Source organism: Schistocerca americana, chromosome 3, assembly GCF_021461395.2.
Source record: "Schistocerca americana isolate TAMUIC-IGC-003095 chromosome 3, iqSchAmer2.1, whole genome shotgun sequence".
In the NCBI taxonomy this organism is placed as follows: domain Eukaryota; kingdom Metazoa; phylum Arthropoda; class Insecta; order Orthoptera; family Acrididae; genus Schistocerca; species Schistocerca americana.
The window spans coordinates 327,662,236-327,734,324 of NC_060121.1; the positions used below are offsets into that span (position 1 = coordinate 327,662,236).

At 43.3% G+C, this 72,089-nt stretch overlaps 1 protein-coding gene across 1 annotated transcript; it reads right to left on the reverse strand.

Moving 5' to 3' along the window:
* Positions 1-12,197: 12,197 nt before the first annotated feature.
* LOC124606064 (facilitated trehalose transporter Tret1-2 homolog) lies at positions 12,198-33,186 on the reverse strand. Its single transcript, XM_047138026.1, has 5 exons — positions 33,040-33,186; positions 32,420-32,618; positions 27,821-28,044; positions 19,503-19,655; positions 12,198-12,861 (listed from the first exon to the last, which is right to left on the reverse strand). The coding sequence occupies exons 1-5, from the start codon at positions 33,184-33,186 to the stop codon at positions 12,337-12,339; spliced, it is 1,248 nt and encodes a 415-aa protein (XP_046993982.1). The 3' UTR covers positions 12,198-12,336.
* Positions 33,187-72,089: the final 38,903 nt, after the last annotated feature.

Sequence of the window (72,089 nt, forward strand, 5' to 3'; positions counted from 1 at the left end):
TTACAGTAGGGACACATAATGAGCTTACGACACTTTCTGGGCACAAAAGTGGATTTTCTCATGAATAGTAACACTGTTAAGAAAATGATTCCACCGGCACTGTGGCCTACTGTATACCATATGTTAAACATGCTACTCTGATTTTGTGGGTGTCTTTTGACGATGCCTCTATGCCTTCATTATATTATGACATGTTTTAAAACAGGTATGCCTCGTCATATTTTAAACGCATGTTTTTTACTTGTGTGCCACTAATACATTTCATTATGGCCTATTTCATTGTTTTAAGATGTAGACAATCCAGTAGTTGTATTTCATTTTTCCTCTATTCTGCTGCAGATTGAAACAGGTAGTGCAATGACCTAATAATTCTGTAGTCATAGACGGAAATAAAGGAAATTTATTCTACACTTTCTGGATCATTGTTCTATTCACGACCATGTCACAGCTTGTGTAACAGATTCACTTGTTCCTCACGTCCTGACGTTTTGGGACATACAGTGGTACCACTTTAAACACTTTTCCTTCGCGCACTTTTGTCACTCCTGTAACCACCCATTCTTGTTCAGTGTAGTGAATAACATCCACATTAACAGAGACTTTGTCGTTGTTTCTCTCAGATATTTCCACATGGATTAGATTGCTAGCAAATGAAACATTTTCAAAAGTCATTGCATCGAATAAAGATGGTAATGAGACACACGGCTCACATGATTATATTCTGGGTACATAACTGCTGTAATTAATCACTTGAAGCAATAACTATCATTCCTGTAATCAACATTTATCTTGACATGTTTGTTTGTAATCGTTTTTGGTAATTTTGTATGCATTCTGTATAAAAGCCATTATTTATATTTTTGACTCAAAATTTCGAAATTTCTCCTATCGCACAACTAGCAAAACGATCTTGAAATTTTCTAGTTGGCCTGAAAAATTCGTTTAATAATATTCATTGATTTCATACCCACCAACAGAGATGCATCCTTGCTGTTCATATACCTTCGCATAATTTCACAGGACTTGGAAATTAAGTATTTAAAGGAAAATGTGATATAGATCTTGCGTAGGTGTTTGAACTCACGTACTCTGTTGGTAAAAACTGAAAGGCAAGCATCAAGAAAGTGTTTGGTATACTTAAGCCCATTACAATATGCTATTATGCCAGTGCATGTCCCGCTTTTGAAAGTAGAATCCATAGAAATTAATTTAACAGCATCATCACTGATTTTAACTCCCTTTACAGATGGTTTTCCCATTATTTATTATTATATACAACTGAATTCCCTGTAGCAGCTCCTTTTCTACACCAACAGTTTGTAAGTGGAAATGTCACAGAATTCTGGAATTTCGTGGTAATATTTTGTAGTTGCAAAACGGAAGAAAAAGACTCTTTGAACACTCTAATAAAAAAATATAAGAATGAGACCATTGGAGGTGAAGTTCTTTACACTTGCAATCTAAAATAGAAGAGAGTTATGTGTGAACACAAAATATCTCGATGCTGCATGCACTCAAAACAGGTAATTGTGCTAGCAACAGCATCAGTGAGTCACTACTAGTGATTACCTTGCTTCTGATATCTATCTACTTTCTCAGCAATGTCTCAGACAAACTGACACTTGACTGTTGCACATGACCGTGTGTGTTATTTCTCATTTTAAAGACATGTGTGATATATATTTTCAAGGAATCACTGGCCGCTATTTTGTGCGCGTGCTGCACAATCTCCAACTGTGTGATATCGTTTTTTTCTATCATTGAGCACATTCATATTTCCCCTCGAGAATTCCCTTTCTTTGGCTATTATGAAATAGAGTTCTCTTGTTTGTTTCTATTTTACTGTAGTGGAGTGTTTCTTTTACAACATGCTCTACATATGTGGAATGAGTACATTCACTCTTCAGTGTTCTTATATGTTCTTTTTGCCTGATATTAAAATTACATGCAGTCACCTGAAGGTATTTATGGCTGTCACTTTTACATTTTAATCTATATATTGTTCAAGTACTGTACTGTATTAACTGTCTCTTCATTCAAAGTTTTTAACTTGTTTTGTGCTTTTGAATCTGTCATGTAAATTTTTTGAAGATGTGACTGATTTTGTGTGTGAGGTGACTGTGATATGATTGTGCCATTTTGTGTTACATTTTTTTAAAATGTGGCTGATTTTATTCCTTGTGAGTTATGTCTCTAGCTGTATCTTTTCTGATTATAGTGAAGTTGCTTCTGTTGTTGGATTTTATCATTTTGCGGTCAAAGTACAGCGTTGATTCTCCTGTTTCCATTCCAATAGTCAACGGAATGTTGTAGTGTATGTTACATACCAACATGTGTAAACTGTTTATATGATCTTGTGCTACGCTACAGACTCTTAACATAAGCCCAAGCATATGGAGTGGATCGAGCATTTGAAGTAACAGAACCCAGTACATTGTTCTGTGTGGCGAGTGTTCACCAGAGAAAAAGGCATAGTTAGGAATGCCCCAAATAAATGTGGTACGAGTGATCTTGTTCTTTTATATACACTCCTGGAAATGAAAAAAAGAACACATTGACACCGGTGTGTCAGACCCACCATACTTGCTCCGGACACTGCGAGAGGGCTGTACAAGCAATGATCACACGCACGGCACAGCGGACACACCAGGAACCGCGGTGTTGGCCGTCGAATGGCGCTAGCTGCGCAGCATTTGTGCACCGCCGCCGTCAGTGTCAGCCAGTTTGCCGTGGCATACGGAGCTTCATCGCACTTTTTAACACTGGTAGCATGCCGCGACAGCGTGGACGTGAACCGTATGTGCAGTTGACGGACTTTGAGCGAGGGCGTATAGTGGGCATGCGGGAGGCCGGGTGGACGTACCGCCGAATTGCTCAACACGTGGGGCGTGAGGTCTCCACAGTACATCGATGTTGTCGCCAGTGGTCGGCGGAAGGTGCACGTGCCCGTCGACCTGGGACCGGACCGCAGCGACGCACGGATGCACGCCAAGACCGTAGGATCCTACGCAGTGCCGTAGGGGACCGCACCGCCACTTCCCAGCAAATTAGGGACACTGTTGCTCCTGGGGTATCGGCGAGGACCATTCGCAACCGTCTCCATGAAGCTGGGCTACGGTCCCGCACACCGTTAGGCCGTCTTCCGCTCACGCCCCAACATCGTGCAGCCCGCCTCCAGTGGTGTCGCGACAGGCGTGAATGGAGGGACGAATGGAGACGTGTCGTCTTCAGCGATGAGAGTCGCTTCTGCCTTGGTGCCAATGATGGTCGTATGCGTGTTTGGCGCCGTGCAGGTGAGCGCCACAATCAGGACTGCATACGATCGAGGCACACAGGGCCAACACCCGGCATCATGGTGTCGGGAGCGATCTCCTACACTGGCCGTACACCACTGGTGATCGTCGAGGGGACACTGAATAGTGCACGGTACATCCAAACCGTCATCGAACCCATCGTTCTACCATTCCTAGACCGGCAAGGGAACTTTCTGTTCCAACAGGACAATGCACGTCCGCATGTATCCCGTGCCACCCAACGTGCTCTAGAAGGTGTAAGTCAACTACCCTGGCCAGCAAGATCTCCGTATCTGTCCCCCATTGAGCATGTTTGGGACTGGATGAAGCGTCGTCTCACGGGGTCTGCACGTCCAGCACGAACGCTGGTCCAACTGAGGCGCCAGGTAGAAATGGCATGGCAAGCCGTTCCACAGGACTACATCCATCATCTCTACGATCGTCTCCATGGGAGAATAGCAGTCTGCATTGCTGCGAAAGGTGGATATACACTGTACTAGTGCCGACATTGTGCATGCTCTGTTGCCTGTGCCTATGTGCCTGTGGTTCTGTCAGTGTGATTATGTGATGTATCTGACCCCAGGAATGTGTCAATAAAGTTTCCCCTTCCTGGGACAATGAATTCACGGTGTTCTTATTTCAATTTCCAGGAGTGTACATCAACGATCTAACGGATAAAGTATGCAGCGATCTGCAACTGTTTCCTGATGACGCTGTAGTGTACGAGACAGTGTCGTCTTTAAGTGACTGTTGGAGAATATACGATGATGTGGACAGGATTTCTGTTTAACGTGAAGAATGCAGACTACTCTATACATAGATCTAGATTAACGCACATTAGTAGGAAAAAGTGTCCTATAATGTTAGAATCCTGTGTTAATGGTGTGCTCCTTGCCACAGTCACGTCTATTAAGGAACTAGAGATAACGCTGCAAAACGTTATGAAATGGATCGAACATGTAAGTTTGGTTATAAAGAAGGTGGAAGGTTGCCTTTGGTTTATTGGAAGAAATCTAGGAAAGTGTTGCTCAGCTACAATGGAAACAGCATACCGAAAACTTGTGCAACCCAGTCTTGAATTCTTCATGCGTATTTGGGATCCCCACCAGCTCGGTTTAATTGGAGGCAATGAAGCAATTCTGAGGCGTGCTGCTGGATCTGTTAACGGTAGGTTCAGTCTGCAGGCGAGTATTACAGAAATGCTCCCTGAAATGGATTGGGATACCTGGAATAAAGAACATCTTTCTTTCGTGAAACATTATTGAGAACAGGCATTTGCGACAGACTGCAGAACGATCGTATTGCCACCAACGTACCGCTTAAGGGCCTCGAAGACGGCACAAAAGAAGTCAGGCCTTGTATGGAAGCATATAGACAGTCGATTTATCCGTTTCTCAATTTAAGAGTGCCAAAGGAAAGTGAACGTCTAGCAGTGGTGCTACGTATCCTGCGTCATGCACCCTGCTGTGGCTTTCAGAGTATTTATGTAGATGTACTGCCAGGAATTTCATCTTCATGGGATGACTGGAATGGGGTGCATTCAGTCTTGTTAGGCCGATTGATAAGCAACTTGACTGAGAAGTGGCGGCTCCAGGACAAGAAAACTTACAATGGCCGGGAGAGCACCATACCTGTCCACACCGCATCCCATAACGTCAGTGGCAGAGGGTGACACGGGTTTCAGTCCGTACCGACTGACCCACAGGGGCCTATGGACGTCGTCTATGTTTCTACTTAGATGTGTGAAATTGAAATAAAAAACCCTCTCCTGCATGAAAGAATCAGTGTTCCATCTTATATAAAAAATTAATTGGACGATCTGCTCCCCTTGCATGATTTTTACAGTAGTGGGTTTTAATGTTTCTTCTTGATTGTATCGTAACAGGCCAGCTTTCCAGTGAATGAGAAAGCGAGATTAACCCTCAAAACCAATTATGTCCTAAACAAATAGTATAATGATAGGATATAAATTTAAATCAAGTGTCCTGGTGTTTTACTTATAGACGTTTGTACTGGAAAGCTACTGGATGTCTCCGTCATACAATATATCGACAGGAGCACAAACTGAACACTGGCAACCAGGAGGTTATTTATGAACCTATGGCCACCGTCAAGTGAGCGTCAGTAGGTTGTGAGGCGTGCTGAGAGTAATGCGATATTTTAGTCGTTCTTCAAACCAGGACCAGCAAGTAGACGCTGGGTGTCGACTGCCCAAATCTGCCTCTTAAAACAAAAAAAATATAAATAAAATTCAATAACTTTATCCAATACATAGATCAAGAACACAGTAGTGAACGTGATACTATGAACTAATGTTACTGTAGCTACCGTCAAGAACTGGTGCCTCATCACCCTACAAAGAACTGTATGCTGCTTGTGCTATTAGCCTCACGTTTGTGACAGCCTGCTGCCTATACTAGAGAGATAGTCTGAAGTCTCAGGTAACAAATGCACTGTTACCTCCTTAATGTTTTAGACTTGTAGTTTGATTTCGAAAACACTTCGCACTGCTGTTCTGCCCCCTGCTCCCCCCCTGCCCCCCCCCCCCCCTCCACGGTATTTTTTTAAAGTCAGTCTCTGATTTGGTGCGACCAAATCTCTGAAATTTACTAACAACATTTCAGGTGAGACACGTTTCTCCAAACCCTTGCTTACTTAAACATCTAAGATTGTCATTGATTCATTCGCATTAACATCTGAAAACACAGTTTAATCAGACAGCAATACTGTATGTGTTCGTGCTGTGTGTGTGTGTGTGTTTGTGTTTGTGTGTGTGTGTATCTGTGTGTGTGTTTGTGTGTCTGAAAAAATAGGAAAAATAAAATAAAATGAAAACAGTGAACAGATTTAGAGGAACAAATCATGCTCTGCACCTTCAAAATCTCCCAACTACTGGATCGAGTGATATATTCTTTGTCCCTTACATGAACTACATAAAAAATTGTCTTCAAACACATGCTGCTGGATCCCTCCGCCTTAAACGATAAAAAATCTACTACATGCAGGGCGGGCCGCATGTGACCTTACTTGACAAGATGCTTCTGCCTCTATCATTTACAGTTACAGCTTATTAACTTCATTTGTACTACATGCCGAAATATACCTGCTAATTATATTGTATACATGCCGAAACTGTTAAGCCTTTGTACATCATCTGAAACGCACATAGCAGCTGGTTCAAATCTGTTAACTGTCTACTCGAGTTATAGTAATTAAGTTAACAATTCAGCCCAGTGGAACTGTTAAATAACTGACCATGCAAAACTTGACGTGTAACTTACACCTACACGATGTATAATGAATCGATTTTGTACTTATCTTTCAATGGTGGCTTTTTGATTAAGACTTTAAAAAACATATTTATTCCTGGACACAGCCGCAACCACATTAGTGTACTTACATTACAGACTTCAAACGCATCAAACGGTCGTCTTCAAATATAAAAGGAACGACAAAAAACTTAATTATGCTCGTAACATATTTAATATTAGATTCCAATTATTAGCGAAAGTCTAGGAAAGAGCAGAGAGTACAAAATTCTCTAGTGCCTTCTGGTGGTGGTGGTTATAAGTGATAAGTAATACTACATTTTCACACGCGTGTTATGTTACATACTACCTAATGTGTGAAACACAATTGAAACAACATATTTTCATTAACATACAATAAACAAAACATGTGAGTTTCATTAAAGTTTATCAGACTATTTTAATAAAATATTTTGTAATAAAGTAAAATGAAAATCCGCTATGTTTCTCAGTTGCTCCGTTATTTACTTGTAGTTCACAACAAAACAATATGAGAAAGCTGTAAAGTAAATACGCCATACTTAAAAAACTACAATAAAATAATGTATTATATTCAGTGCAAATCAGTTAATTTTCATCGTTGCATTTTGTAGAGAAGTATTTCATGTAAACAGTCATTAAATAACACACACACAGCAGGGGAAATGCACACAAAACAAACTTAATACGATTCAGTTTCATAAACTCATTAACCTTAGTTGTGAAGAGAAAATTACAGGAAGTTAAATTAATATATAACTGGGAAAAACGCCATTTTTCCACGTAATAAAGTTTGACGGCTATCTTCAGCCGCTACTGCCACTGGCCCATGCTTCTTCCTTATTTACAAGAACAAATCTTGTAACTCTACCTCCATGAAACTACAAATGTTTCCCGAAACATTAGAATCACTACAAAAGTTGAAAAGCCCGATCGTCTTGCTCCTGGAATACATTGCTGACTTGAAAAGAGGGCATTCAAATCTTGTACAGGGATTTGCTGTTGGTTTTAAAAGTTCGGTTACTGTGTTTTGGCCTGGACATACACAAAAGAACAATTGAAAATGGGGTAATTAGTAAGAATATAATAGTATCGCCACAAGGTAGAAGAGTGACATTCGAAATGCTACGCACGTGAGGCAAGAAAAACGAGAAAATTTGGTTGTAGTATACTGTATGTTCCGCGAGTGGAATATAAAACGTTTAGTCGTCATCGATGTAATGGCTATAAGACTGAAGGAGGTAACTGATAAAAATTTAACAAGTGTGCTCTGCAATTAAGATATGAAAAGGAGAAAGAAGTTGAGAGCGAAGTGAAATATACTTTGTCTATTGGACATGGTCTTCAGTTCGCAGGCGGGCCGAGGCATCAAGCCAACCGTAAGAGGATTTGATAAGGAATTAAAGTTCAAGGAGAAGAAATAAGAAGTTTGAGGTTCGTCAATGCAATTATAATTGTGTCACACACGACAGGAACGTCGAAGATCAGTTTGTTCGTTATAGACAGTGTCTTGAAAACAGATGATAAGATGAACATCAACAGAAGTAAAACAAAGGTAACTGAATGTTGTCAAATTAAATCAGGTGATGCAGAAGAAACTAGATTAGGAAAAGGTACACTAAAAGTACCAGACGAGTTTTGCTATGTGGGCAGAAAAATAACTGACATTGGCCAAAGTAGGAAGGATATAAAGGCATACTGGCAACAGCAATGAAAGTGTTTCTGAAAAAGTGAAATATTTTGAAATCGACTATAAATGTGTTAGGAAGCCTTTTCTGAAATATCTGTTTGGAGTGTAGCCGTGTGTAGAAGTGAAAGGTGCACGATAAACAATACAGTTAAGAAAAGAATAGAGGCTTTTGAAATGGGTTGCAGCAGAAAAATACTGAAGGTTAAATGGGTAGATCGAGTACCGAATGAGGGGGCACTGAATCTAGCCGGCAGAAAATAATATTATGGTGCGGCTTGATCAAAAGAAGGGATCAATTGATAAGACAAATCTTGAGGCGACAAGTTGTACTGAACTTGGTAACGGCGAACGGCGGAAAGTGGTGATGGCGGATAGAGTAAAATTTGTAGGTCATTGATTACATTAAACGGATTAAAATGGGTGGGGGTTGAAGTAATTATGCAGAGATTAAGAGCTTTTCACAGGGTAGACAAACGAGGAGAGTAGATTATACCAGTTCTCACTTCGAAGATCACCACAACAATAGCATAAGAGATAGAGGGTCTAGAAACAGAGAAACTGCAATACTAAGCGGCGTTGGAAAATTCTCAGCACATAAATAAACGAACAAAAACCGAAGAATATCATCTGAACTCTACAAGGTATTCAACCTAATACTTACGTCAACACGTTTCAAAAATAAACCACCAAGACAGATTACATGGAGATCACTAAACTCACTCATTGACAAATTCCAAACTGACTGTTATCAAACTCTTTTTTAAAGCACAGAGAAATTATGAACGTCCAAGTTAGTAAGAGAGCAAGCATATAAGCAGACATTTATCTGTAAGAACAAAACTATGGTTCACAAAAGAAAGCCACAAATCCCCAAGTTTCACACCACAAGGATCCAACCACCTCACACAGGAGAGCTAGAGCAAAAGAGCAAAAGCAATCGAGCAACTAGCAACAAATCTAAAACAAATTGATCGAAACAGCCCAAACACAAATACCTCAGCAGGGTGGGAAAAAGCACCCTTGGTGGAATGAAGATGTGGGTATGTAGTCCAGACTCGACAGTATGCATATAACGATCGGGACAGCAATAAGACGAAGGAAACTACAAAATAATTCCTGTCAGTGAGGAAAGGGACAGTCACATTAACCATCAAGACGAAAACGAAATATGAAAAAGATTCATTAAAACTTGTGAAAGACTTCGCAAGGAACAACACGCGAAATTTTATAGGTTCTTCAAAACAGCCCATGGAATATCAGCTACGAAGTCGAAGTTTCTAGAAATTTGGGAGGTTGGCTCTAACCTATCAAGAAAACTGCAAGGAACTATCCAGCCGTTTCAAAGAACTACTTAACTGCCCAAAACCAACACAAATTTTTCCCAGCACGAGAATCTGAGGGCGTTAATAAAAATTCATTACCTTCGGATGAAGACGAAATTGCCAGACAGATTAAAAGACTCAAAAACAATAAATTATCGAAGGAAGACGGAATCATAGAAGAAATTCTCGGTTCTGCAGGCTGAAAAACAAAGAAAGAAACCACCAAAATCATGCAAGACGCTTGGAAAAGAGACAAAATTCCAGAAGATTGGAAAAATGCTTGATTGACCTGTTGAATCTAGAGCCACACCGAAGACATAAGAAAATTTGTAGCAAAAATTTAATCTGCACAGCTGTTGATTCCGAAAAAGTCCGCTGACTCAGATGACCGCTAATCACTCTAACAAATATTACAAGAAGGACGTCTAGATTTGAAAACATATGCAATCACAAAACAGACACTGGCAGATTCAGAGGCTAAGGTTAAATTAATTGAGAACTCTTAGGTCCTACCGAAATCAATGCGAGAGTAAAACGAGGAGACGGGCTATCTCCGTCCTTGAGAAAGTGAAACAAAAATGGCGCAAACAGAAATCAGTCCTCAAAACTGACCAACTAATCAGTTTAGGCAGAAGAAAGTTATCTGTAGATTGGCTAGCATTTGAAGACAGTTTATTTTTTTGACAGGAGCAGCAGAGCAAAAATGGGCACGAGTAAATGGTTTGGCGAGATCGTAACTGATCTGAAATTGGCATAACGTATTCCAGAATATGTACAAAACCACGAAAGCTTCAGGTCCAAAATTCAAAAAATGGTAGTTTGACCAAGAGGAAAACCCAAAGAAGACGACTGGGGCGACATGAGTTGAAAAGAGACAGGAAGCCAACAGGATAGGAATGAAAAAAATGTGGGCGCATAGGAAGGCAAATGACCACCTCTAAGTAGTCAGCTGGTCTAAATGGGCTTATTCGAAAACTATAAATATCTAATTAGTATATCTATTGAGTGATAACAAAGTGTTAGTGAGACTGAGGACTTGAACTGGAACCAATCAGACCACACCAGTTATTTTGACAAATGAACATCATGCTTGGAGGAGTACGGTGTGTAAGTAGGCTGTTTAGGTTTTTTTTATTGGTAAATGGGCTTATTCGAAAACTATAAATATCTAATTAGTATATCTATTGAGTGATAACAAAGTGTTAGTGAGACTGAGGACTTGAACTGGAACCAATCAGACCACACCAGTTATTTCGACAAATGAACATCATGCTTGGAGGAGTACGGTGTGTAAGTAGGCTGTTTAGGTTTTTTTTATTGGTAACGCCACGTAGCGCTCTGTATGAAAATCACTGGCTGTGCTGTGTGCAGTCTGTGGCTGGTTTGCATTATTGTTTGCTACCGTAGTATTGGGCAGCTGGATGTGAACAGCGCGCAGCGTTGCGCAGTTGGAGGTGAGCCGCCAGCAGTGGTGGATGTGGGGAGAGAAATGGCGGAGTTTTGAGAGCGGATGATGTGGACGTGTGCCCATCAGAGAGAGTAAATTTGTAATACTGGATATCATGAACTGATATATATATATATATATATATATCTATATATATATATATATATATATATATATATATATATATATATATATATAGACCTTTGAACACTATTAAGGTAAATACATTGTTTGTTTCCTACCAAAATCTTTCATTTGCTAACTATGCCTATCAGTAGTTAGTGCCTTCAGTAGTTAGAATCTTTTATTTAGCTGGCAGTAGTGGTGCTCGCTGTATTGCAGTAGTTCGAGTAACGAAGATTTTTGTGAGGTAAGTGATTCATGAAAGGTATAGGTTATTGTTAGTCAGGACCATTCTTTTGTAGGGATTTTTGAAAGTCAGATTGCGTTGCGCTAAAAATATTGTGTGTCAGTTTAAGCACAGTCATTTATAATTTTTCTAAGGGGACGTTTCATATGAAAAATTATAAATGACTGTGCTTGAACTGACACACAATATTTTTAGCGCAACGCAATCTGACTTTCAAAAATCCCTACAAAAGAATGGCCCTGACTAACAATAACCTATACCTTTCATGAATCACTTACCTCACATAAATCTTCGTTACTTGAACTACTGCAATACAGCGAGCGCCACTACTGCCAGCTAAATAAAAGATTTTAACTACTGAAGGCACTAACTACTGATAGGCATGGTTAGCAAATGAAAGATTTTGATAGAGAACAAACAATGTGTTTACCTTATTTACCTTAATAGTGTTCAAAAGTCATTATATATATCAGTTCATGATATCCAGTATTACAAATTTACTCTCTCTGATGGGCACACGTCCACATCATCCGCTCTCAAAACTCCGCCATTTCTCTCCCCACATCCACCACTGCTGGCGGCTCACCTCCAACTGCGCAACGCTACGCGCTGTTCACATCCAGCTGCCCAACACTACAATAGCAAACAACAATGCAAACCAGACTGCACACAGCACAGCCAGTGATTTTCATACAGAGCGCTACGTGGCGTTACCAATAACCTAAACACCCTACTCACAAGTGACATGCGACTGATGGGAGAAATGAAGTACGAAATAATGGCAAGTGTGTCTGTATTGGCTTGGTACGCAGAACAGAGAGTAGGCATTTCATACTCATCCTGTAAACTACGATGATTCGTTCAGCGAGATACTCTTTTTCTTGTTCACTGTTCTATGTGAATCCTGGGTACGGTATGAGACGGGGGTCACGAGGTCTTCCCTGTGGCTAGCATCTCCTGGATTTGCTGCATAGTCTTTCCCTTAGTCTCGGGCACCAGAAAGAAGACGAAGACGGCGCCAGCAGCGCACAGCCCGGCGTAGATCCAGTAGACGACGGCTGTGCCGAGGGCGCTCGACATGGGTTCGAAAGTCTTGGTGATGACGAAGACGAGCAGGTAGTTGGTGAAGACGGAGGCGGCGGACGCGATGCTCTTGGCCTCCGGGTTGAAGAGCTCGCCCATCATGAGCCAGGGCACGGGCCCCATGCCCAGCGAGAAGACGACGATGTAGACGCAGACGCAGACGAGCGGCAGCCAGCCGACGCCCTGCAGGGCGAGGTGGATGTGCAGGCCCAGCACCGCGAGCGCCACCGCCATCACCGCCGTGGACAGCAGCAACAGCGCGCGCCGCCCCAGCCGGTCCATCAGCAGAGACGACGCCAACGTCGCCGCCGCCATCACCACACCCACCACGATCGCCGCCGCTGACGGCGACAGCGAGCTGCCGGCCTCCTGCAACGCGGGGTAATGGACAAGTCTGTTAAGAAAAAGGCACTTCTTTCACATTATGAGTAGAGTTGTGAAACTACCATATGTGACTTGGCTAAATGGTTCAAATGACTATGAGCTCTGACGTCATCAGTCCGTATGTTACTGTAGACCGTCATAAGCAAGTGTAGACTACGGTAGTTTTCATAGTACCTTTACTCAGTTAAGATCATACCTGCATTACCTGTAAGTTTGAGGTGTTAGATACCTTACGGACGTAACCTCATAATGATTGCTTTCTTTACATGTGCCATCAGTGTCTTAATAGATTCCCCTAAAAACCGGAAGTGATGAACTGTCTAGAAACTGAGTGAGCATATACAGTACTTGCCATTAAAATTGCTACACCACGAAGATGACCTGCTACAGACACGAAATTTGACCGACAGGAAGAACATGCTGTGAAATGCAAATGATTATCTTTTCAGAGTGTTGACACAAGGTTGGCGCCGGTTGCGACACCTAAAACGTGCTGACATGAGGAAAGTTTCCAACCGATTTCTCATACACAAACAGCAGTTGACCGGCGTTGCCTGGTGAAACGTTGTTGTGATGCCTCGTATAAGGAGGAGAAATGCGTACCATCACGTTTCCGACTTTGATAAAGGTTGGATTGTAGCCTATCACGATTGCGGTTTATCGTATCGCGACACTGTTGCTCGCGTTGGACGAGATCCAATGACTGATAGCAGAACATGGAATCGGTGGGTTCACGAGGGTAATACGGAACGCCGTGCTGGATCCCAACGGCCTCCTATCACTAGCAGTTGAGATGACAGGCATCTTATCCGCATGGCTGTAACGGATCGTGCTGCCACGTCTCATTCCCTGAGTCAACGGATGGGGACGTTTGCGAGACAACAACCATCTGAACGAACAGTTCGACGACGTTTGCAGCAGCATGGACTATCAGCTCGGAGACCATGGCTGCGGTTACCCTTCACGCTGCATCACAGACAGGAGCGCCTGCGATGGTGTACTCAACGACGAACCTGGGTGTACGAATGGCAAAACGTCATATTTTCGGATGAATCTAGGTTCTGTTTACAGCATCATGATGGTCGCATCCGTGTTTGGCGATATCGCGGTGAACGCACATTGGAAGCACGTATTCGTCATCGCCATACTGGCGTATCACCCGGCGTGATGGTGTGGGGTGCCATTGGTTACACGTCTCGGTCACCTCTTGTTCCCATTGACGGCACTTTGAACAGTGGACGTTACATTTCAAATATGTTACAACACGTGGCTCTACCCTTCATTCGATCCCTGCGAAACCCTACACTTCAGCAGGATAATGCACGACCGCATGTTGCAGGTCCAGTACGGGCCTTTCTGGATACAGAAAATGTTCGACTGCTGCCATGGCCACCACATTCTTCAGATTTCTTACCAATTGAAAACGTCTGGTCAATGGTGGCCGAAGAACTGGCTTGTCACAATACGCCAGTCACTACTCTTGATGAACTGTGGTATCGTGTTGAAGCTGCATGGGCAGCTGTACCTGTAATTGCCATCCAAGCTCTGTTTCAGTTAATGCCCAGGCGTATCAAGGCCGTTACTACGGCCAGAGGTGCTTGTTCTGGGTACTGATTTCTCAGGATCTTTCCACCCAAATTGCTTGAAAATGTAATCACATGTCAGTTCTAGTATAATATTTTTGTCCAATAAATACCCGTTTATCATCTGCATTTTGTCTTGGTGTAGCAATTTTAATGGCCAGTAGTGTATCAAGAGCCAGGCAACCTACAGAACATATTTGTTCTACATAGTTATCCCCCTGTCTGTTACTTCAAGGTTAACAGTATTCATAATGAAACTGTCAATGTTTAATTCAGGTTCTATTCGAAAGTCGTTGATTTGTAATGCGAAACAGAGGAATGTTCTAGTAAAAATAAAGAACACAGTACATATTTATCAATTTCCTCAGGAAAATGGTAAAATATAAAAACTGCAATAACAAAATGTGTCAAATATTGCTTGAATACTTCGCCGAGCTTATACAAAACGTGTGTCTGTTTTTCACAAACAACTTTCGCATTTATCTATAATAACAGGAAACTCTTGCCTTTGATCATGATGAAGAACGTTCTGCTGAGTACAAAATAACGATAATTATACATAATTTCTTGTGTTTGTACATGTAAACTGTACTTGTATCGAAAGTAATTGCTTTGGTCGCATTAAAGGGCAGAAATTACGCGATCAAGTAATTTTTATTACTTAGAAAATGCAATTTGTTTTCTATTGACACTGGACTAACAGTGAATGATGTGCCGTTCTAATGATGTACAAAACAAAAGACCAAACAAGCAAAAAAACAAAGAGAAGTTGTCGGCTCCCAGTTTCTCTCTTTCATTTATTTTTCTTTCCCTACCGGTGCTACCAATACCACCGCTAGTCCTACCATTAACTACATTTATGTAGTGCACCATAATTACTGAACTGTACTTTTTTGGTAGAGCGCTACTGTAATTATCCTTAAAACACACACAACAATGGTGTAAAACTCTATGATATTTATGATTTTACCAACATGTTTTCGGCTTTTCCGACATCACCAGGTTCAAAGATAAATACAGTATGTTTGGCTCTGAAATTTCGTGGTGTCTTAAAACAGTGCACTGTAATTAGCGAGATAGCTCAATATTTTATGTACCAGATATTTTGTCTACATTCAATAGTTTTACACTACGTTATCATTAAAATATTATTATTTCTTTCCTTTTCAGAACAGTTATTCTGTTTTGTTATATAGTTCATTATTTAACGTGTCACATATTTTGTTTAAGTTCAATAATTTTGCGTATCATCTTCACTGAAATAATTCCTCTGCTTTTGAGTCCAAAATCAAACATTATGAACTGTCATTTTTGAAAACAAACTGCGATACTGTGTAATGCATTAGTTTAAAGCTTTTGAACCTATAAAATTCAACAACCACATATACTGTATTTATCTTTGTACCTGATGGGGGCCCAACAGCCGAAAACTGGTATGTACAACAATAAATGTTGTAGAATATTGCACCACTGTCGTGCCTGTTTCATTGATAATGTATAAAATGTTCTACCAGGAACCGACGGTACAGTGAATCAGTTCACTTCTTTTACTTATTTTCTTATTGTAGAAATAGTTCTCGGGTGAGGAGTCGTATGTCGTGGTGAAATTCCCCCAATGTTTCATCGACACAAGAGACTGGCTACAGATATGAGGGTCGTCCACAAAGTAAGTAGTTCCGAGCATGCGCGGCAGTTACTCTGACTCAAGGAGAAGACATGTACGCCATTTTCAGATCGCTGCTGCCGATGTGTGCTTTGTAGTGCTTCTTTATAATGTCAGCCGTAATTGAAAATTCCGCCGCGTGTGAAATCAGATGTTGTGGCGTAACAAGACAGCTACGCCACACTGAAGTAGCCGAAAGGCACGCGTAATCTCACGTAGGCTAGATAGAGGTCTGAAACAGGATACGTAATGAATGGTAGCAAGAAAAGTACGTAGCTGCTTTAATACTTAACTTTTAATCCTTCATGTGAATACAGCATTCCTTGATGATACAAGTGAGACTCTATCTTAAAATGGTTAATGGCGCCTTGCTAGGTCGTAGCCATTGACTTAGCTGAAGGCTATTCTAACTGTCTCTCGGCAAATGAGAGAAAGGCTTCGTCAGTGTAGTCGCTAGCAAAGTCGTCGTACAACTGGGGCGAGTGCTATTCCGTATCTCGAGACCTGCCTTGTGGTGGCGCTCGGTCTGCGATCACACAGTGGCGACACGCGGGTCCGACATGTACTAAATGGACCGCGGCCGATTTAAGCTACCACCTAGCAAGTGTGGTGTCTGGCGGTGACACCACATCAGATATGTGATTCGTTTTATAAATGCAGAGAAAGTTAAACCAAAGGAAATTCATCGGCAAATCTGCGAGGTTGACGAAAAAAATGCTATGAGTGATTCAATGGTTAGAAGATGGGCAGACTGTTCAGTGAAGGACGTGATCAAGTGCACGATGAAGAACGAAGTGGACGCCCGTCTGTGGTTTCTGATATACTGGTTCACACAATTGGAGAGAAGATTAAACACAACCTTAAGTTTACACTTAGTGCCCTTGATATGGAAGTTCCGCAAATCTCACGATCACTAATTCATGAAATTGGTACTGAAAATCTGAAGTTTCGAAAACTTTGCTCACGTTGGGTCCCCAAAATTCATATTGAACAACACAAAAAACAACGGATGGGCAATGCACTTCAGTTTTTGGCACGCTACAATGAAGAAGGCGATGGATGGTTTTCTTTCTCGGATAGTACGGGGGATGAAACTTGGGTATCGTACGTCACCACTGAAACAAAACGACAATCAGTGGAATCCCCAACGAATGTTAAGCCTAAGCAAATCTTGACCTCTCGAAAAGTCATATGCGCCGTTTTTCGGGACTGAAAAGGCATTTTGCTGATTGATTTCTTACCACGAGGCCAGTCAATGAATGCACACCGTTACTGCGAAACCATTAGGAAATTGCGCCCCGCACAATACACAGGCGGCACCCTTCTATGAAGAAGGCATATATGAACTAGTGTCACGCTATGACAAGTGCTACAAAATTTCGGAAGCTATGTAGAAAAGTAGTTTGAAGTTGTGGATTTTTGTACAATAAATTGAGCCGTGGTAAAAATAAAAAAAGAATAAATAAATAAATTGCTGTTTTGAAGAGCGCGCCGCAGCGCGTTGTGAGAAGCAGTCGCCCTCCGTTTCTGGCGGTGGCGCTGCTGTGGTAATCGCAGCTTTGGTGTCTCCCTCTGGTGGGAAAGCGGAAAGGTTGCCTGTTCACGTGCATTTAAGGGGCGCTATCAGCTCGGTGAGTCTTATTTTTCTGCTTCCTGTGTATTTTATTAGCATCATCAACCCTTTGTTTTATGTTTTAAGTTCCACAATTTTCCGCCATTTTACCTTTAAGTCACCGGTTTTATCGCCAACTTGTATCTTTTATTATTTATTATCTTCATCAAAAAAAAAAAACCTCGGAGAGTCAGTCAGTCAGTCTGAGGCAGTTGGTCAGCCAGGGCCGTCTGTCAGTCTGGGCCAGTGTGGTCAGTTGGTCAGCCAAGTTAGTCTGGGTCTGTCTCTCGTCCGCATTGGTGAGGCGGTTAGTGTCTGTTGGTCGTCCGGAGTGCTAGTATGTGTTAGGCCGCCAGTCTGCTCGAGTTTGCTCGGGAAATGGGCATTGGCAGTTGGATCGATCGGTTGGTCGGTCGCGCACTGGGACCCAAGATGAATTGTCCGCCTGGAGCGTCGGCGCATGTGAGGTCGCCATGTCAATCCAGTGGGCCGCGCCGTATAGCGAGGCGTAGAGGATTCACGGCCAACACGCGAAGCAACAGGAATCAACCCACGACATCGGTCTGGCCGGAGCGAGCTGTGGCGCTGTGAGACAGGAGATCGGCGCACCTTCCTGCGTCCGTTGAAGTGGCTGGCAGCGGATGGTTCGGGAGAGCGTTTTGGGGGTGCTGCGCCAGGTCTTTGCCAGAAACCGCAGTTATTAGAAGATAAGTGATTAGTGATATGTTGTTACAGTTACTTGTTAAATTCTACTTGTGTTCTTGATCAGTCTCTTGTCCCCAGGCTGCTCGTCTGTCTCTCGTCCGCATTTGTTAGGCAGTTAGTGTCTGTCTGTCTGCCTGTCGGTCTGCCGTACGTTAATAGCTGCCCCTGTCATGTTTGTCGGATTCGGTGTTAACGAATTTATAGAATTAAGGTAAAGGCCGAATTCCTGAAATATGTTTTTATCTTGCCTATCATCTTGCGAGGCGGTATATGTGTAACGTAGAGCATGTTGTACTCTTTGTGCAAGTCTGAATTTCATGGGGTTTTATTTAAATAGTCATTTTTATAAAGTTGCCACCCTTCCACCGTAATATCCCTTTTAAAACCAAATTGCACTTTTGATGGCAAATAATTTATTAGTGTGAGTGTTTGTACCGTTTCTATCCCTCTTACGGGGTGCATAGTGAATGTGTTTGTGTGAGTTGTTAAAATTTTTAGTTTAACGTAATCTGGTGTGTTGCAGATTTGCTCCAGTGTAGTTTTTCAGAGTTCGTTGTGAGCGGTCGTGACTACGGCCGTGTTGAAAGAGGGCGGAAGCTTCTCAGCCCGAAGGCTCCTACCGAAAAACAAAAATTCTGCCTCTGAATAATTGTAACTTGATTTAGACGGTCCTTCTGACTGTAATTTTAAATCTGTTTTTGAAAAGGCTGTTAGGAATAAAATTCACTTTTGTTAAAGACAATTTTATTTTCCTTCAGTTACTTCCTGGAAACTACTTCCACGCTCGCCTAGTGTGATTAAATGTGTTAATGTTCTTGGTGAATCGCTAGTAAATAAAGTAAATTCTTTAAGAAAAGATTTTGAAAATTAAAATTCACGGTTCATAAATATTTTTTCTGTACCTATACACGTTTGTTTTATATAACCAAATGGAACTTACTTTGTGGACCAAGCGTGAACGAATGCAGTGCGTCTCCTGTTTGCACCCACATTTATTTTCATGTGCGTGACTTCGCGACGGCAGTGTAGTACTGTGGCGTGAGCTTGAGAGGAGCGGGCTCACCTTGAAGATGGTGGAGGTGTAGAAGACGACGGCGTTGATGCCGCTGAGCTGCTGGATGGCCATGAGGCCGAGCGACAGCAGCAGTCCCCTCCTGGCGGCCGGGCTGCGCAGCACGTCACGCACCGACGCCTTGCGTCGCGACGACTCGTCCACCTGAGCAGCCGCACACACCACATATTGCAACCTGCACGTCATTGTATAGCCTTGTGCGCTACATTTACCGAAGTACTGGGTGGACAAGAACTCCGCAGCTTGTCCTTTATGTGGTTGGTTGAATGATTCGGGGGAGGGGACCAAACAGCGAGATCATCGGTCGCATCGGATTTGGAAGGATGGGGAAGGAATTCGGCCGTGCCGTTTCAGAGGAACCATCCTGGCATTTGCCTGAAGTGGTTTAGGGAAATCACGGGATGGCCGGAGACGGGGGTTTGAACCGTCGTCCTCTCGAATGCGAGTCCAGTGTGCTAACCACCGCGCCACCTCGCTCTGTCCTTTAGGTGGAATACCGCTTACATGTAATTGTGCAGCCGAGTACGTGTGATGTTTTAATTCTCGTTTTTACTGTTTCTGTCAATCGACCCACCCTGATATTTACAGTTTCATTCGTATTTGAGATGAGTATCAAGGGACTCACATCCGGCTAAGTAGTGTCTGCCCACGTTCTGTGCCAAAAACTCAAAAGAAAACCAATAATAGATAAGCATTCTTCTAGCAGAATTTTGTGCAACTCCAAAATAGCGAAATGGGCAGAGTGCTCTTACTGAAATTTTTAATTGCATCGTTATCTTAAAAACTTCTTCTGGATAAAAGTACTGTTTCGCCACCCATCTATCAATTGAAGTATTGGAGATAATAATTTACCGTTCTAAAATGTTCTGATAAAAACGGAATAGTCCTTTTTAGCTTAATATTGCTACACTCCTATGATATGGATTACTGTCTTGTTGCGGGAAGATGCCAATAAGAAATCGCAGGCCCTCTATTCGTTGCAGAGTTCTGGTTCGGGTGGTATGGACAGTTTTGAACGAGCGTGAAGTTCAGACGTTGAGGAGCTATATGTTACGGAGTTCATGTGAGCCGCCTAGAACGCTTTCAGCGACAGTAGCTTCTGAAGCTTTAGTTCATACATTTTACGTATTGCATCGTGTTCCTCTGCTGTCGTATACGTGACGTTTTAAAAGCTAAGGGACAGTGAGAGAATGTGGAACAACTATTAAAATCTTTAAGAAAAAAAAATGGAAACCTGGGTGTACAAAAGTTAGGCACAACTGATGTGACAGACCAAATTAATATTTAATAGCTTGAATACAAAGTACTAATGTTCCACAATAACATTTATCAGTTCGTTATCAACCGGCTCCCGGCTTCTTAGGTAATCCTCAGATATCTGACGATGGGCTACGAAGCGAACTAATAAATATCATTGTGGGAGATTAATACTTTGTATTCAGGTTGTTAATATGTCAATGTTCCTCCAAGGCCCGACAGAATATTCCATAAAAATTAATATTTTTTTAGAAATAGGTGGAAGGTCGTCGAAGTAGCACGGACATGGCGTAAGTGTCAATGAAATTTCGTGTTTGTTTCTCACAATAAAGGAAGTCAAATGCCTAATAGTTTCGTAGAATTTTTCAAATTGTTACATAATAACTGATGATGATCGAAGTAGAGAGGATATAAAATGTAGACTGGCAATGGTAAGGAAAGTGTTTCTGAAGAAGAAAAATTTGTTAACATCGAGTATAGATTTAAATGTCAGGAAGTCGTTTCTGAAAGTATTTGTATGGAGTGTAGCCATGTATGGAAGTGAAACATGTACGATAAATAGTTTGGACAAGAAGAGAATAGAAGCTTTCGAAATGTGGTGTTGCAGAAGAATGCTGAAGATTAGATGGGTAGATCACATAACTAATGAGGAGGTATTGAATAGAATTGGGGAGAAGAGGAGTTTGTGGCACAACGTGACTAGGAGGGATCGGTTGGTAGGACTTGTTCTGAGGCATCAAGGGATTACCAATTTAGTATTTGAGAGCAGCGTGGAGGGTAAAAATCGTAGAGGGAGACCAAGAAACGAATACACTAAGCAGATTCAGAAGGATGTAGGCTGCAGTATGTACTGGGAGATGAAGAAGCTTGCACAGGATAGAGTAGCATGGAGAACTGCATCTAACCAGTCTCAGGACTGAAGACCACAACAACAACACATTGTAATATTGTGTCATTACGAAATTCTTTGTTTTAAATAATTTATTGATGACGTAAAGTCGAAGTGGTTGAAGGTTGCTATGGAATGTGGTCGTTTACGTTTTTGCGGATATCAGGAGATAGTTTCGTTGAGGCTGTATTTCCCCTGTCGATTAACCATCGAAAGCAGCTGCAGAACCTCAGGTCCCACTAGCTGCTTCCTCTCTGTACTGCACCCATGACATATCAAGGGAGTCCTACAATCGCCCACCGCAAAACGCAGGATCAGAAACCTGCAACCACGATTGTCACAGAATCGACGGAGGCGCGGTTGAGACACTAAGCTCGAAACGAGAGGACGACGATCAATTTTTGGAACGATGCTGCAAAATTGTGAACTCTGCACTCTGCGAGCGAGGGCAGCAGTCTTCACCACCTGCGCCAGCGTACCAACGAACGATGGGCTCAGAAACCAAGCAACAGACCTCTTTGGTGCAGACGTAAGCCACAACTGGCGGACATCTGCACTCTGCATCCTCGACTGCCGCAGGCAGGGCCTCCTCCACATCTAGGATGAGGTCCCCCGGCGCACTGGATTTCTTTCCAGCCCTGGACGGTATTTCCCTGAGAGGCTGCATAACTCCTTAGGTTATTTGCATGGCTGTGTTCGATAACATCAGTGTTCTCGATATTCTTGTAGTTGACGTGCAGCTGATGTTCGGTAGAGCACTTGGAAACATTTAAAGTAAACTACCCCATCGTTAGTAGATTATTTCTACACGCCAGAGAGGTAAACAAGATAATCATAATGGTACAGATAAGACCTGAGAACTTAGATGAGAGAATTCAGAAACTCTGTGGTGCCCACTTCCAGACATCCATTGTGAGAGTCGGCCGAAGTGGCCGTGCGGTTAAAGGCGCTGCAGTCTGGAACCGCAAGACCGCTACGGTCGCAGGTTTGAATCCTGCCTCGGGCATGGATGTTTGTGATCTCCTTAGGTTAGTTAGGTTTAACTAGTTATAAGTTCTAGGGGACTAATGACCTCAGCAGTTGAGTCCCATAGTGCTCAGAGCCATTTGAACCATTTGAACCATTATGAGAAGTTCGTACTGGCAAACGAAAATTTCTATTGAATCTCGAAAGTATACTGCTTTTATTCTTCTGGGCAGAAGTTACCAACTCACTGTTATGCCATTTGGACTAAATATCAGTGAAGGTGTATTTATATCTGCGCTAGACATTGTACTTGGACGAGTTACCTTGTATGTGGACAGCCTATTGATCGATACCGAAACATGGGCGGAACATCTCGATCTGCTTGAAAAAGTAGTTGCGAAATTTTTAGAGTATGCAGTAACAGTAGATTCGCCAGAAGTCAACTGAAGTTCCTAGGACATATAATTTCTCCGGACGGTATTATGCCGAATCCTAAGGAAATGAGTAATATCGAAGTGTGTCCCTATCCTAAAAAAAAAAAGGAATTAAAATCTTTCATGGGATTAGCTTCATTTTTCGACGATTTTGCCTAATCAATTAATCAGCTAAGAATGTTTATTACACTTATTACGAAAGAACATCATGTGGAAACGGATGCGTGAGTGCAGTCAAGCGTTTGACAAAATCCGAGACGCTTTAGTTAACGCCTAATTATCCGAAACTTGAACAGGATTTTTACATTGCCACTGATTCTTCCGAAACAGGCCTAGGCGCTACGCTTTTCCAAATGGATGATCCACTCGGTATGAATACCATTAAGATTATTGGATTCGCAAGCAGAACCATCTCTAAATGTGAAAGGGCATACTGTACCACAGAGTTAGAGATACTAGTTGTGGTATGTGCGCTTAAAAATATTAGATATTTTGTCTATGGAAAACGAGTAACCATATTTTGTGACCATAAAGCTTTGTGTTATATTTTAACGGGAAGAATGTTTCACTCAAGATTAACCAGATGGGTCTTGTTACTTCAAGAATATAACATTTCAATGCAATATGTAAAAGGTAAAGACAACGGTGAATCTGATGCTCTATCTCGTTTGCCTAGCAGGCAGGATAATGAAGCATTTGAGGAACAGACTTTAGATTTCAAAGTAATGAATCTGTCTATTGCATTTTGTGAGAAACAAATTTCAAAGTTGTGTCACAACATGTTGCAGGTGCAAGAACAAGATGCTTATTGGAAACTTATTCGAGATGTAATCAGCCAAGGAGCTACGAATCATTCGAGTAGTCTATATACTTTACAATCTAATATATTATTTCGAAGAAAAACTCATGCTGAACCATGCAAAGTATGCGTTCCAAAGGAACAACTGGAATCTTTACTGTGGTATACACATCTGAAGTGGGGACACTTTGGATCTTTAAAATGTGAAGCCAAGTTAGCCTAATATTGCTACCATCCCAATTTAGAACGCTTGGCTAGTAACATTCTAAGGAAATGTAAGATTTGCCAGAAAACTAAACCCATCAACTATTGCCGAAAAATTGAATTACATCCAATCATACGACACCAACCTTTAACATTGGTATCATGTGATATGTGTGGAACATGTCCTACTGCTCGTGGAAGATTTCAGTATATTCTGGCATTCTACCATATTTTTTCGAAGTATGTGAAATTGTATCCTTTGAGGAATCTAAATGTGTGTCCTGTGTTAAAGAAATTTGTCAATGATTTCATAACAGAGTTTGGAAAACCGAAGATGATATTGACAGACAATGCTGCCTATTACACCAGCAGAATCTGGATGGCGACTATGAAGGAATACAATATTAACTATATATATATCACGTTATTATCTCCGTGGGAATCCAATCGGAAGATTGTTCTGCGAATTAAATCGATTCCTACGTACATATACCAGAATCAACATTAAAATTGGATCGAGTGGTTATCAGAATTTGAAAGGATTTATAACGACTTGCCTCATACTTCTACAGGATATTCGCCTAACCAAGTGATGTATGGGAAGGATCATTCTCAAGACCGGTTAAAGGGATGGCCACAAATTGAAAATGACAATCTCACTAAGGAGGAGATCTCGAAGAAAGTTTACTTACATCTTCAACATTACGCTCAATTACGGAAGACAAAATTCGATAAAAATGTGAAGAAGGTAATAACCTATGCTGTTGGAGAAGAAATATTGTTGAGAAACCATCCAAAGGCATCAATAAAGAACACCTTAAATAAGAAATGGCAGTATTTATATACTGCACCATACAGAATAATACAAATTCCCCAAGAAGGAAGTTATGTACTTGCTAACTGTGATTATGATGTGATAAAAGTTTTACTCCACCACACAGAGATAAAAAAATATTATCAATGAGAAGATATGTACCGTTTATGAAGAGAAAACAAAGGAAAAGAGAATGAGAAGAATTTTTCCTAACCGGAGACTGAGCCCCGTGATGAGCTAAAAGATGTGTTATTTTGTTCTTTGTTTTATATAAACGCTACTGGCCATTAAAATTGTTACATCAAGTAAAAATGCAGATGATAAACGGGTATTCATTGGACAAATATATTATACTAGAACTGACATGTGATTACATTTTCAAGCAATTTGTGTGCATAGATCCTGAGAAATCAGTACCCTGAACAACTACCTCTGGCCGTAATAACGGCCTTGATAGCCTGGGCATTGAGCCAAAGCTTGGATGGCGTGTACAGGTACAGCTGCCCATGCAGTTTCAACACGCTACCACAGTTCATCAAGAGTAGTGACTGGCGTATTGTGACGAGCCAGTTGCTCAGCCACCATTGACCAGACGTTTTCAGTTGGTGAGAGATCTGGAAAATGTGCTGGCCAGGGCAGCAGTCGAACATTTTCTGTATCCAGAAAGGCCCGTACAGGACCTGCAACATGCGGTAGTGCATTATCCTGCTGAAATGTAGGGTTTCGCAGTGATCGAATGCAGGGTAGAGCCACGGGTCGTAACACATCTGAAATGTAGCGTCCACTGTTCAAAGTGCGAACAAGAGGTGACCAAGAAGTGTAGCCAGTGGCACTTCATGCCATCACGCCGGGTGATACGCCAGTATGTCGATGACGAATACACGCTTCCAAGGTGCGTTCAGCGCGATTTCGCCAAACACGGATGCGACCATCATGATGCTGCAGACAGAACCTGGATTCATCCGAAAAAATGACGTTTTACCATTCGATCACCCAGGTTCGTCGTTGAGTACACCATCGCAGGCGCTCCTGTCTGTGATGCAGCGTCAAGGGTAACCGCAGCCATGGTCTCCGAGCTGATAGTCCATGCTGCTGCAAACGTCGTCGAACTGTTCGTGCAGATGGTTGTTGTCTTGCAAACGTCCCTATCTGTTGACTCAGGGATCGAGACGTGGCTGCACGATCCGATACAGCCAAGCGGATAAGACGCCTGGCATCTCGACTGCTAGTGATACGTGGCCGTTGGGATCCAGCACGGCGTTCCGTATAACCCTTTTGAACCCACCAAATCCATATTCTGCTAACAGTCATTCGATACCGACCAACACGAGCAGCAATGTCGCAATACGATAAACCCCATTCGCGATAGGCTACAATCCGACCTTAATCAAAGTCGGAAGCGTGATGGTAGGCATTTCTCCTCCTTACACGTGGTATCACAAAAACGTTTCACCCGGCAACGGCGGTCAACTGCTGTTTGTGTATGAGAAATCGGTGGGAAACTTTCCTCATGTCAACACGTTGTAGACGTCGCTACCGGCGCCAAGCTTGTGTGATTGCTCTGAAAAGCTATTGATTTGCATATCACAGCATCTTCTTCCTGTCGGTTAAATTTCGCGTCTGTAGCACATCATCTTCGTGGTGTAGCAATTTTAATGCTCAGTAGTGTAGTTTACTGTCAAGGATTAGTGACAGACATTTTTCTCTGTTACTGAGAGGAATGGAATGGTGATAGTAAGAGAAGTGGAATCGTCGAGTGGAGCGGCCAAATAAGATTGTTTGACTTGCCACCTTGAAGTTTCCGTGAATCACTCCATCCAACCAGTAGATTCACTTAACGTGACATGGGGAATGGTGTTGGCAGGCTGGACTCGCATGCGGGAGAACGACAATTCAAATCCATGTCCGGCCATACACACGAAGATTTTCCGTGATTTTCCAAAATCGCTTCAGGAAAATTCCGGGATGGCACAGCTGATTTCCTTCGCACTCTTGGGACAATCCGAGCTTGTGCTCGGTCTCTAACGACCTAACGACCCCGTTATGAGCCAGACGTTTAACTATCCGTCGTACTTTTAATGTGGCAAGAGAAATCTGTAGCGTTTAGTGGCAATCTAGGCAGGTTATATATGAATACTTTTGTATTTTACATTTAACTTTCTCCCCTTAAAGATAATGGAATGCTAGTTTCTGACTTATTATAGAGTCAGAGACTTTTCGGCTAGACACCAAGTGAGCTGATAATGGGGAAGCGAGAATACCAATTAGCAATATTTCGTAGGGACGTTTGCCTTACAACTAATGGAGAAGTCTCGATTAGCTTGAACCAGTAAGCCGAATTTATTTTTAACTTAATTTTGGAATGGGATACAGGTTAATTGGTATATGTGCAGTTATTTTTGTGTGTGGTATCTTCATATAAGCACACATTTGTCGGTAGTTTTTTTTCTGCATCGAACAGTCTTCCTACAAACACATCACAAATTTGACGACCTGATGTATCCTGCATGGTCGTACTGCACCACTCAGTACAGCACCTGTCAGTATAGCCTAACCTTTTTGCTTCCGTGCATCTACACTTCAACACCTGGCCCGCTACCCAGGGGAAAATAAACATTAAAGGCTTCCTCTTGCCACGTAAACTAGGAGGTACTAACCAACACAAAAACATTTGACTGATAATGGCTATAATTATAATTATTAATCTGCAAATGAAGTAAACAGTAATGTAATGTTCGGTACACCGTCCTCAGTCACCTTTAGAAATACCTGCACTTACAGCTGTTACACCCTATATCTCATGGAAAAAATGTGAAAACTAGTCTATCTGTAAGTGTATCTGTTTATTTGCGTATGAAGTGAGGGCGATTACTGTTTACGCTACTGTAGTTGTAGATACAAAAGGCGACCTGCAGAGGCGTAGAAATGTGTGTGTAAACACGTCACCTCGGCCTGCAGCAGCGCTATCTCGTCGCGATAGTCGTACTGGGCGCCCCGCAGCCGCAGCAGCGCGCGCACCGCGTCGCGGCGCCGGCCCTTCGTCAGCAGGTGCGACGGCGTCTCCGGCATGAAGAAGAAGGCCACGCAGAACACCACCACCGGCGCCAGGCACGCCCCCGCCAGAGCGTGGTACGGCGCTGCCGCCCCCACGCAGTACGTGTACAGCACACCTGTCGGCAGCGCCCGCTAGAGTACTTGCAGCCCCTTCGTTAACACCACATGGGTCTGTAAAAAGCTCACCATACAAAATGATAGTCTGATTGTTAAGGAGAACTGCTCGTGAAAAATGACTAAATATTTGAAAAAATTATGCTCTTCAGAAAAGAGTATTTCATGTCGATTACCAAAATATGTAGTTCATGGACACTTTCATTTTCCATATTTTCGTATATTTAGTTTGAACTGAAGTTGTACCGGTGACACGCCACTTTGGCTTTTTAACCCTTTCGCGAGCCGTGGGAAACGCTTCCCACTACAATGAACTCGCTCCTAGTCCCGTGGGATTCACAGTTACCGGCTCTATACGGTGCTACCACCTAGTGAACAGTATAGGGTACTACTTCCAATGGAAGTTCCCGCCGTTTTTGCTGTACCTTCGGGCAGAGGCATTGTATAGCTGAGTGGTGCTCTGTAGAGGAACCTTTCAGTGCTGTTTGCGTGACATTTTGTGATTTTTTCCTCAAAGCTATAGTATTTACCCAAACGTATGAAAAACGTAAAATTGGAACGAGGGGAATACCAGTTTGAAACAAAAGGAGCCATTACTGCAGTAAAATGGATGGATAACCGTCCAGTCACTTTCCTGTCCTCAATTCATGACCCACGAGAACAGCCACAGTGAAAAGGAAAAACAAGGATGTTACTAGTACAGAGATTTCTTGTCCTGAAGTTGTGGCAGAATACAACAAAATAATGGGTGGTGTCGATAAGTTTGATCAATTACGAGAAAGGTATGCTATTGGCAGACGTTCTGTAAAATGGTGGCACAGAATATTTTATTTCCTGGTGGACGTTGCTGCAGTGAAAGTTTTATCCTGTGGAAAATAAGTAAAAGAGAAAGTGGACAGCATGATCAGGTCACATACAGGATCCATCTAGCCAGACAATTGATCGCTGGCTTCTCATCCCAAAAAAGGCTTGGACAAAAACCTGTCCTGGCAAAAAGGGGTAAAGTACCTGAAGATTTTCGTCATGTGGCTGTAGGGGAGCATCAACCCATTTTAGGAGAAACCTACTGGACGTGCCGTCATTGTAGCACCAAAGCTGTGGAAAAGAGCACTCGCTGTGTTTGTACATGTTGTCAAATACCACTTTGCATAGACCCATGTTTCAGAAAATTTCATGGAAAGTAATTGCGAACAATCACTGTAACAAGAGAAGTAAATTTATCAAATAAATATGACATATATTGAAAAAATTGTTCTTGTCATTTAACTCCAAGGAAGGGCAGTGGGAAGTATACTTCCCATCTTGTTGTGTGACCTCACTTTCACAGTTGGAGCAAATTGATATTCTGTATGATCTGCTCTCCATTCACTAAAAAAAAAAAAAAAAAAAAAAAAAAAAACTGCTCAATAATTTTGCCCACGAAAGGGTTAAAATGCGTCATGATATGTGATGTATTCTTCTTTGCCTTACTTTTTTGAGCTTTCAGATGTGGACCATAATCCAGTTCGAAGCAACATCGAATAATACAAAACAGTTGGTTCAACAGTCATGTGCAGAAATTGGGTGTACTGGCATACAATACCCTCACAAGCTTACCGTGCTATTATAGCGGCAACTAAGCATAAATAAAGAAATATGACAAATTAAATCTTCTTAGGAGATAACTCGACGGTCTCTCACAGAATCCCGATAAAAAGCGTCAACAGCTGCATAGGGAAGCGAAAACAAGAAACTGTATCTGTCGGCTGACACTGTTGGAGATAGGTGTAATGGATTCAATAAAAACTTTAAAATATGATATAATTTCTAGAATTCACGTTCAGAAAAAATTAGATATACAGGCTGAAAGGAATATGGTTTCTGCTGTAACAGTAATTGATTGGCTGTGAATAAACGAATCTTTTACCAAGGAGACTAGGATAAATAAAAGAACGAAGGGAAAGGTGTGGAGGGTAAAGAAACACTTGACCAAGAGGAATATGAAGCTTGAATATTCTTAATTTGCATACTGGTAGGCTAATCAGATTGTAAATCTTTTGAGATTTTCTGAAAACCTTAATTTTGTCACTCCGGTACACTTTTCTCCTAAATGACTGAAGTTAAATTCCCTATAATTGGCACATATAATTAGAAGGAACTTCTAAACATCCCTTGCCTATTATTTTCAGAAAATTCTAAGATATGATGATGATGAGTGTCATTAGTTATCTTATTTATTAAATATATTTCTCATAGTAAATTATTTTTCACAGATTGGCTTCAGCCTTTACTAAATATTGTTGTCAACATCACGTTATAACAGATAACTTCCTAATTTTCTCAGAAGTGATTTGACTAACAACCCTGACTGTTTGTAAAATTTTGAGCTACTTCTGATTTATATATCAGTGATACTGTCAGGGGAAGAAAATGCTAAAAACGCAGCACGTTCAGGAACGGGCCCCATTAAAAGAGCACACTAATCCCTTTGGAAAGCTGTAAATCGTGTAGGACTTTTGCCAAACACTCATATGAGCCTCCACTAATGAGTCAAGCCATCGTATTGGAGTGGTGTGTATGTACCAATCACTGGTAAGGAATAAATTCAGTAAGACGTGTTGACGTTGAGGCATGACAGAATGGCAGTAACGAGCTATCGTTTTTGAGCGTGCCCATGACCACGACGTGAGAGAGTTGCCTGACTTCTTGCTGTATCAATGGAGACAGTGCAACGTGTCTACAAAGAATGGTGTTACAAAGAATGGTGTTCCTCTTGCAGTCAAATCCTAACCTACAAGAACCAGCCACGAGTGTCGTGCTTTGTCAATGACAGTTGTTTTTGCATCCCACTGGAATTACTAGTGTCAGCGAGTAGCAGGTCCTACTCAACCAGTTTCCTAGTGATCATTGCAGCTGGAACCATATCTAGTAGGCATCTGGAGTCGGGTATCTTTCGATCGTCCATACATCTGTGTGTCATCAGCGGTACAAATAAGAAAGAGGCACATTACATGACTTAGTTCCTTGTACAGTTCGAAAACACTCTAAGAAACTAATGAGGCTGATTAATAAAAAAGCAGATGAAAATTTTAAAGAAAACTTGTAAAATGTTGACTTGGATGAGTTTGCAATGAACCTAATATTAACTTTAAGTTCAACATATTTCTGAAAGCAGTTTTTGTAAAAAAGCAATTAAATGTAGTAATGCAAACATTAAAGAAACATTGGAGCACTATAGATACTAGAGTTATTTCACAACGAAGAAAGGACTTGTACAAAATAGCGAAACAAGTAAGGCCCCCAAAAAATTGTAGCCTATCGCGATTGCGGTTTATTGTATCGCGACATTGTGCTCGCATTGGTCGAGATTCAATGACTGTTAGCAGAATATAGAATCTGTGGGTTCAGGAGGGCAACACGGAACGCCGTGCTGCATCCCAACGGCCTCATATCATTAGCAGTCGAGAAGATAGGCATCTTATCCGCATGGCTGTAACGAATCGTGCAGCCACGTGTCGATCCCTGAGTCAACAGATGGCGACGTTTGAAAGACAACCATCTGCACGAACAGTTCGACAACGTTTGCAGCAGTATGGACTGTCAGCTCGGAGACCACGCTGCGGTTACCCTTGACGCTGCATCACAGACAGGGGCGCCTGCGATGGTGTACCTGGGTGCACGAATAGCAGAACGTCATATTTTGGGATGAATTCAGGTTCTGTTTACAGCATCATGATGGTCGCATCCATGTTTGGTTACATCACGGTGAACGCACATTGGAAGCGTGAATTCGTCATCGCCATACTGGCGTATTACTCGGCGTGATGGTATGGGGTGCCACTGGTTACACATCTCGGTCACCTCTTGTTCGCACTGGCGGCAGTTTGAACAGTGGACGTTACATTTCAGATGTGTTACGACCCGTGGGTCTACCCTGCATTCGCTCCCTGCAAAACACTACATTTCAGCAGGATAATGCACGATCGCATGTTGTAGGTCCTGTACGGGCCTTTCTGGATACAGAAAATGTTCGATTGCTGCCCTGGCCAGCACATTCTTCAGATCTCTCATCAATTGAAAACGACTGGTCAATGGTGGCCGAGCAACTGGCTCCTCATAATACGCCAGTCACTACTCTTGATGAACTGCGATATCGTGTTGAAGCTGCATGGGCAGCTGTACCTGTACACGCCATCCAAGCTCTGTTTGACCCAATGCCCAGGCGTATCGAGGCCGTTATTACGGCCAGAGGTGGTTGTTCTAGGTACTGATTTCTCAGGACGTCAGTTGTAGTATAATATATTTGTCCAATGAATACCCGTTTAGCATCTGCATTTCTTCTTGGTGTAGCTATTGTAATGACAAGTAGTGCAGAAGTACTAATGCAACTGAACTTACCTATGGTGATCATGAGCTGGAAGAAAGAGCCGAGCGTGCCGCGCACCGAGCTGTGCGCGATCTCTGCGATGTAGACCGGGGCGACGGCGCTGATGCCGCCGACGGCGAGCCCCGCCAGCAGGCGCGCGCAGTAGAGCGCCGCGGCGCCGCCCGCCGCCAGGATGACCACCCAGGAGGCGGCCAGCGGCAGCGCCAGCCCCAGGAGAGCGGGGCGACGGCCCACCACCTGCGCCACGCGGCCCGCGGGCAGCGAGCCCACCATCGAGCCCACGGCCAGCAGCGACCTGCACGCACCCGAGCACCATTTGTCTCGATTCACGTCCTACCTCCAGTTGAGGCACCACGAATTCCATCGTCACCAAACCTTCCACGAAGTCCAAGGACACCACTGACCTGCTTGTTGAAAGCGAAGCACCTTGTTACAAGTTGAGCCTCGATTTACATCGCACCTCCAGTGGTCGCACTTGTCTGGAATCTCAGAACAGCAGAGCACCTCACTACACCACCGGGCTCAATTCGTATGTGACCTTCAGTGATGGTTTCAGTCGCTGTGGAACGTTCCGTGGCGTCTAAGGACAGTAGCGACCGGCTCACACGAGTACACTTCATTGCACCCTCACCCTCAATACATACGCCGCATCCAGTTGAGATATCATGGATCCCATTGCCACCAAACCTTCAATGAAAGAGAGCAGTGACACGCCGTACGCCCTCTTTCTCAGTTCACATCCCACATCCTGTTGACACATCGTAGATCCCATCGCCATCTTCCATGGAGTCTAAGGACAGCAGTGACATGCCCGCACGATGGCGCCTCGCTACACCCATAACTTTAGTTCACATCTTGCACCCTGTTGAGGCATCATGATGCCATTACCACCAAACTTTTTACGAAGAAAAGTAGTGACGTGCCCACACGGAAGTATGCTACACTCTCAGCCCCAATTCACATCCCATCTCTAGCAGAGGACCATAGATCACACAGTCCGGAACCGCGCGACTGCTACGGTCGCAGGTTCGAATCCTGCCTCGGGCATGTATGTGTGTGATGTCCTTAGGTTAGTTAGGTTTAAGTAGATCTAAGTTCTAGGGGACTGATGACCACAGATGTTAAGTCCCATAGTGCTCAGAGCCATTTGAACCATAGATCACACCACCTCTGAAAATTCCATGGAGTCTACAGCCAACAGCGACTGAGTCACATGATTACACCACGCTACACCATCAACCTTGTTTCACATTGCACCTGCATTGGGAACATCTTGGATCCCGTCGCTACTATAACTCTGACTGAGGCTATGGTCATCAGCAATCTTTCTATGTGAAAGCACTTCACTGTACCTTGTCTCGATTCAGTCCCTGTCTGCAGCTCAGGCATCGTTGATAACATTGTCACTGAAACTTAATGTTGCCCGTTGACATGTAGCACAAAACTATCAACCCCAAGAGAAAACCGCCCATCTGAAACACAATCTTCTTTGTTCATACATTTTTGCATACAACAGATGGAGGCCAGCAAGTAGATTCCGTCTTCCTCCCTTCGAAAGGCGTTTCACACTGTTTGACATCTGCTTCCACTAACGAGATTCGATCGCACTGAGTATGTAGGCAGATACGTGACTGACTCGATAAAGATTTATCTCATAGCATCCATGGAATGGTCTAAGGCACTGTAGTCATGGACCGCGCGGCTGGTCCCGGTGGAGGTTCGAATCCTCCCTCGGGCATGTGTGTGTGTGTGTTTGTGCTTAGGATAATCTAGGTTAAGTAGTGTGTAAGCTTAGGGACTGATGACCTTAGAAGTTGAGTCCCATAAGATTTCACACTCATTTGAACATTTGAACATCCATGGGAGGGAACCGCTCAACAGAAAGTAAAGAAACAACCGATGGGCCTCAAGGAAATATAATAGCTTGCCAATGCTGTAAGCATTTGCGAGGTAGAATGATCAGCAGCACTATAAGATAGTTCGCTAACGATATTTTCTACTGATAGGTATCGCCACTGCACAAACGTAATTCATAAATACTTGGACAAAATTTCCACTTGGTGCAAGAAACGACAAGTGTCTTTACATGTGCGTGAATGTAGAAAAATGGCTATAAGAAAGAGAGAGAAACTGGTAGTATCACGGCACATCATATATTAGCAATATGAAAGGGGACAGTGACAGAAAGTGAGAATTAGAGTCCGCAGCTCGTGGTCGTGCGGTAGCGTTCTCGCTTCCCACGCCCGGGTTTCCGGGTTCGGTTCCCGGCGGGGTCAGGGATTTTCTCTGCCTCGTGATGACTGGGTGTTGTGTGCTGTCCTTAGGTTAGTTAGGTTTAAGTAGTTCTAAGTTCTAGGGGACTGTTGACCATAGAAGTTAAGTCCCATAGTGCTCAGAGCCATTTTTTTTTTTTTTTTTTTGAGAATTAGAGAACTGGCAAGCATGGAATACGTGTTCACAAGATTTCGGAAGAATACAGTGCATCTGTAAAGGAAACCATATACAAGCCAGTAGTGCAATCAATTTGGTGTATCTATGACATCTGACAGCGAGGAATGTTGATGTCCTGCGATGTGCGCTATCAACGACTCCTCTGGCGGATGGGAAGAAGCGTGTGGGGTATAAAATGAGCTGTCTAATAAACTGCCTGTTGCGCCATAGCAAGTGAAATACAATAGTAGATTATTGTTCCAGTATTAGCAGTCATTGTCAACTGTGCATGAAAATACAGCAGATATCATGAATTCAGAGGCAGGAGTTGGTATATGTAACTCATGCCAACGTGTAACATAAATGCTAGGGTAACTTCAATCGAAATCCTGGGAAGAGACGACGTATTCTCTCGACGCCATGTTGCGTGAAGTTAGAGACCCTGTAGACTCTGCTACCATTGAGCTGCTTTTACCGTATATGTCGCGCAGGGGTCACATAATACGACAAGAGAGATTGAAGTACGCACACACGAGTGTTCAGTGTAATTAGAAGAAGACCATGTAGGGAGCAATTTTTGTATACAAGGTGTGATTCAGAAGTTTCAAGACTTATTCATTTCTGAGCAGGGGAGCGAGCACGGACCGGTTCCGCTGGGTGATGGAAGTAGTGGGGGGACTCAGGGAACGAACTGACGCTGCGGCAGTTGCCTCTGGAACCCTGGAGAGTGCGCATCGCTTGCAGCGTGAGTGCCTGTCATTGACTTCGGTCGAAAAGTGGGAGAGGCGAAAATGGAGCAGCATTATGCGATTAAGTTTTGCGTGCAACTGAACAAAACAAGCACAGTGATTCTCGGTATGATTCAAGAGGTCTTTAAAGAAGAAGCCATGTCCCGTGCAGTGGTTTTCATGGGGCACAAACGTTTCAAAGATGGCCGCGGGAATGCTGAAGACGACAACCGCTCTGGGAGGCCATCATCAAGCCGAATGGATCAAAATGTGGAGAGAGTTCGGGAACTTTTCAACAATGACCGTCGTCTTAGTACGAGATTAATTTCCGATGGACTGGGGCTCAGTCAGAGTACGGTTTGCAGGATTGTGACGGAGAATTTGATGATGCAAAAAGTGTGTGCCAAACTGGTGCCGAAAGTTTTGTCGGTGGATCAAAAGAAACGGCGCATGACTGTTTGCAGGAAATGTTCCGACGGTTGAATGTTGATCCGAACCTTCTGGAGAAAGTGGTTACTGGTGATGAGACCTGGGGCTACACGTGCAATCCTGAGTCGAAGCGTCAAAGCTCAGAATGGTACACTGCTTCCTCACCGAAGCCCAAGGAAGCTCGCATGAGCTAGTCGTGTGTGAAGTGCATGTTGATTTTTTTTATGGTAAAGGTGTAATTCACAAGGAGTTTGTTGCTCGTGGACAGACTGTCACAGGAAACTTTTACGCTGGAGTGCTCTGCCGCTTGAGGGATCGAGTTCACCGCGTCCGCCCGGCGATTAAAGGCGATTGGATCCTCCACCACGGCAACGTGCCCGCTCACACGTCGGGCGCCGCTGCCGAAGTTCTGGTCAAGTTCAGTGCCGCAGCCAACCTACACCCTCGACTTGGCTCCGAGTGACTTTTTCCTCTTCCTCTGAATCAAGACAGGTTTAAAAGGGGAGCGATTCGACTCCCTCGATGCCATCCTGCAGGCTTCGACGACAGCCCCTGACAGCATGACGCCCGAGGCCTTCCAGAAGGGCTACGAACAGTGGAAGACGGGCTGGCAGCACTGTGTTGATACTGAAGGATCATATTTTGAAGAATTTTGGTCTGCTGCACTTAAATGTCCAATAAATTTCTAGTTCTGAGTTAAGTCTTGAAACTTTTGAATCGCACCCTGATGTCATTTCACAGCACTCAATCACTAATTCCACTGGCCATTGTCCAGGCAATTGTGAAGAGCTGCTGCTTTATACCAAAGTGCATTGTAATGCTTAAAAAAATGTTCAAATGTGTGTGAATTCCGAAGGGACCAAACTGATGAGGTCATCAATCATTGGACTTACACACTACTTCACCTAGCTTAAACTAACTAATCCTAAGAATAACACACTCATCCATGTCCGAGGGAGGAGTCGAACCTCCGGCGGGAAGGGCCGCGCAATCCGTGACATGGCGCCTCAAACCGCACGGCCACTCCGCGCGGTTGTCATGCTCATGCAACTATCGTTTCCGAACTGCTCCTCTACTCTATGCAAAACACAATGCTATAAAAAGCGTTCATATTCTTCCGCGTTTAGCGCCTTCTTAACAGGAATAAGGGGAACACACCTTAACCGTGAAAAATACTGCTACGCTGTAACCTCACTTTCTCTATACGAAAATGTTTTCAATACATTCGCGAAACCCTAAATCCTTATATCGGATTGTTACAGGGTATAGCATGATTCATGCCTCCAAATCACTCGTTTCTAGTCATTTATTATCCAGTGGTTTCGCTCTTTACACCACCTCAAGCTTCGCTTAGCAGTGACTACAGGAATATGTAGCTTAAGGTACTGAGCGACTACTGCACGTACTCTTTTTACCTTCTTACTAATAGTCGCTGCACTAACTGTACTGCTAGTGGCACTTCGGAACTCGTGAGCGATTTCTTCCGCTGATCTTATACTATTTTCCGCAACCATCTTGCCGGCCAGAGTGGCCGAGCGATTCTATGCGCTACAGTCTTAAACCGCGCGACCGCTACGGTCGCAGGTTCGAATCTTGCCTCGGGCATTGATGTGTTTGATGTCCTTAGGTGAGGTAGGTTTAAGTAGTTCTAAGTTCTAGGGGACTGATGACCTAAGAAGTTAAGTCCCATAGTGCTCAGAGCCATTTGAACCATTTCTGCAACTACCCTCCACAATGCTCGACGGTCGCCGTCCGTCAGTGTATGTGGTCTGACTTGTCTTCCAGTCTTGGTTTAGCTGCGGTTATTCCTTCGCATTTCCATTTCGTAACCACTTGACCAACAGTCGACTGGGACAACTTTAGAAGTGTGTTAAATATCCCGGACGGATTTGTTACTCAGGAGACATATAATGATCAGACCATCTTCAAAGTCACTGAGCTCTCGTGACGGGCCCATTCTGCTGTTACTGCTTTTATACTGACAACACATGTCCGCCCCCGGTAGCTGATTGGTCAGCGTGACAGAATGTCAGTCTTGAGGGCCCGGGTTCGATTTCCAGCTGGATTGGAGATTTCCTCCGCTCAGGGACTAGGTGTTGTGTTGTCCTAAAGGTCACCATTTCATCCCCATCGACGCTCAAGTCGCCGAAGTAGCGTCAAATCGGAAGACTTGCACCCAGCGGACGGTCTATCTGAAGGGAGGCCCTAGTAGGACGACATTTACATTTACTGACAACACAATACACGCCGCCTCCTTTTATACTGGAGACTCTCCGTCTCTTGACATCTAGTGGTCAATTCCATACTACACAGAAGTGTCCGGATACCTCTGATTAGGTGGTATACACTGCAGTGAAAGAATTCATGGAAGAGCAAAGTGCACATATACAGTTGGCGGTAGTATCGCGTTGACATAGTGTAAAAGTGCAGTGCATTGCAGGAGCTGTCATTTAGACACAATTCATTCATGTGAAAAGATTTACGATGTGTTATGGCATCACGACGGAAATTAACAGGCTTTGGACGCGATATGGTAGCTGGAGCTGCTGACATTCCATTTCGAAAATCGTTAGGAAGTCAATATTCCTAGATGCACAGTGTCAAGAGTGTGCCAAAAATACTAAATTTCAGGCCTTACTTCTCACCATGGACAACGCAGTGGCCGACGGCCTTCACTTAACGACCGAAAGCAGCGATGTTTGATTAGAGTTGTCAGTGCTTACAGACAAGCAACACTGCTTGAAATTACCACAAGATCAATGTGGGACGTACGACGAACGTATCCGTTAGGACAGTGTGGTGAAATCTGGCAGTAAGGGGAGGTTTACTATCTTTTGGTTCAAAAAACCGATTTTTTTAAAATTGCATTTTTGGATTCATAAAAGTATTTAGAATCCACCCCTGAAACGGTTTTTTCGAATACGGAACAGAAATGTTTGTTATTCGAGGTTGAATAAAAAATACAGCTATCTGAAATCGGCCTTTTTCACGAACCAGTGATTTTTCTTTCAGAGGACGAGTTGTTGTACCGGTGCTTGGGAGGAAACACTCAAAATTCAAATGAAAGTTTGAACACGTGTATTTGGAAGTTAGCCCCCAAGCATTTGCATTCTGGTGCGAAGACTGTGGAGACTGCGACTTTCCTGGCACTGAGCAGCTTCAACGAAAGGTATTCAGCAATTCAGAAGACCATGACAACGATGGACGTCACCCTGGGACTATATTGGACGCAGTTGGCCAAGTTCGGACGACCACTGGATTCAAAGCGGCCGAAAACGGCTTGTCACCGGCCATGCGAGCGGCACTGGAGCAGCGCAGGATGGTCCAGATCGATCAGAACGCCCTCTGTTAGGAAGAGGAAGGACTAGTTTATGGATCCGGAATAGCATATTGATCGTACATTGCATAATATTGCATTTATATGTAGTCAAAACTTCAAACGCGTTTTTCTCGAAATGACTTTTTTTTTTAATCGCGCGGTATGGTAACTTCAAATCTACTAAACCAATTGGCGTGGTTCTTTGTTTCCGACGAAGCTAAATAAATTGTCTTGGAGTTGTACCACTTTTATTCCGATCCATCAACTATAAATATTTTTACTTGGCTGACGAAGTCGAAAAATCGATGAAAAAAACCCATTTTTTTCAAATGGCCGCCATTTTGTTTCCTATGGTCCAAATAAGCTAAGTGAGGTACATCTCCTAAAGAATCGTATATACTTCGCTAACTACAACTCAATTTTGATTGCAGACGAGCCGGCTAATCTGTGACATATCGCGCGTGGAGGTCTACATCGAAATTTTGTTTCGTTCCGACGGCAATTCCGCCTCTGCTCTTCGACACTTCCGGTCGAAAAAATTCCAGTTTGTAGAGGAAATATGAATAAACATTTTGACCAAATTTGACATTGATGTCTATAACATATAACGAGAAAAAATTCTTAAAGAACATGCTTTTTTTCAGGCCAAAGGTATTGTAACGTCCCCTTAGAAAAATTATACATGACTGTGCTTAAACTGACACACAATATTTTTAGCGCAACGCAATCTGACTTTCAAAAATCCCTACAAAAGAATGGCCCTGACTAACAATAACCTATACCTTTCATGAATCACTTACCTCACATAAATCTTCGTTACTTGAACTACTGCAATACAGCGAGCGCCACTACTGCCAGCTAAATAAAAGATTCTAACTACTGAAGGCACTAAATACTGATAGGCATAGTTAGCAAATGAAAGATTTTGATAGAGAAGCATAGTTAGCAAATGAAAGATTTTGATAGAGAAGAAACAATGTGTTTACCTTATTTACCTTAATAGTGTTCAAAAGTCATTATATATATATATATATATATATATATATATATATATATATATATATGTGTGTGTGTGTGTGTGTGTGTGTGTGTGTGTGTGTTTGTGTGTGTGTTCATGATATCCAGTATTACAAATTTCAAAGTTCCGCCATTTCTCTCCCCACATCCACCACTGCTGGCGGCTCACCTCCAACTGCCCAACGCTACGCGCTGTTAACAGCCAACAGCCCAACACTACAATAGCCAACAACAATGCAAACCAGCCACAGACTGCACACAGCACAGCCAGTGATTTTTCATACAGAGCGCTACGTGGCGTTACCAACAAGAAAACCTAAACAGCCTACTTACAGTATTAACCTCCCCTCAATGGGCTATGGCAGCAGATAACCACGGCGAGTGTCTTTGCTAACAGCACGACATCGTCTACAGCGCCTCTCCTGGCCTCGTGACCATATCGGTTGGACCACAGACAACTGGAAAACCGTTGCCTGGTAAGATGATCCCCACTTTCAGTTGGTAAGAGGTGATAGCATGTTTAGAGTGTGTCACAGACCCCACGAAGCGATGGACCCAAGTTGTCAACAAGACACTGTACGAGATGGTGGTGGCTCCAGAATAGTGCGGGTTGTGTTCACATGGAATGGACTAGATCCTCTGGATGTTCGGATATAAGGAGACAGTTCCCAGACATTCGTAGACGTAATGTTTGCAAACAGCAGTGCGCCATGTCAATGAGTTACAAATATTCTCGATCGGTTTTAAGAACATTCTGGAAAATTGGAGAGCATGAACTGGCCACCTGATCGCCCGACATAAATCCTATCGAACATTTATGGGACATACTCGAGAGATCAGTTCGTGCACAAAATCCTGCACCGGCAACACTTTCGAAATTATGGACCGCTATAGAGGCAGCAAGGCTCAATATTTTTGCAGGGTACTTCCAACGAGTTGTGGAGTCCTTGCCATGTCGAGTTGCTGCATTACGCCGGACAAAAGGAGGTCCAACACGGTATAAGGAGGTATCCCATGTTTTATGTCACCTACATCTACATCTACATCTACATCTACATTTATACTCCGCAACTCCGCAAGCCACCCAACGGTGTGTGGCGGAGGGCACTTTACGTGCCACTGTCATTACCTCTCTTTTCCGTTCCAGTCGCGTATGGTTCGCGGGAAGAACGGCTGTCTGAAAGCCTCCGTGCGCGCTCGAATCTCTCTAATTTTACATTCGTGATCTCCTCGGGAGTTATAAGTAGGGGGAAGCAATATATTCGATACCTCATCCAGAAAAGCACCCTCTCGAAACCTGGCGAGCAAGCTACACTGTGATGCAGAGCGCCTCTCTTGCAGAGTCTGCCACTTGAGATTGCTAAACATCTGCGTAACGCTATCACGGTTACCAAATAACCCTGTGACGAAACGCACCACTCTTCTTTGGATCTTCTCTATCTCCTCCGTCAACCCTATCTGGTACGGATCCCACACTGATGAGCAATACTCAAGTATAGGTCGAACGAGTGTTTTGTAAGCCACCTCCTTTGTTGATGGACTACATTTTCTAAGGACTCTCCCAATGAATCTCAACCTGGTACCCGCCATACCAACAATTAATTTTATGTGATCATTCCACTTCAAATCGTTCCACACGCATACTCCCAGATATTTTACAGAAGTAACTGCTACCAGTTTTTGTTCCGCTATCATATAATCATACAATAAGGATCCTTCTTTCTATGTATTGGCAATACAGTACATTTATCTATGTTAAAGGTCAGTTGTCACTCCCTACCCCAAGTGCCTATCCGCTGCAGATCTTCCTGCATTTCGCTACAATTCTCTAATGCTGCAACTTCTCTGTATACTACAGCATCATCCGCGAAAAGCCGTATTTAACTTGCGACACTATCTACTAGGTCATTTATATATACTGTGAAAAGCAATGGTCCCATAACACTCCCCTGTGGCACGCCAGAGGTTACCTTAACGTCTGTAGACGTCTCTCCATTGATAACAACATGCTGTGTTCTGCTTGCTAAAAACACTTCAATCCAGCCACACAGCTGGTCTGATATTCCGTATGCTCTTACTTTGTTCATCAGGCGACAGTGCGGAACTGTATCGAACGCCTTCCGGAAGTAAAGGAAAATAGCATCTACCTGGGAGCCTGTATCTAATATTTTCTGGGTCTCATGAACAAATAAATGGTTCAAATGGCTCTGAGCACTATGGGACTCAACTGCTGATGTCATCAGTCCCCTAGAACTTAGAACTACTTAAACCTAACTAACCTAAGGACATCACACACAACCATGCCCGAGGCAGGATTCGAACCTGCGACCGTAGCGGGAACAAATAAAGCGAGTTGGGTCTCACACGATCGCTGTTTCCGGAATCCATGTTGATTCCTACAGAGTAGATTCTGCGTTTCCAAAAACGACATGATACGCGAGCAAAAAACATGTCCTAAAATTCTACAACAGACCGACGTCAGAGATATAGATCTATCGTTTTGCGCATCTGCTCGACGACCCTTCCTGAAGACTGGGACTACCTGTGCTCTTTTCCAATCATTTGGAACCTTCCGTTCCTCTAGAGACTTGCGGTACACGGCTGTTAGAAGGGGGGCAAGTTCTTTCGCGTACTCTGTATAGAATCGAATTGGTATCCCGTCAGGTCCAGTGGACTTTCCTCTGTTAAGTGATTCCAGTTGCTTTTCTATTCCTTGGATGCTTATTTCGATGTCAGCCATTTTTTCGTTTGTGCGAGGATTTAGAGAAGGAACTGCAGTGCGGCCTTCCTCTGTGAAACAGCTTTGGAAAAAGGTGTTTAGTATTTCAGCTTTACGCGTGTCATCCTCTGTTTCAATGCCATCATCATCCCGGAGTGTCTGGATATGCTGTTTCGAGCCACTTACTGATTTAACGTAAGACCAGAACTTTCTAGGATTTTCTGTCAAGTCGGTACATAGAATTTTACTTTCGAATTCACTGAACGCTTCACGCATAGCCCTCCTTACGCTAACTTTGACATCGTTTACCTTCTGTTTGTCTGAGAGGTTTTGGCTGCGTTTAAACTTGGAGTGAAGCTCTCTTTGCTTTCGCAGTAGTTTCCTAACTTTGTTGTTGAACCACGGTGGGTTTTTGCCGTCCCTCACAGTTTTACTCGGCACGTACATGTCTAAAACGCATTTTACGATTGCCTTGAACTTTTTGCACAAACACTCAACATTGTCAGTGTCGGAACAGAAATTTTCGTTTTGATCTGTTAGGTAGTCTGAAATCTGCCTTCTATTACTCTTGTTAAACAGATAAACCTTCCTCCCTTTTTTTATATTCCTATTAACTTCCATATTCAGGGATGCTGCAACGGCATTATGATCACTGATTCCCTGTTCTGCGGTTACAGAGTCGAAAAATTCGGGTCTGTTTGTTATCAGTAGGTCCAAGATGTTATCTCCACGAGTCGGTTCTGTGTTTAATTGCTCGAGGTAATTTTCGGATAGTGCATTCAGTATAATGTCACTCGATGCTCTGTCCCTACCACCCGTCCTTAACGTCTGAGTGTCCCAGTGTATATCTGGTAAATTGAAATCTCCACCTAAGACTATAACATGCTGCGAAAATTGATGTGAAATGTATTGCTCGGTATATACGCGCTGGTTTAGGTACCAGTGGCGTCGCATGTAGTAGGGTGGTTATACAGAGCATTTCACAATTTTTATTACAGGCTTATAGGGGAACTCGGGGCGGAACGGGATACTTAATGTTTAACAATTTCTATAAAATAAGGGAACACAAGGAAACACTTCTTAAAGTGATAAAAAAACACCTTGTAGTGTAACCTAATGTACCTTATTTTAAAATCACTTAAAACAATACATTTTGCATTTTTTACAATTTTTCAAGGAAAGTCTTGCATATTTCCCGTTCCACCCCACCCATGGGGAAGAATGGGATAAGGGTATTTTTTGTTAAATGATTGCATAAACGTTGAATTTGAATTACGAATATCGAATTAAACTATGGCAAAATGTTGTATAACAGGCAATTCAGACTAAGGAATGTGTAATTTAAACAATTAAACTGTCATTCTTCAAAATAAGAAAATATTTTAATGTCATTCTGAAAAATGTACAATGCTTAATAACCACCAAACCACTAACTACTAGCCCTTTCGACAAAAGTCACATATCAGTATTTCCTCTTTATCTTCACTGTCTATGCCAGCACATGAATTGTGTGCCCACTGGCATGCGACCCAGCCCTCATTAGAAACGGAGTAGAAGTCCCCACAGCAGAGACACTCAGCATCCTCTCTCTCTCTGATTCTCTCTTCTCCATCATCTTCTTCCTTTTATTTTTCTTAAGGTCTCTGATGTCCACTGTTTTGGTTTTTTTTGGGTACACAGTTTGATATTTTTGCCTTAAGTTGCATTGCACCTGACGTCTCTGTCCTGACATTGTTTATATTTGTGCACCCTCCTCCTTTCTGTAGGCCTACTTTACGCGCGACAGCATTCTGCAGTTCCTTCTTATTAAGAGAATCTGTTAATACGACGGTTTTTCCTTTTCGTCTTGTAGTCCACCGAGTATTTTGACAGATTAGTGGGATTGGAATGACAGCCTCGGGCGATAACTGGAAAGCTGAGTTGTTCGGCGAACATAGCTGGTTGGGAGAGTCTGGCATCCATGAACATCTAGGCCGGGTTTGCTTTCTACTTGCATCAAAATATGACGGGGCAGAACGGGACACGGGACTCCCGTTCCGCCCCAAGAGCACTTTTGAGGTTAACAACTTTTATGGAGTGCAATAACTGACGTATTTAAACGCATTAAATAACTATAGTATAACAAATGACATGCACTTTAAGGGAATGTGTCATTTTAAGGTATACAATTAACAATTAACAGCTTACATGGCGTTGAAATTCACCAAACGTTAGAACAAGGCAAGCGGTAACGTGACGGACAACAATTCACTTAGATCTCGCACTTCAAACTAAATCAGAATGGCTGCCCTCACTTCCCTTCCATTCGGAGAAATAGTTACATGCCCATACAACAGGTTGCAGCACTGTGTAGTCTAGAACAGAGCAATTTCCCATTGTGCCCCGGTATGCCGTTCTGCCCCGAGTTCCCCTATGGGCTGGAGAGCGGACTTGGTAGATAGATTTTTGATAAAGATCTCAAGTCACGAGATGTACCGTATGGATGTGAAATATGTGTGAAAACGACATACTTTCCTCGCTCTTCATGGTTTGCGCACAGTGGGGACGGTCAGATCTGACTAGTGAGCTCTGCAGTAGCCAACCCATGGCGTGGTCAGTGTTTAGAATACTCGTCGTTGTGTTCTCTTCTGTGTGACGAGGCACTTACTCTTCAAAGGGGATATTCGAACGCGCCCTTCAGCACACTAAAATGGGCTACTATGGTCGTGAACGTATCAGTTTCTCTCACTGTTGTTGTACTTGGGCCGAGCAACAGGGCCAGAAGGTGGCGCCATCTTCACCGGATGTGTCCGTTCTGTACAGCGGAGATGTAATAGGGAACCGATCAGCAAACACATACTACATCCAAACGGTACGTTTCCGGACATAGGTTCCCTATCAAAGCTTTATTTACTTCCGGACACGGGTTCATTATCAAAACTTCTAAATCTCCTGCAGAATCCGTGGAAGGAAGCCTGTACTAGGAATCGTGAAACACCCTATATCAGGGCAGCAGCTGCAATCTCACGGCAGTCACCACTTAACAGCGGGTAAGTGCACTCGCCCGAATGTTCGTGGATCTTTTAACCACTTAATGCGGTCGGAGGCTCGAGAAAACATTTGTTCGTATCGCCGTGAAACCATACATTCGTACGCGGATCCAGGAGCTCCGTTTCGACAGACATGAAGAAGACTGTGACAGCGGCCATTCTGACGAAACAGTTACGACACTCGGTTGTTGTGATGCACGAAGGGCGTGACAAACCTAATTCAAAAGGACAGCAAATTTTCCGCTCTAGTATCTTGCTCGGCACGTTCACACATAAAGGTAAGGCAAATTTAAAGAGTGAAATCAAAGTTTTAAGCGGCTTCTACGAGCTATTCGAGGATTAATCTACGCTCAAGTACCGGCAAACAAATCTGTTACACGCACAACGCTATTACGCGTACACATAAGTAATCAAGTCACGGTATCACCTCCACTGTGTGATATGTCATGTACGCCTATCTTTTCCTGATGAGTAAACACAAGATATTCCACAGCGACCGGTGTGAGCTACGAAGTTATCAGGTCGATAAGTGCGTCTGATTGTGTCAGATTTAAATCCAGACCAACAGCATGAGACGCTGTCCTACGCACGCGGAATCGGTTAGTAGCACTCGCGTGCAGTGGATTGCAGATGAAGCACAACAGAATATAATGTGGTGACTGGATAGATAAACAGTTGAAAATATGACTGTTTCGTACAGTATCTACTGCATGAGAAAATTCACTTGGATAAAAACCTCATTGTCTTCAGTTCTCCACGCGTGATTGTTACAATACAAAGTAATTGGCTGTCAATTAACTTCGAGCTGGTATCAAGTTTTGAAGTCAGTCAACGTCCACTGTTGGATTATGTAACTAAGTACCGTTATGCTACACCGTGAATACAATGTGGTTAAATGTATCAGTTTCAGGTAAGCGACCCTGATCCGGAAACTACCGAGTCAAAACTTATAAGCGAAAATCGTTCTGATACATCTGACAGTGAAATGCAAATACCAGTACCGTTGTTAATAAGAGTGCAGGGTAGGCAACTTTCAGAGGTGGTAGCATGGACCAAAAAAAGAAAAAAAGTCTAGTAAACGTGGACTCTTAAACACATTCTTTAAAACCTATAAGCATTTGTTCATCTTCGCTTTGTTCATCTTCGTTACTCTGAAACAATTTCTTCTACTGAATAAGTGACCCTTACCTCAAATTGGTACATTTACCTTCTCCGTCATATCTGAAACTTTGTAAAATCTTCACGGAATCACGTCGCGTACACTGCTGGGTCACATCATTATGACCTCCTGGTAGCACTCGCAATATAAAACAGAATATTCTATATGCTTGATTGTTTGATAAGAACCAGTTATAAGAGCCAGTTATCGACCTATGCCAACGTGAAAAATAGGCATCTTCTGGAGACTTTAAAGGTTAGAATGTAAAAGGTCCTCTTAGATACCCAATTTCACTTATTAGCCTACTGTCTTAGGGCATCATATACTTACGAAAATTTTTAGACAGGCAGAAAATTTTCGTTGTACAGAAGCGTACAATAATAGTAATATTAATTTCCATCCTAGTCCGTCATTTCCGACGAGAGCGTAACGAGTGTGTGGTGCATAATTCACGACGAGGGAGATCCTTCAGCGGGTCAAGATCCAGGATATTTTGTTGCAAGGAATTTCCTCGAAGACTTGTGCACGCTCCTCTACCCACTTACGAATCTTTCTTACAGCAAAAAAATCATTAACAGTTGGCACCAGAAGACCAAACTCAAACAACAATGGCCGGTCGTTGTGGCCGAGCGGTTCTAGGCGCTGCAGTCCGGAACCGCGCTGCTGATACGGTCGCAGGTTCGAATCCTGCCTCGGGCATGGATGTGTGTGATGTCGTTAGGTTAGTTCGGTTTAAGTAGTTCTAAGTCTAGGGGACTGATGACCTAGATCTTAAGTCCCATAGTGCTCAAACCATTTTTTTCAAACAGCAATGCAAGAGTGCCCTAACGGACTAGACGATACGTCTGAATTTCGAAGTACCACTTCAATGCAGTCAGGTCAAAACCATCAGTAGAAGCATTGTAGACAGAAAATACAAAATGTTTGAAGAGCAAACACTCCTCGTATACGGTCCTAATTTAATCATCACATATTAGCTTCATGGCTTGGCAAGGCACCTGATGAAGTAGTTTGTCTGCTGACGTATGGTGAAACTCAGACGTTGCAAGTCAGCTAACAATTCACCGGTCAACGAGCAGACCTGGCTGCCAATCATACTTTACTCCTGGTCCACGGGCAACACATTATGTTTCCATAGCAAGTTATCAAAGAGGAGGAAATATTCTAAACACAATTTTTGTATAACTGAGTAAGTGAATATTAAAATGTGTCATCCTCCAAGGAACTAAATTTTACAGGATAAAAAGAAACTTACGCTGTTGCAAAGCATTCATATTTGGTCACTGAATATACAAACATAAAAAAAAAAAGTTTTGCATCACCTCGGTTCCCAGAGTTCCGGAACCTGTGCAGAAAATTGGAATAGAGATCACCATAAGCATCATTTCTACCCTTTTATTTTCTCATGAAAACCACACATTGCATGTTGTACAACAATACAGAGAGACCTTCAGAGGTGGTGGTGGTCCAGATTGCTGTACACACCGATACCTCTAATACCCAGTAGCACGTCCTCTTGCATTGATGCATGCCTGCATACGTCGTGGCATACTATCCACAAGTTCATCAAGGCATTGCTGGCCCAGCTTGTGCCACTCCTCAACGGCGATTCGTTTTAGATCCCTCAGTGTGGTTGGCGGGTCACGTCGTCCATAAACAGCCCTTTTCAACCTATCCCAAGAATGTCCTATAGGGTTCGTGTCTGGAGTACATACTGGCCACTCTAGTCGAGCGTTGTCGTTATCCTGAAGTAAGTCATTCACAAGATGTGCATGATGAGGGGGAGCGGGGGGAGGGGGGGGGGGAATTGTCGTCCATGATGACGAATGCCTCGCCAATATGCTTCCGATATGGTTGCACTATCGGTCGGAGGATGGCATTCACGAATCGTACAGCTGTTACGGCGCCTTCCATGACCACCAGCGGCGTACGTCGGCCCCACACAATGCCACCCTTAAACAGCAGGAAATCTCCACCTTGGTGCACTCGCTGGACTGTGCGTCTAAGACGTTCAACCTGACCAGGTTGCCTCCAAACACGTCTCCGACGTCTGTCTGGTTAAAGGCGTATGCGACACTTGTCAGTGAAGTCGGGAGTGAAGTTGCGCAACATGCAGCCTATTGCGCACAGTTTGAGTCGTAGCACGACGTCCTATGGCAACACGAAAAGCATTATTCAAAATGGTGACGGTTATGTCAGGGTTCCTCCGAGCCATAATCCTTAGGTAGCGGCCATCCACTGCAGTAGTAGCCCTTGGGCGACCTGAGCGGGGCATGTCATCGACAGTTCCTGTCCCTCTGTATTTCCTCCGCGTCAGAACAACATCGCTTTGGTTCACTCCGAGACGCCTGGACATTTCGCTTGTTGAGAGCCCTTCCTGGCACAAAGTAACAATGCGGACGCGATGGAAACGCAGTATTGTCCGTCTAGGCTTGGATGAACTACAGACAACACGAGCCGTGTACCCCTTCCTGGTGCAAGGTGCTGCTCATGTATGGTTGTTTACATCTTTAGGCGGATTTGGTGACATCTCTGAACAGTCAAACGGACTGTGTCTGTGATACAATATCCACAGTCAACGTCTTTCTTCAGGAGCTCTGGGAAACGGCGTGATGCAAATTTTTTTTTTATATGTGTATCTGTAGACAGATTACTAAAATAAAAGATACAAATTATGTTATTATTATATATTGAATATGACTTCTGTATAAGATTATATTATTTATGGCTCTGAGCACTATGGGACTCAACTGCTGTGGTCATCAGTCCCCTAGAACTTAGAACTACTTAAACCTAACTAACCTAAGGACATCACACACATCCATGCCCGAGGCAGGATTCGAATTTGCAACCGTAGCGGTCACGCGGTTCCAGACTGAAGTAACTAGAGCCGCACGGCCATACCGGCCGGCATATTATTTATATCACCTTTTTTAATGTAATAATCTGAAATTACTTCTCATACGATTGGATTCACCAAGTACCTAACAAAATAATCAACAAGTTAGTGACGTTATGAAATATTCAGAATATTTTTTTTCACTTATCTGTGTTGTTAGATAGGGGTGGGGTAGCATTTGTGAGAGAATATAGCTAACTCATTTCCCTCTGCTATGTCCTTTGCAGAGAGTCCAACAACTTTTAAGTCAATGATGAGGTCATAAATATTTCATCGTAGCAATTCTGAGTACAAGCAACCGTGTTTCTGGAGGTAGTGATTCCGAGCGATTCACCATCAGTTCTCAAATCTACAGTCTTTATTACGAACATCTAAAACTGTTGATTGTTGTCAAAATTCCATCTGGTGTAGCCCTACAGTTAAAGGAAACAAATGAATAGATATTTTAATGTATAACATTCCCTGTTGTTGTCGTCTTCAGTCCGAAAACTGGTTTGCTGCAGCTGTCCATGTTACTCTAACCTATGCAAGCCCCTTCATCTCCGAATAATTATTGCTACTTACATCCTTCTGAATCTCTTTACTGTATTCATCTCTTAGTCTCCTTCCACGATTTTACTCACCTCCGCCCCCTCACACTTCTCTCCAGTTCTAAATGGGTGAACCCTTGATGCCTCAGAATGTGTCTTACGAACCCACCCCTTCTTCTAGTCAGGTTGTGCCGTGAAATTCTTTTCTCCCCAGTTCTGTTCAGTACTTCCTAGTTATTTATGTGATTTACCCTATCTAATTTTCAGCGTTATTCTGTAGCACATTTCAAAAGCTTCCATTCTCTTCCTGTCTTAACTTATTATAGTCCACATTTCACTTACATACCTGGCTATACTCCAGTCAAATATCTTCAAAAAAGACTTCCTAACGCTTAAGCCGGCGAGGGTGGCCGAGCGGTTCTAGGCGCTACAGTCTGGAACCGCGCGACCGCTACGGTCGCAGATTCGAATCCTGCCTCGGGCATGGATGTGTGTGATGTCCTTAGGTTAGTTAGGTTTAAGTAGTTCTAAGTTCTAGGGGACTGATGACCTCAGAAGTTAAGTCTCATAGAGCTCAGAGCCATTTGAACCATTTTAACCAACGCTTAAGTCTATATTCGTTGTTGACGAATTTCTCTTCTTCAGAAACTCTTTTGTTGCCGTTGTTTGTATTCATTTTATAACCTCTCTACTTCGGCCATCGTCAGTTACTTTGCTGCCTAAGTAGCAAAACTAATCTACTGAGTACCTCGTTTCCTAATCTAATTGCATCAGCATCATCTGATTTAATGCGACTACACTCTGTTATCCTTCTTTTGCTTTTTTTGATGTTCATCTTATATCCCCCTTTCAAGACACTGCCCATTCTGTTCAGCTGCTCTTGAAAGTCCTTTGCTGTTCCTGACAGAATTACAGTGGCATCGGGTAATCTGAAAGCTTTCATTTCTTCTCCCTTAACTTCAATTCCTAATCCAAATTTGTATTTGGTTTCCTTTATGTTTGCTCATTGTACAGACTGAGTAACATCGGGGCAGGCTACAACCCTGTCTCACTACCTTTACCAACCACCACCTCCCTTTCGTGCCCCTTGACTTTTATAACTGCTGTCTGGTTTGTGTACAAGTTGTAAATAGCCTTTCACTCCCTGCATGGTACCCTTGCTATGTTCAGAATTCCGAAGACAGTATTCCAGTCAACATTGTCAAAAAGGTTCTCGAAGTCTACAAATACTATAAACATAGGTTTGCTTTTCCTTACCCTATCTTTTGAGATAAGTCGTAGAGTCAGTATTAATGTTAATGAGATGGAAGGTAGAATAGCTATGAAAGGCGGTTTGATACAAGAAACACAACGCCCAGTATTGCTCTACTGGCCTATTACTACCAGCACCAAGCCACAAAGAACCACGTAATTTATTGTGAGCGATACGATTCCCAAGAAAACCTAAGTTTTTTGACCATTGCTAAGAACACAATATTACTGCCTCTTTTCGGCAATGTAGTGCAGAGCGAACAAAAATTTCAATTCGGTGGATATATAAATAGAATAGCGTAAGAATTTTGCAATGAATGGAATTTCTATACTGAAACTTCCATGGTGGGTCGAGAAGGTGGGGGGGAAGGGAGGAAGCGCCTCCGGTTGTCTCCCCCCTTCACTCGGAGTACCCCTCACGTACGCTTATGGCCTACAATCAGATGTGCCCTGAAGCAGCCAGCCAGCGATTATCGTCACACTGAAGGGCGAGTTGAGCGAAGTTTATCTGACGTGAACTGACTATTCAACGTGGTAGCGATAAGGGCATGCAAACGCCGGAACACTTCGACATCGAACTCGTCGAGATGAGATGCCATCGCCCTGCGATAAGCGGATCAGATTCCTCCTTTCAGTGCACGCACACTGAGACGCTTAGTAGCTTCAAAGCTAATCGTCTCTGAGGTAGGAACCCACGTATGGGCAAGTAATTCATTGTTTTTTCTAAAATTTTTCTTAGAACACTGAGAATCCACAACTGTCAGTAATACACTACTGACTATTACAATTGCTACACCACGAAGATGACGTGTTACAGATGCGAAATTTAACCGACAGGAAGAAGATGCTGTGATATGCAAATGATCAGCTTTTCAGAGCATTCACACAAGGTTGGCACCGGTGGCGACACCTACAACATGCTGACATGAGGAGAGTTTCCAACCGATTTCTCATACACAAACAGCAGTTGACCGGCATTGCCTGGTGAAACGTTGTTGTGATGCTTCGTGTAAGGAGGCGAAATGCGTAACATCACGTTTCCGACTTTGATAAAGGTGGGATTGTAGTCTACCGCGATTGCGGTTTAGCGTACTGCGATATTGCTGCTCGCGTTGGTCGAGATCCAATGACTGTTAGCAGAATATGGAATCGGTGGGTTCAGGAGGGTAATACGGAACGCCGTGCTGGATCCCAACTGCCTCGCATCACTAGCAGTCGAGATGACAGGCATCTTATTCGCATGGCTGTAACGGATCGCGCAGCCACTTCTCGACCCCTAAGTCAACAGATGGGAACGTTTGCAAGACAACAACCATCTGCTTTCGACGACCTTTGTATCAGCATGGACTATCAGCTCGGAGACTATGGCTGCGCTTACCCCTGACGCTGCATCACAGACAGGAGCGCTTGCGATGGTGTACTGAACGACGAACCTGGATGTACGAATGGCAAAACGTCATTTTTTCGGATGAATCCAGGTTCTGTTTGCAGCATCATGATGGTCGCATCCGTGGCGACAACGCGGTGAACGCAAATTGGAAACGTGTATTCGTCATCGCCATACTGGCGTATCACCCTCCGTGATGGAATGGGGTGCCATTGGTTACGCGTCTCGGTCACTTACTGTTAACATTGACGGCACTTTGAACAGTGGACGTTACATTTCAGATGTGTTACGACCCGTGGCTCTACCCTTCATTCGATCCCTGCAAAACCCCACATTTCAGCAGGATAATGCACGACCGCATGTGCAGTTCCTGTACGGGCATTTCTGAATACAGAAAATGTTCGACCGCTGCCCTGGCCAGCACATTCTCCAGATCTCTCACCAATTGAAAACCTGTGGTCAATGGTGGCGTAGCAACTGGCTCGTCACAATGCGTCGGTCACTACTCTTGATGAACTGTGGTATCATGTTGAAGCTACATGGGCAGCTAGCTGTACCTGTACACGCCACCCAAGCTCGCAAGTTCGGTTTGACTCAATACCCTATCGTATCAAGGCCGTCATTACGGCGAGAGGTGGTTGTTCTGGGTAGTGATTTCTCAGGACCTATGCACCAAAATTGCGTGAAAATGTAATCACATGCCAGTTCTAGTATAATATATTTGTCCAAAGAATACCCGTTTATCATCTGCATTTCTTCTTGGTGTAACAATTTTAATGGCCGGTAGTGTATTTCTTTTCAGTCAGAGCACCTAGATTGCACCTAAATTTCTCCTATTGCGCCAGTGAGGCAGATATATTGCAGCTGACATACGAGCTTCCGTCGTGTTGTTTTGAACACATGAAAACTGCAAAAGGCCCGAATTGAGTCGATAGGAAATTGTTGCTTTATAAATTTCAAATGGTTCAAATGATTCTGAGCACTATGGGACTTAACATCTGTGGTCATCAGTCCCCTAGAACTTAGAACTACTTAAACCTAACTAACCTAAGGACATCACACACATCCATGCCCGAGGCAGGATTCGAACCTGCGACCGTAGCGGTCACGCGGTTCCAGACTGAAGCGCCTAGAAGCGCACGGCCGCACCGGCCGGCTTTACAAAGTTCACATGATCTATATGGTGTCTAGTTGCGTTAACGTGAAACAGGTTGGAATGTATTTTCTAATTGTCTGTGCTGAGATTATATATACAAACTTGAACGTCCCAGTCATACAGAAGTTTTCAGATTCAAGATTACATATTTCGTGTGACAGGTAACTATTATCACATCAAAAACTTCTTATATCGCATTTCGTGAGAACACTATATGGTCCTCTTTATTTGTATTACGCGCTGTTCTCACGGCCTTGTGTTTCCCAGAGCATGCAGACATCAGTTCTTTTTGTGAAGAAGAAAACACAAGTTGCTACAGGACGATACTCCGTTACGTCAACCCTTGTGTAGCTTCGGCTGTCTTTTCCCGCCAATAAACCGGGATTATTAACTATCTGGTTGTTGACATGAGCCCTCTACTTCAGAGAAACGCATTCAGTTTGCTTATTGACCAGTAAGCCAACGGTAATTCTTTCTTGCAACTGTAAACCCCATGTGCCTACATCGTAAGTGTGCATCACTTCAAGTGGCACGAATTGTAACCTGAATGCATGTGCAGCAGTCGTGAAGAATAAGGAGTATGTATGAGGGTTTGATGTCGCATCGACGACGTAAGGGTAGCGGGGCTAGAACTCAGCACAGATTAAACAACTAGTTAAATCTATAGTCAGAGACAGACTTACGAGGGTAGTGGTTCACAACAGCTTAGAAGATAAACTTGTACCAGAAGCAAGACTTCAGCATAGATTCAACATATTCGCAGTTTTTATGCTGCCGACATCGCTTTACCAAAGAAATTGAATGAAAAGACTACTCGTATGGCTCTGCTGCAGCGGAGAGTTGACTTCTTCTCGATCCTTCAGCACTGAATTAGTCTGTAGCATTTACAAGCCAACAAGTAGCTAACAGCTAGCGATATCTAACCAGAAGAAGATCACATCCACAGGAATGCGCACAAGTGGACTTCTGATCCCAAATTTCAACGCTTAGCAGCAAATAAAATGTTTAGGAATTACGACGGAAGCCTTTATATTAAGGACACTAGCAGAATAAAATTACCATATAGGCAAATAAGAGGCCCTCTTCCATATGACTCATCAAATGAACAATATGTTTTTGGAAAAACTATGATTTGTCGAAGAAGCTGTACGTCGCTTTATTAGAATTGCCCGATTCAGTCAACAAAAGACTATCATCCGGAATATTTGTATGCATTTAAAAAGACGCCAATGAAACAGAATCCAAAGACAATTGTAATATATCCATAAATTCTATGCTTACAAAGAACGGCATAACGAATTTTCATTTCATACAGGTCCCTCAGTACAGTTTCTTGTTTCATCAAAACTGGTAGTTATATCTCCAAATCATTGCACCCTATTTTACAAGACATTCTAACGAAACAACCAATCAGTATGCAGCCCGACATTCACCATCTTGGAATTGTTCAAAAGTATCCGAAACACCTAAATTATGTACACTTGCGCCATGTTCAAGAGACACTGGATCACGTGAACTGAATGAAACTTCAAGTTACCTGAACGACCTGAATTATTTATCAGAAATACACAAATGTATTGATAATATTGGTCTAATTTACAGTGTTTCCACAACTAAAATGTCTATATTATTTACCAAAATACACGTGACGCTATTGACCTAATTTACGGTTTAAGCTGCATTTGGCAACGAGCAAATTTCAGTCATTGCACCATACGTCATGTAAGACACACGAGGCCCACAAATTAAACATTTACAAATCCAAATCGTTTGTATTATCATTCTGTAGCTCTACAAAACATATGCTAAGTAGGAAAGGCAGTCAGAGGTGACGTTCCAAACAAACAGACAGAGAGTATAATTGTTCTGTGACTGTAAGAGACACATGCTGGTTTAAATGATATGCTATACAGAGGAGGCAGTGGTAAGTGACAGTTCCAAACATCAAATGACAGCAAGCAAACAGTATTTATATATATATACAGGGTGTTTCAATAATGACCGGTATATTTGAATCGGCAATAAAAACTAAACGAGCAGCGATAGAAATAAACCGTTTGTTGCAATATGCTTGGGACAACAGTACATTTTCAGGCAGACAAACTTTCGAAATTACAGTAGTTACAATTTTCAACCCCCCCCCCCCCCCCCCCATGAACCATGGACCTTGCCGTTGGTGGGGAGGCTTGCGTGCCTCAGCGATACAGATAGCCGTACCGTAGGTGCAACCACAACGGAGGGGTATCTGTTGAGAGGCCAGACAAACGTGTGGTTCCTGAAGAGGGACAGCAGCCTTTTCAGTAGTTGCAAGGGCAACAGTCTGGATGATTGACTGATCTGGCCTTGTAACAATAACCAAAACGGCCTTGCTGTGCTGGTACTGCGAACGGCTGAAAGCAAGGGGAAACTACAGCCGTAATTTTTCCCGAAGGCATGCAGCTTTACTGTATGATTACATGATGATGGCGTCCTCTTGGATAAAATATTCCGGAGGTAAAATAGTCCACCATTCGGATCTCCGGGCGGGGACTACTCAAGAGGATGTCGTTATCAGGAGAAAGAAAACTGGCGTTCTACGGATCGGAGCGTGGAATGTCAGATCCCTTAATCGGGCAGGTAGGTTAGAAAATTTAAAAAGGGAAATGGATAGGTTGAAGTTAGATATAGTGGGAATTAGTGAAGTTCGGTGGCAGGAGGAACAAGACTTCTGGTCAGGTGACTACAGGGTTATAAACACAAAATCAACTAGGGGTAATGCAGGAGTAGGTTTAATAATGAATAGGAAAATAGGAATGCGGGTAAGCTACTACAAACAGCATAGTGAACGCATTATTGTGGCCAAGATAGATACGAAGCCCACGCCTACTACAGTAGTACAAGTTTATATGCCAACTAGCTCTGCAGATGACGAAGAAATTGAAGAAATGTATGATGAAATAAAAGAAATTATTCAGATTGTGAAGGGAGACGAAAATTTAATAGTCATGGGTGACTGGAATTCGAGTGTAGGAAAAGGGAGAGAAGGAAACATAGTAGGTGAATATGGATTGGGGGACAGAAATGAAAGAGGAAGCCGCCTGGTCGAATTTTGCACAGAGCACAACATAATCATAACTAACACTTGGTTTAAGAATCATGAAAGAAAGTTGTATACATGGAAGAACCCTGGAGATACTAAAAGGTATCAGATAGATTATATAATGGTAAGACAGAGATTTAGGAACCACGTTTTAAATTGTAAGACATTTCCAGGGGCAGATGTGGACTCTGACCACAATCTATTGGTTATGACCTGTAGATTAAAACTGAAGAAACTGCAAAAAGGTGGGAATTTAAGGAGATGGGACCTGGATAAACTAAAAGAACCAGAGGTTGTACAGAGATTCAGGGAGAGCATAAGGGAGCAATTGACAGGAATGGGGGAAATAAATACAGTAGAAGAAGAATGGGTAGCTTTGAGGGATGAAGTAGTGAAGGCAGCAGAGGATCAAGTAGGTAAAAAGACGAGGGCTAGTAGAAATCCTTGGGTAACAGAAGAAATATTGAATTTAATTGATGAAAGGAGAAAATATAAAAATGCAGTAAGTGAAACAGCCAAAAAGGAATACAAACGTCTTAAAAATGAGATCGACAGGAAGTGCAAAATGGCTAAGCAGGGATGGCTAGAGGACAAATGTAAGGATGTAGAGGCCTATCTCACTAGGGGTAAGATAGATACCGCCCTTAGGAAAATTAAAGAGACCCTTGGAGATAAGAGAACGACTTGTATGAATATCAAGAGCTCAGATGGAAACCCAGTCCTAAGCAAAGAAGGGAAAGCAGAAAGGTGGAAGGAGTATATAGAGGGCCTATACAAGGGCGATGTACTTGAGGACAATATTATGGAAATGGAAGAGGATGTAAATGAAGATGAAATGGGAGATATGATACTGCGCGAAGAGTTTGACAGAGCACTGAAAGACCTGAGTCGAAACAAGGCCCCCGGAGTAGACAATATTCCATTGGAACTACTGACGGCCGTGGGAGAGCCAGTCCTGACAAAACTCTACCATCTGGTGAGCAAGATGTATGAAACAGGCGAAATACCCTCAGACTTCAAGAAGAATATAATAATTCCAATCCCAAAGAAAGCAGGTGTTGACAGATGTGAAAATTACCGAACTATCAGCTTAATAAGTCACAGCTGCAAAATACTAACACGAATTCTTTACAGACGAATGGAAAAACTAGTAGAAGCCAACCTCGAGGAAGATCAGTTTGGATTCCGTAGAAACACTGGAACACGTGAGGCAATACTGACCTTACGACTTATCTTAGAAGAAAGATTAAGGAAAGGCAAACCTACGTTTCTAGCATTTGTAGACTTAGAGAAAGCTTTTGACAATGTTGACTGGAATACTCTCTTTCAAATTCTAAAGGTGGCAGGGGTAAAATACAGGGAGCGAAAGGCTATTTACAATTTGTACAGAAACCAGATGGCAGTTATAAGAGTCGAGGGACATGAAAGGGAAGCAGTGGTTGGGAAGGGAGTAAGACAGGGTTGTAGCCTCTCCCCGATGTTGTTCAATCTGTATATTGAGCAAGCAGTAAAGGAAACAAAAGAAAAATTCGGAGTAGGTATTAAAATTCATGGAGAAGAAATAAAAACTTTGAGGTTCGCCGATGACATTGTAATTCTGTCAGAGACATCAAAGGACTTGGAAGAGCAGTTGAATGGAATGGACAGTGTCTTGAAAGGAGGATATAAGATGAACATCAACAAAAGCCAAACGAGGATAATGGAATGTAGTCTAATTAAGTCGGGTGATGCTGAGGGAATTAGATTAGGAAATGAGGCACTTAAAGTAGTAAAGGAGTTTTGCTATTTGGGGAGCAAAATAACTGATGATGGTCGAAGTAGAGAGGATATAAAATGTAGGCTGGCAATGGCAAGGAAAGCGTTTCTGAAGAAGAGAAATTTGTTAACATCCAGTATTGATTTAAGTGTCAGGAAGACATTTCTGAAAGTATTCGTATGGAGTGTAGCCATGTATGGAAGTGAAACATGGACGATAAATAGTTTGGACAAGAAGAGAATAGAAGCTTTCGAAATGTGGTGCTACAGAAGAATGCTGAAGATTAGATGGGTAGATCACATAACTAATGAGGAAGTATTGAACAGGATTGGGGAGAAGAGAAGTTTGTGGCACAACTTGACCAGAAGAAGGGATCGGTTGGTAGGACATGTTCTGAGGCATCAAGGGATCACCAATTTAGTATTGGAGGGCAGTGTGGAGGGTAAAAATCGTAGAGGGAGGCCAAGAGATGAATACACTAAGCAGATTCAGAAGGATGTAGGTTGCAGTAGGTACTGGGAGATGAAAAAGCTTGCACAGGGTAGAGTAGCATGGAGAGCTGCATCAAACCAGTCTCAGGACTGAAGACCACAACAACAACAACAACAACAACAACAATTTTCAACAACAGATGGCGCTGCAAGTGATGTGAAAGATATAGAAGACAACGCAGTCTGTGGGTGCGCCATTCTGTACGTCGTCTTTCTGCTGTAAGCGTGTGCTGTTCACAACGTGCAAGTGTGCTGTAGACAACATGGTTTATTCCTTAGAACAGAGGATTTTTCTGGTGTTGGAATTCCACCGCCTAGAACACAGTGTTGTTGCAACAAGACGAAGTTTTCAACGGAGGTGTAATGTAACCAAAGGACCGAAAAGCGATACAATAAAGGATCTGTTTGAAAAATTTCAACGGACTGGGAACGTGACGGATGAACGTGCTGGAAAGGTAGGGCGACCGCGTACGGCAACCACAGAGGGCACCGCGCAGCTAGTGCAGCAGGTGATCCAACAGCGGCCTCGGGTTTCCGTTCGCCGTGTTGCAGCTGCGGTCCAAATGACGCCAACGTCCACGTATCGTCTCATGCGCTAGAGTTTACACCTCTATCCATACAAAATTCAAACGCGGCAACCCCTCAGCGCCACTACCATTGCTGCACGAGAGACATTCGCTAACGATATAGTGCACAGGATTGATGACGGCGACATGCATGTGGGCAGCATTTGGTTTACTGACGAAGCTTATTTTTACCTGGACGGCTTCGTCAATAAACAGAACTGGCGCCTATGGGGAACTGAAAAGCCCCATGTTGCAGTCCCATCGTCCCTGCATCCTCAAAAAGTACTGGTCTGGGCCGCCATTTCTTCCAAAGGAATCATTGGCCCATTTTTCAGATCCGAAACGATTACTGCATCACGCTATCTGGACATTCTTCGTGAATTTGTGGCGGTACTAACTGCCTTAGACGACACTGCGAGCACCTCGTGGTTTATGCAAGATGGTGCCCGGCCACATCGCACGGCCGACGTCTTTAATTTCCTGAATGAATATTTCGATGATCGTGTGATTGCTTTGGGCTATCCGAAACATACAGGAGGCGGCGTGGATTGGCCTCCCTATTCGCCAGACATGAACCCCTGTGATTTCTTTCTGTGGGGACACTTGAAAGACCAGGTGTACCGCCAGAATCCAGAAACAATTGAACAGCTGAAGCAGTACATCACATCTGCATGTGAAGCCATTCCGCCAGACACGTTGTCAAAGGTTTCGGGTAATTTCATTCAGAGACTACGCCATATTATTGCTACGCATGGTGGATATGTGGAAAATATCGTACTATAGAGTTTCCCAGACCGCAGCGCCATCTGTTGTTGAAAATTGTAACTACTGTAATTTCGAAAGTTTGTCTGCCTGAAAATGTACTGTTGTCCCAAGCATATTGCAACAAACGGTGTATTTCTATCGCTGCTCGTTTAGTTTTTATTGCCGTTTCAAACATACCGGTCATTTTTGAAACACCCTATATATATATATATATATATATATATACATATATATATATATATATATATATATATATATATGTGTGTGTGTGTGTGGATGGGTGGGTGGGTGGGTGTGGATTTGGGTGTGTGTCATAACCTGACGGTGTCAGCTACTGGAACAATGCAATTATTGGCTAACTTACAGATTAAGATACAATTGGCGCCTAAAACGAGACTGGACTCCAAGTTAAGTGCCACAATCCTCTTTTCACACCTAATTGTCTGTGTTACTGTTCTGTGACGGTACAAAACATATGTGACTAAAATAACGTGCTAAGCAGGCAATGCAATAGTATTCGACAGTTCCTCTTAGGCCTTAATGAGTTTGCTTTACTGGTGGTACAAAAACTAAATTTCATCATGTGACCAAGCACCATTTTAGGGGAGAAGAAGATGATGCATCATGTTGTACACTATAAAAATGTAACTGACGTTACTGACTGGGTAATACAGCATCTCTTTAGTACTTTTGATTTTGGATCTACTTAGCATTTGAGAAAGGCTGTGCCTTGTACTGATCGGAACTATGGTGTCAAGGTTCTTTAAGAAAGTTTACAGACTGTATGTCCATAATTTGTTACTAAATAATACCAACAGCATGTACCTGTGTCGTAGACCAAGGTCTATGGTCCGCTGGCAATGTAAAATACTGAAACTTCTAAGCTAACGCAACTTATATCACATATTTTTATACTCACAGACTCATTCATCAAACGCAAAGGCTTCTTGCCCTTGACCTAGAATCATGAAATTTGCCAAGAATCAAGCTTTCAAAGTACAACTAAAGGAAAAAATCTAAATTTGTTAATTTGTAATTCTATCACAGGAAAATAAATAATTTTGTAATTTGTTATCTAATCGTAATTGTCTGTCTGTACGTCCATCTGTAAAGCCTCCCTTTCCTCAGGAACAGGTAGACGTAAAACATTGGTGTGTGGTTCCCCGGCGCTGTAAGCTCCTAAGTCAATGCAATCAAATGATGCGGACATTCATATCACATATTTTGATACATGCAAACATACTCATCAATATGTATAGGGTACTTGGCGTTGTCCGAGAATCGTGAAATTTGGAAGTTCTAACATCACAATTCAGAACACACTGATATAGATTAAACACAGGGGTAGCTATACTTTCAACTACCAACTTTCTATAACTTTTCAAAGTCAGCCAAATATTATGGCGACCCCACGCTAGAGTATTGAGTTTATCTTGCAGTACAAAACGCATGTCATGTTCTGTGTCAACCAGTGTCGTCAGAGACTTTTCTGTCTAAGAATATGTATACATTTCAGTACAGTTCCCTCTTACATAGTCATGATGTCATTTCCGGTAACAAGTCTCGATTTATCTGAGAGCTTTCTGCCTAAACATACGTACACATCTCAGCACAGTCCCCTAAGGTCACACACGCATGTGGCAGCCCTCCCACATCAACCCCTCCCTCTTTGCTGCAAGCATATGGCGTCAGGGGGTTGCACTGAGATGTGCACATATGCTTATTCAGAAAGCTTTCGGATGAGTTGAGACTTGTTCTAAACCCTATCAGCGAATCTTGTCAGTGATATTCCTTCACCCTGAAGTTCATTCCACTTCTGAACCAATCTTTTGTTTCCGTCATTACTGCTTCATTGTCATTACATCGCGGCGATGTACGGGAAGTGGACACGAATAATTTGACAAAGGACACTTGCAGCCTATGAAGCCCAGAAAATCCTCAAATTGGCTTTCAAAAACCACCTAAACTACAGTGCATGTGTGCCATGTGAGATGTACTATCACTGTATGAAGATTATGAGACTGGTGGCTATTTGTTCTGAACTCACACTTCTGATAGCTTTAGAAGACAGTGCGGATCAGTTCAGAAACATCGTACTCTTTCGAAGTGAGTGCATAGACCAGGTTACGAAGAAACAATGACATTTTTCGAGAGAACAGCTCCCCTACGGTTTGCGTAAATATTAGCAAAATACAGTACAGATTTCCTTGAACTGAAACTATTTATTTCCACCAGCACACTTGTGGCAACATATAGAACGGCATGTTTTGTTAATCTATGCGACTCTGTCCATCACTGTAGATTACAACTTGCTCTGCATTGTACATACTATTACGTCATTACGGCATTATCGCCTGCTGCGGTACAGAAACGTGAGCGAGGCATACACGGTATAAGCTACGCGATCGCCCTTCGGAGGATTGACTAGGCTAGAAATAAAGGAAGAAAATGGTAATTTTGTATATACATTGTGACAAAAAAGGTTAATCACATGTAAGGAGAGGAGGATGGGAAATGTAACTTCACGTGTTGAAAGGTTATGCTGTTTCGTTTACTTGATTACACACTCCAGTTAACTGGACAATGAAGCAGACTATATGAGCACACTGCTGGTGCCCAGCCAGCAAGAAGTTCCAGCCTGTTGGCCAAGGATGCTTGTCGTTCTTTGGTTGGGAACTGTGTCATACATATGTATTCTCCATTAAAGTACGTTGGTTAGCAATTGTTCTAACTGGTCCTCGATATCCTGGATAATATCACTGAGATGGAATTAACGTCCGATCTGGCGCATACCAAATTCTATTGGGTACAGATCGACAGATCCTGCTGGAAAGGGAAACACCTCAACATCACATAGGCACTTAGCAGACATGAGGCGGATGAGGTCAAGTGTGGTCCTGTTGAAAGACCGAACCAGTATATTGACTCATGGGGTCAAACATATGGGGAGAAGGATGTCTGCGCTGTCACTGCCGTAGTTGAAATGAAGTGATAGCTGTCTTCACAATGGCTGTTGCTATAACAGCAAAATATTGACAGAATGTGAACTCTCCTTTCGGCATCGCCATTCTTGCAGACGATAGCTGATAGAAGAAGGACGGAACCGAGTTTCATCGCTACAAATGATACGACACCATTCGTAACATTTAATGATTCACAAGTATCACTGCGCGTCGTGTTGTTAACGACAGCCTATTCACTGGATGGTGATATGGTATACGAACATGTAAGTTATCTTACGTTCTCACTTAAGTCACACAGGGCAACTGTCACATCTTAAGGCCCCTCAAGACTCACAATTGGACGAGCTAACCACATGCTGACCCAGAATGATGACCCTTCAAAATTCTCTTAAGAACTATTAACGTGGTCCTACGGAAGTACTCGGCATTATCGGTGGCCCTTTACAATGGTCCATAACCAAATGATACATTTCATGGCTATTATGCACCACGTCACTCCTGGAAACAAGAGACTTGATGAAAAAACTAATACACTCTCGTGGATGCTCTAATCGTCAAAGATGAGTACACCTTTAATCAATTTACGTATCCGGGTATTTGGTATACAAAGGACCGTTCCTTCTAGATGTTTAAATTGTTTTGTCTGTGAACTGTGGGATTACCTACCCGATCCAAGAACCCTCATCCTGCGTGACGTGGAAGGGCGCCGACGTGGCGTTGACGTCCTGCAGCTCCATCAGGGCAGGAGACGTCCACGAGAGAACGGTGCCCACTGACAGCGAACTCAGCGTCACTGTTGGAAGGCAGACAGCGAGTGGATAACAGCTAGGCGCATCTTGTAAATTGTACAGCTTGCCAGTTGTGATTATCACAGTGGTTTAAGCTCCAATAAGAGCACAAGAATATAGATGAAACTGATCACACATTGGAAGAAAATGTTTCGGGCAGTGGTATAGAATTTTGGAACGGATATACACTACCGCCCACTAAAATTGCTACACCAAGAAGAAATGCAGATGATAAACGGGTATTCATTGAATAAATATATTATACTAGAACTTTGGGTGCATAGATCCTGAGAAATCATGACCCAGAACAGCCACCTCTGGCCTTAGTAACGGCCTTGATACGCCTGGGCATTGAGTCAAACAGAGCTTGGATGGCGTGTACAGGTACAGCTGCCCATGCAGCTTCAACACGATACCGCAGTTCATCAAGAGTAGTGACTGGCGCATTGTGACGAGCCAGTTGCTCGGCCACTATTGACCAGACGTTTTCAGTTGGTGAGAGATCTGGAGAATGTGCTGGCCAGTGCAGCAGTCGAACATTTTCTGTATCCAGAAAGGCCCGTACAGGACCTACAACATGCGGTCGTGCATTATCCTGCTGAAATGTAGGGTTTCACAGGGATCGAATGAAGGATAGAGCCACGTGTCGTAACACAACTGAAATGTAACGTCCACTGTTCAAATTGCCGTCAGTGCGAACAAGACGTGACCGAGACGTGAAACCAATGGCACCCCATACCATCACGCCAGGTGATACGCCAGTATGGCGATGACGAATACGCGCTTCCAATGTGCGTTCACCGCGATATCGCCAAACACGAATGCGACCATCATTATGCTGTAAACCGAACCTGGATTCATCCGAAAATATGACGTTTTGCCATTCGTGCACCCAGGTTCGTCGTTGAGTACACCATCGCAGGCGCTCCTGTCTGTGATGCAGCGTCAAGGGTAACAGCAGCCATGGTCTCCGAGCTGATAGTCCATGCTGCTGCAAAGGTCGTCGAACTGTTCGTGCAGATGGTTGTTGTCTTGTAAACGTCCCCACCTGTTGACTCAGGGATCGAGACGTGGCTCCACGATCCGTTACAGCCATGCGAATAAGATGCCTGTCATCTCGACTGCTAGTGATACGACACCGTTGGGATCCAGCACGGCGCTCCGTATTACCCTCCTGAACACACCGATTCCATATTCTGCTAACAGTCATTGGATCTCGACCAACGCGAGAAGCAATGTCGCGATACGATAAACCGCAATCGCGATAGGCTACAATCCGACCTTTATCAAAGTCGAAAAAGTGATGGTACGCATTTCTCCTCCTCACACGAGGTATCACAACAACGTTTCATCAGTCAACGCCGGTCAACTGCTGTTTGTGTATGAGAAATCGGTTGGAAACTTTCCTCATGTCAGCACGTTGAAGGTGTCGCCACCGGCGCCAACCTTGTGTGAATGCTTAGAAAAGGTAATCATTTGCATATCACAGTATCTTGTTCCTGTCGGTTAAATTTCGCGTCTGTAGCACGTCATCTTCGTGGTGTAGCAATTTTAATGGCCGGTAGTGTAGATCTAGCTTGGTCGATTATTTCAAGTAACCAAACCCAAGTTCTACGTTACGCAACGCCGAAATTAAAAAGCGTTTTTTAAAACATGACCTTGAGACTTGCTTCCACTTGGATAAAAGGACTTTGATCCAAGGTACTGAAAGCTGTACAGGTGAACTCGAACTGCATCGACAGAATTTAGGAGGTTGATCAGTGATATTGTCTGAATATTTCGATAATAACTGCCCGTGGTCCCCCGTAGCCTGTTACGAAGCAATAATTCAATTATGACTTACTCGGTATCTTCCCAGAATTATCTTTGTTTAAGAGAAATATCCTTCACAGCAATGATAAGCCTGTAATATGCAACCATTAAACGTACCAGCACAAAACACAGCGTGATGTGGTGGCCGTCTGTGAGGGAACAGTTGACCATTGAGACTTTGTGTCACTATTCCACTGCATTCAGTGAACCTGTGCACGAGGTGCATATCGGCCAACTCTTCATCAGTAAACCCACCCAGACCGCTGTGAATCGGTGTCAACCTACAACTGACACTGCCGGAAAAACAAATCTGAGACAGAATGGAGCAGAACTGGACACAAGCTCTAGAACGAAGATGGTTCAAATGGCTCTAAGCACTCTGCGACTTAACATCTGAGGCCATCAGTCCCCTAGACTTAGAACTACTTAAACCTAACTAACCTTAGGACATCACACACATCCATGCCCGAGGCAGGATTCGAACCTGCGACCGTAGCAGCAGCGCGGTTCCGGACTGAAGCGCCTAGAACCGCTCGGCCACAGCGGCCGGCTAGGACGAAGACAAGTGGGAACTACTGTTGTGTAGTTTTGCTCCAAGAAGGAAATTTACACTATTGTTCCGATATTTACACTGAAATACAGATACAATGACAAATTAGGGTGAGAAAGCAAAGGAAACGCTGTTTGTGATGAAGTATTCTCAGGCTTCCATCCGAGTGCCTGCACCGAAATCCCGGGACATTTCGTTGAGTGTCACTCTGCTCATATTCTGTCAAAGAAGAATTGTCACGGATTTCAACTCAGCTACCTGAATGGAAGCTCGAGAATATTTCATCAGCAGTGTGGTCTGGAAAAGTCTAAAACATGGTTCTTATTAGCGTTTATAAACACCCGAGTCGACATGGCTGATGTTGAGAAAAATAATTTAATATAAGATGTATGATGTTGCAAATGTCGGGAAGTACCTCAAAAATCGACGAGAAATGTTGAACACATGGCGTCACAGGTGGCGTGGTGAAGGGATAATTGAAAGACGCAATACTGTATTCGAGCAAATGGTGCAAATTTCGAACACCTGTTGTAAATGCGATCTGTTGTAAACATAGAAGTTACAAAATTACTGTCCTCGCTGTACCTCGCCTTTGTCCAACTTTTTATACTCATTCAATTGTGACACAATATGGTAGGCCTTTGTTGTACTGCACTTTGCAATAAACCAGCGGAGGCGAGGAGACCGACAGTAAAATAATAAATCTTACTACTCAGTGTAAACACATAACTGTCGGGCACAATGGAAAAAATTCAGCCTGCCAGGCGCAAGACTCCAATCCCTAGCCCCATGCGCTAAAGTCACGCACGTAAGCCCGGAGTGACACCGACACGAATATTTGACTTGGCATGATCAGGGGCGATAGACTCAACCGCTGCACGTGCGGTGAGGTACGCTATCTGGTGACGTCACACGTTCAACATTTGTTATCCACATTTGGGGTATTCCTCGGCATTTGCTTGTCTGAGCGTCATCTATGTCTTTTCGGAGGTTTTTAAACATGAAGAAGAATCGACATGCTTACGTTACACAAAAGGGCAATTATTCTGTAACGAGCCACAGGAAATCTCGGGTCACTTTTACTAAAAGACAGAGAAAATATCCTTCAACAACATCCCAGTTTTGGCGGCAGAGTAATGATGAACAATATACAAGTGAATGACCTTCCACTTAATAAACATCGTTTAATAAACATGAAGCACTCCTTGTACGTTTTCCAAATGATACAGGTATTATAATTAATCCAATTACACCGACAGAACAAGAAGAAATTTTATCAACTTTTATCAAAGAATTAATAAATCTTTCTCTGCAAATAAACTCTCCCTTAATTTCAGAAAGGACACTATATTAAGTGCTGTAAAACGAACGGAATTACACCAAAATAAAATTTACCATGTGAATGGGATTACTAAATTTGTAGAATACTTCAAAGAATGTGGATATTGATGAAAATTTTAACTGAAGGCTTCTCAGAGAACAAAGTTCCACAAACCTTTTATCTTTGCGTAATTCAGAATGCAAATGTACTGCAAGAAAATGAGTAATGTGAATAATGTGATGGAGGCCCGAGAGCACCGTAATGGTTGTGGTGTGTTTCTCAGACAATTTGGGAGCGATGCTATGGGCGACGCCTTGCCTCGCTTAAGGTATGCTGTGGTTCAGCAAAGGGAAAAATATGATAGTCCATTGGATCATATTCCTGCATCCACTGTGAACATCTACTACAGCAGAATTATCCCGTCTCTAGCCTGAACGGGCCCCTGCTGCCATATATGGTTTTCGACGTTCTCACATCCTTCCATCGATGCTTACTAGCATGTATCACAACACATCAGCTCAGGTGTTCTCGCGCATATGCCAATCTCTGTGCTCCGTGCTGTACTGTGAACAGAGGTACAAATGCAGCACGATGGTTTCTGAATCTCACAGCTTGGAGATCGTTTAAATGCTCACCGCTCGTCCTTGTTTCAGCACTAAATTGGCGCGTGATCGAATGCAGTATGTCTCATCTATCTGCAGTGAGAATCCTCTGTTATCGAAGCCGATCCATGTCAACAACATGTAGTGGGCATTATAGTCCTAGCGGCGACTATTTTCGCCAAGTCTCGGCCCTCACGGCACATACTTTAGTTGGCGGCATTTGGGAAACCCGCCAACGCTCTTGCCGCAGTGGTAACATCGGTTCCCGTCAGATCACCGAAGTTAAGTGCTGTCGGGCTGGGCTAGCACTTGGATGGGTGACCATCCAGTCTGCCGAGCGCTGTTGGCAAGCGGGTACACTCAGCCCTTGTGAGGCAAACTGAGGAGCTACTTGTTTGAGAAGTAGTGGCTCCGGTCTCGAAAACTGACATACGGGCAGCAGATCGGTGTGCTAACCACCTGCCCCTCCGTATCCGCATCCAGTGACGATTCTGGGCAGAGGAAGACACGGCGGCCGGTAGGTAACTTTGGGCCTTCATGGCCTGTTCGTGCGGAGTTTAGTTTAGTTTTAATACCTGCAGCACCTAAGAGACAGAGCATCTCATATGTCAGAAATCCTCAGTCTGACTGTTGTTAAATAAACCGTCACTTGGGATTTAACCCAATCTGAATTGGACAGCCAAGTTAGCCAGTGCAAGATCCATGCTAGAACACGATATTCATTTATATAAGGTCCACTGGATTAAATCAACCATCTGCATACTAATTTGAGGTATAATGAAGGCACGTACTGAGTCGCGGTAGTACGCTTCCATTTTGGAATCGGGATTGACACCTCTATATCAATGGACATGAAGTGCTGTGTTGGCCGTGTATGATGGTCTTACCGACTTCCAGCACTCATAACAACCTGAAATTAAATCACACCTCACTGGTCTGCTTTACCCATCTTCATATTTGACGAACGAATCCACTACCGACATTGGACAATATGTAACACCTTATCAGACGCCCAGATTAAAGGCTTGATTGAAGCACCTTCTTATGAAGCGCCTCGGGATACTGCAAGCTCGCACTACAAGATTCAGTAAGCAGCAATCTTCGGTTAAACCAGCTGGATTACGATGTGGTGTATAAACTTGTTCTGGATAACCGTCGCAATCGCATTCGTATGACAACTTTTCCCACACTTTGTTCGCTAAGGCATTCGCTGCAGACAGAATCGAATGTCTTACTCTGTAAAATGGAACACGTTGGAAGGCAAGCTCCAGAGAAAAGATTCCAAACAGAAATCGTTTTCTTTATTATAATTTACGACTACATCATTCTTCAGATAAACGTTAGCTTGATCATCAAACCGAAGGCTGCTCCAAGCACCACTCTCCCTTACTATGCATACCCTTGTTCATTTGGAGGTGATAATATACACTGCCGGAAAAAATTACTACTGTGTCACTTGGGGGGGGGGGGGGGTAGTAGATGTACTGATGATAGTTTAAACATCTCCCGCGATCAGATAGCATAGGCCGTAGTGGCACAGCTACCTGAGTTCCACTGTTTACCCTCTAATAGGGAATGTTCACAACCAGAAGGCTCGATGTGATGCAAACGTGTGAAGGAATAGCCAACTATGCTACGGAGATACACTAGTGGCTTCTACAACCAAATGAGCGAATCTGAAAGGGTTCCAAATTGTGGCCTTCCCAGTGGTGGGATGATCCTTACGAAGAACAGCGACACACGTTGGAAGTGCTGCGTCAGTTGTATGTGTGTGTGCGTGTGTGTGTTTGTGAGTTCCTAAGGGACCAAACTGCTGAGCTCATCGGTCTCTAGACTTAAACACTACTTAAACTAACTTCTGCTAGGAACAACACACACACCCATGCCCGAGGGAGGACTCGAACCTCCGGCGGCAGGGGTCGCGCAATCCGTGTCATGGAGCCTCAAACAGCGCGGCCACTCCGTGCAGCGTTAGTTGTGCAACGGTGCTGGTGTCAGTGGTCATGTGAACATTCTCATACCCGCAGACGAGGTTCTGGATGTCCACGCACCACTTACAGCTGCCCGGATCGTTGTATTGTAAGGGCAGTAGTGGCAGGTGGTACATCGACCACAGCACAGATAAGACGGCTTGTGAGCCAAGACGTGTCAAAACGAACTGTTGCGAGCCGGTTTTTAGCAATGGAGCAACGGACACGTAACCCCTAACCAATATTCCACTCACACCAGAGCAACGGCGTGTGCAGCGTGACAGGTGCCGACAGAGGATCATTCGGAAGGTGGAATGGTGTGCAGTGGTCTTCAGCGATGAAAGCAGATCCTGCCTGCACTGAAGTAATTGTCGTTTGCGCGTACAACGTAGACCTGGTTAGCGCTGTCTCGTAGAGTGTATTTGTCCGAGATACACTGCTCTCACCCCAGGCCTTATGGCTACAACTCTCGTTCACCTTTGGTGTCTCTGGAGGGGATGCTAATCAGAGCTCGGTTCGTGCAGAATGTTATTAGACCCTTTCTTTTTTCCAACAGGATAATGCTCGCCGACACACTGCCCGCTTAACTCAACGTGATCTGGAAGACACGCCGCAACCTCCCTGGTCAGAACGATCTCCGGACTTGTAAGATTCGATGGGACGAGAAGTGACTCGTGCAACTCGCCGACCAACATTTCTTACGGAAATACGTGAACAGGTCGAGCAGGCGTGGCAAAACGTATCGGAGGATACGTATATCTATACTATCGACTGAATGCCAGAGTCAGCGCTTGCATTGCCGCCCGTTGAGGCTACACCACATACTAGTACAAGTGTTTGGGAATGGATCGATACCTGATAGCTCAGAACCTCTTGTGCTACTGATCTGCAAACGTAATCTATTCCTGCATTGCCGCCCGTTGAGTCTACACCACATACTAGTACGAGTGTTTGGGAATGGGTCG

Bases quoted from the DNA above. Each gene is read 5' to 3' on its own strand.
- LOC124606064 (XM_047138026.1), bottom strand. From the start codon at position 33,186: ATGGCGATGGGATCTACGATGTGTCAACAGGATGTGGGATGTGAACTG. The intron at 32,619-33,039 runs GTGAGGGTGCAA...CCCGCTCTCCTG, and splicing joins ATGCGGCGTATGTATTGAGG to GGGCTGGCGCTGCCGCTGGC. The intron at 19,656-27,820 runs GTGACGTGTTTA...GCGGCTGCTCAG, and splicing joins TAGCGCTGCTGCAGGCCGAG to GTGGACGAGTCGTCGCGACG.